At 35.1% G+C, this 72,089-nt stretch overlaps 2 protein-coding genes across 5 annotated transcripts; one reads left to right on the top strand and one right to left on the bottom strand.

The window, feature by feature from the left end:
* Positions 1-2,773: 2,773 nt before the first annotated feature.
* LOC120348179 (uncharacterized) lies at positions 2,774-4,183 on the bottom strand. Its single transcript, XM_039418308.2, has 3 exons — positions 3,913-4,183; positions 3,372-3,613; positions 2,774-3,159 (listed from the first exon to the last, which is right to left on the bottom strand). The coding sequence occupies exons 1-3, from the start codon at positions 4,096-4,098 to the stop codon at positions 3,030-3,032; spliced, it is 558 nt and encodes a 185-aa protein (XP_039274242.1). The 5' UTR covers positions 4,099-4,183; the 3' UTR covers positions 2,774-3,029.
* Positions 4,184-31,426: 27,243 nt separating this feature from the next.
* On the top strand, positions 31,427-58,316 carry LOC120340557 (uncharacterized). Of its 4 annotated transcripts, XM_039408847.2 has the most exons (28): positions 31,427-31,594; positions 33,843-33,929; positions 35,943-36,051; positions 37,785-37,819; positions 43,083-43,152; positions 43,314-43,472; positions 46,440-46,608; positions 46,965-47,042; positions 47,342-47,398; positions 48,037-48,096; positions 48,173-48,237; positions 48,715-48,796; positions 49,218-49,307; positions 50,213-50,291; positions 50,687-50,856; positions 51,431-51,503; positions 51,819-51,907; positions 52,335-52,453; positions 52,980-53,017; positions 53,239-53,264; positions 53,357-53,375; positions 53,449-53,549; positions 54,131-54,250; positions 55,872-56,072; positions 56,606-56,755; positions 57,234-57,314; positions 57,388-57,428; positions 57,669-58,316. In XM_039408847.2, exons 1-28 carry the CDS (start codon positions 31,564-31,566, stop codon positions 57,787-57,789), a joined length of 2,520 nt encoding a protein of 839 aa, XP_039264781.2. In that variant the 5' UTR covers positions 31,427-31,563; the 3' UTR covers positions 57,790-58,316. The 4 variants fall into 4 exon arrangements, with proteins under 4 accessions (XP_039264781.2, XP_039264797.2, XP_039264789.2 ...); XM_039408863.2 differs by lacking the exon at positions 46,965-47,042; XM_039408855.2 differs by lacking the exon at positions 48,037-48,096.
* The last annotated feature ends 13,773 nt before the right edge of the window (positions 58,317-72,089 follow it).

Below are 72,089 nucleotides of genomic sequence, written 5' to 3'. Positions count from 1 at the left end.
AAAGGTACTTTACGAATTTATAAGCTGAACCTTTTTTAATGGGGTTAATACAAGCCATAAATAAATCTAAATTTCACCGATAAATTATATATATAAAGGCTGTAAATTTGACACTTGACAAACATATTAATAAATTAGGGGTTGAATCTCGTCCCTTTCGATATTTTTAAACGACTTAAAAGGTCGCTAATAACGTGCGCTATTGCATTTTATTACAATCGCCGACTGTTTTCGTCAGTGTGGCGTGTTTTTGTAAACCTTAACATCTTTACGTCGGTGTTTATTCTCCAAAATCAAAAATTTCCTTCAGCATATACATGTATTGTTCCACAATGACGACGATAATTGCTCTTTTGTTCTCGTGGGGAATTATGAGTTCAATGTGAAAACATCGTTACCATATTATAGTCATTGCTTGATCGGCGACGAGAGGCTAAACTTTAATTGTAACACGATATTCTATTCAACAAACAATGAAGAATTTATTGTAACACTGGAAGAAAAGAAAACATTTTCTAAATTTAAATTCAAAACACCAGCAAACAAAACCCAGCATTTTTATTTCATGAAAATAGATATTTATTTTAAATAGTGTGGGATTTTGCCATAAAATCGATGTGCGTAAGTTGGCAATCCTCCTTTCATTTCATGTAAGTAATAAAATTTTCTACAGCTTATCTTAAATTGATGTGGAATTTATCTATTGGAGTGGTTTTTAGGTTTTGAATTCGGCGCTTTAGTAATTCCACTCATCCGTAAATAGATATAGTTTAAAATGAATTGTGGAAGTATTTGTATTGCTCGAACCTTGGATCACCTGCTTTACTTCCAAGAACGAATACCGGCAAATTATTGCCCCGTCGTTTTCTTGAAATTACGATATTGTACTGGCCTGACCTAGTGAAGAATTGATCTTGCACGCTGATCTTTCTTGTCAAATATGTCACTAAATCTTTGTAAATAGTCCGTCTGTCGTAATTTGTTGCTTCATTGGAGTATAAACGAAGTAGGGTTTCTTCCCCTCCATAAATATGAAATGAATGTGATCAGAATGCACACGGATTGAACTCATTTTATGTGAATTATTGTATTTAGCTGATATTTTCTTCTGTTATGAACCCAGGGTTATCTGTAAATGTTATAGGTAGGTATAGGTATTTCTGCCTACTTTTTTTAAAATTTATTGCCTCGCTCCAGTTGTTGAAAATATTACGTATCCTAATAAAAGGGCTACTGACAATTATGCTTAAATTATAGCACCAAATGCTTCATTCAGTCAAAGCCTCAAGCATAAAAAAAATACCACGTATTTAATATCCCTTCATATTAACTGATTGATAAAAATATTTGATTTTAAACGTTGTAAATTGGAAATCGATTACTAGAGTTGAGACTGGTTTTAATTTAATTATCCAGAGCAAACATCCCAGAAAAATCAAAATATATTCATTATCAAAATTACAACAAAAAACAGGCGTATCAAAAGCAAGAAAATGTTTTATTCCCGTTAGTCATGGTTTAAATAGGATTATAACATGTATGCACCAACTCTGGCAACTTCGGTTGGAAAATTATAATTTGACACCAACTATAATCAGCTTGGCGATATCTTTTTAACAAGAGAGCAATGCTATAATATACGGACACGAAGACTAAAACGATATATTTTACTCACAATTTCCAAAAAAAAAATATCTTGGACGAAGGTGGAACTATGAACCATCGTAATTTAACATCGTCGGTACCCGGACGTCCCTACTTTTACCAGGTCCCGTACCAATGAAAATTTAGGCGTCTTGTGCCTACGTGAATTAAAATGCTTTATGATTCGACTCACAACTGTGGTATCAAGTAATTGAAAGTAATCAACCTGTTAGGGTAACTTAGCCTACCGTACCAGGTGTACAGTGGGTCACCGAACAACGTCCGACTTTCGCGAAGCAAGATTTTGCAAAATCAAAACGCAAGACAGCTGTCACGCTTGGGGGATTAAAAATCGTGTTCCAATAAAAAAAAAAATACAGCGAAAACTTGGATCTTCTAGGAACGCCTGGTGTGGCGGGAACATTGAGACAGATTTATCCACCAAGCGGGACAGTTTTTGACGCAGCTTTTCGTGTCCAACAAAACAATCTGTATATATATGTACACATCGTGTTCAATAAATTTTTCCCTATACAATTCACTCTTGTTTTCAAAATAGATTCTCAATTTGGCAACTGTTATAAAGTTAATATCTTGGTGTGGCAATAGATTTCATTTCTTTCTTTCCTTTTGCTTGCTCACTATGTGACTTATCTTGAAGGTTCTCGTGATTTTCTTACTTTTTTATATACTGTGGTTGTGCGTGTCACATTGTTCGATTTAATTTAATACTTTTAGGTGAGTGAACACATATCACTTCTTTTTGGCAGAACCTTTCAACTCAAATTCTGTAAACTTACTCAAGGTTTTCTTTGCTTTTTGTTTATTCTATAATCAGTTTTTATTCATTTGTTTTTATCAATCATGCTATGCTGATTATGGAGTCGAAATTTATACTTGTACTGCTTATGGAGTCGAAACCTATACTTGTAATAAACCATTTTAAGGTCAACCATTTGTTGGTTGACTCGTTGGCCACATGATATAGGCTACAGTATGGCTACAGTAAAATAAATTTGTAGTAGCCCACACGTCCCCCGATGGCATTTCTAGCATATGCCATTTCGCAAGTACAGCAGTTAGCTAAGAAATCATTTGGTCATTTGGATAGTTTCACCAATGAATAGTCATTTTATATAATTTATTCTTCAAAATTTAACATATATACAATGAGAAGTTAATTAAATGAATCTAAAATATCAATAGCAAAATTATAATTAAGAAAATGAATTTTATCAAAAGTCAAAACGAGGCTAACAATCGAAAAAATAAAAACAGGAACAAACGAGGAAATTATTTAAAATGTAGTGGAAGTTTTAAAAACTTTCTGAAAGAACCGTATCGATGTAAAAAGCAATATTTTATACAGTGTTTTTATTATTGGTTCACTTTCCTAACACGTTGTAGGGCTCTTCACAGAGTTTATTAGGATCGCCTCTTTGAACAATTCTGGTCTTGCATTCTCCTACAGGCACAGCCATACATGACGGATGAAGATTATCATATGAATCAAATCTGGAAATAACATGGATGAAGTCAGACATTAAACATATACACAATAAGCCATAATCAAAACACATTTTAACTGAATCCCATGTTCAATGTCAGGGCTGCCACGTCAAATTTGAAAATCGATAATTTTTTTCATGAAATTGCGAGAAAAACTTACCATTTGATCATCATTGTATATATCGCGATTGAAAAATAAATATTTAAAACAAGCTTACCTACTACAGCAGTGTGTTCTTTTGTAAGTGTAGAAATAATATACGTTTTGATAAGTTATTGATTCCAGTTCTTGAGTTACTGGATCATAAGCGGGCAATGGTAAGGTTTCGCATGTAATATTGGCAATTTCTTCTTCCCGAATTTCGACCTCTTCAGCAGGAAGGAATGATATTTGTCCAAAAGCAGCCGAATATTCGGATTTTTTTACTTTCACTTTATCTGCAATGACTTGACAACCAAGCTGAATAAAACAAACAAAAATTTCTACAATACAGTATTAACGAGGTAAAATCAGGTAGGTTATCCTAGGCTTTGAGAGATTAAAAGACAAACTAATCTATTATTATTTTCCAAATTTAAAATGTAGTTGTATGTGATAGGAGCAAATGTTCTATAGTTCTAAAGTGAATTCATAAGATTTAGATAGATTAATTAGGACTGCCTGACATAAGAAAGCGCTTAAAGGAAATCATTCCAATCCCAGGAAAAGATAAAGAAGGACTGCGCAGTACAATTTTTTTCAAATTACTTTCAACTCACCACGTATTGCCTCGATTGGTAGCATTTGCAGCTGTAACATGGATGCCCTCTTGGTTTCCACCTGTAACCATTCTCATATATTTGATGTGTCACTCCGTCTGTACATCCAGGCAATTTGAAACAATCCGACGAAACTCCCACAGCGAGACAAACAATGGAAAAAGCAAAAAATGTAGAAATATACATCTTGGTCAAGTTTATTACGGAAAGTAAATACAAAAGCAGGAAGAGCAGACTAAAAACAAATGCGGATAATATGGTATGTGTAAGAACAAAAAGGAGAGGCGATGTTGCTGAAGTAGGGTTTAAAAGTACAGTTCAATATCCGCTCGGTCACAATTACGCGGAAATGGCGAAAATCGGTAATTTAGTAGCCGTTCCTGAATTTGTTCTAATTGATTTTAAATTACATTCAATGCGACATAAGGGAATAAATAAATAAACGAATAGAATAATTAAAATATCTCTTGTTATTTGGTTAATCAGTCAAATTATTTATAAATGTGGTATTCCTGTAGGACAAAGCTATTTTTCAGATTGTTTTTATTTTCTATTTTAAACATTCTGAATTAGACTGCTCTCTAGTCTATATAACTCGAAAATGTTTGCATGCGATTTCGAACACCACGTTCCTAGTACAGGGAAGTTTTACATTCACAAATTTTTCTGTTAACAATTCCTAAAAGTTTTTGCCAATTTGATGTCCTGAAAGAAAGTTAAATCTGCAAAAATATGATTAGACAAACTTTATTTGGCCACTTTTATACTTTTTGAATAATAGCTGAAGGCAAAATATGTTATTCAATGCACGATCTTTATCTTGTGGTCGGGTGTGTAATGTGCAACTTCTGACGTCAGGCATTCTTCTCACTCGGATCAGCGGATGATGATATTTTGATTTAGACTGACAAGATAAATTCTGACTACATAAGAGTGTTGTCGCGAATTGGTGTTAAAGAGGAATCAGCCGATAACATGGGTTGTTATTTTCTTTAAATAAATATATGAAAAATATATATATGATTCCGTTCTCCAGTCAGCGTTAGTATTGAACGGTGAGAATTAAAAATCTTTATAAACGTGAACGGTATTAAAACACCATTAAATGTGAGGAACTTTTCATTGAACAAACTCGTATGGTAAACCAAATGGTTTTTTATATGCCTGGTGATCAATTAAGTATCAACACATATTTAAACCCACCCTGCTGATAGAGTAGGCTGTACTCACGTTCCATAAAATAAAAATTGAAGTGAAAAGTTGTGAAACATGATAACAAGCGCCAGAGTCAATTTTAATGCTGCTCGTGCCAAGTACTTTATATACAATATAACATTTACATACATATGCACATATACATGTTTACATACATATGTAAATGTTGGTTATTATATATGACATAATTTATACAAAGGTATAACACTTTGTTTTTTCATAAAGTAAAAGCGTTGTTACAGACTATGTGATTAGCTTCAACGACCTTACGTCGCTATTTTAGTCAAACAAACATCTATAAGATAGTAGATAGGTATGTTTTCAAAAACGTGCGTGATTTCACCAAGGACGACAATGTCACTCCCGAGATAAAGATCAACAACTTGTATGCGTCATTTTTATATACAGCTAGGTTGTACAGACTTATAATTCGTTTAGTCAGAGAGAAAACTATGTAATACATATAATTGAAACCGATTGTAACCGACCCGACTTTCCATTGCATCCTGCTTTATCCAACCATAAATATCCACTACCACAATATGCGATGATTTTGCGTCTATGAGACATGATATTTGTATGGACGATGAGATGATAAACAAATATAATTTTTTGATTGGTACAACAAGATAAACAAAGTCATATTCTCCTAAAACGCATTAAAGCTTACGAGGTAGAAAATGTCATGAAAATGGGTATTATGGCATTTATGTAGGCGAGACAAAATTACGTTTCATTTTGGCAATTACGCGTAAACAATATTGTTCGGTCTTGCTCTATCTTTTCAACAATTAGGGAACCAGGATAGAATATATGCATACAATTTGACTTTGACAAAAAACGCTGGAAAACATTGCAAAGCAAATTGTTATTTGTTTCATTTAAAACAACGCTTCTATACTTCTAAACTAAATTATGCTTGGGTTGATAAAAGGTCATTGTCACAACAAAGAGCATGAACTCTTATAGTATGAAACAAACAGTTCCAAGTCTGTAAACGAGTGCAATAAATTTCAAAAATTCATATGCCTCAATATACTGTGGTGTTTTGATGCTTCATTGACGTGCATGCTTTAAGGAAATTTATTTTATTATACTAATCTATGTAAATTTCAAGTTGTAACATGAACTTTACGTTTAGGTGATAAACACAAAGTGACTAATGACTGTCGTCATAAATGTGAACGCGCTATGGAATAACAAACTAGATCCAAAAGTTTTCCTATGCAAAAACGAGGTTACGATGAATAAATATGACTTGGTATTTTTGAGGATTTTTTATATACTATTAGTGATACACGATGAGAGCTCTCATGTAAATCAAACTATGAAAGAGTAAAATATTTTTAAAAAGAACATCTAGAAATACATGTCTGTTTAATGATGTGCGTGCTTTCAAGGGGTATATCTGAGGTCATTTTAAAAATCACTGTGCGATAAATATCAATACTAATATTACGCGTCTTTTATTTGTGATATATTCGTACTTGTCTCGACGACATTATACACTAAGTACTAGACAGTGCGGTGGAAACCAGAGTGACCTCATTGGATCCAAAACACGCAGTTAGTCAAACCATAGTGTTTAATTGTGAAAACACATACACCCTAATAGCATCATAAAAAATTCAATTAGAATAATATGAAACTTGATATCAATGCCAAGGTTGCTAGAGTTACCGTTTTGAAAATCAAGAATGATTTGAGACATTACAAATTAATGGAAATCATATCGTATAGATAGCAATATCTTTACATACATTTTACCAGTGACCAAGGATAAAGTGACAACGAATGGTGCCAAAAATAGGTTTTGACAAAATCAATTTATTATCATTATGCTGACGATGAAATGTTACAACGGCGCATCTCCGCCATGCTGCTCCCTGTTCCAACAGCTCATACTGGTACGGATTTATTGTTATATAAAGTCATTCATAATAAGCGGCGATTTTGCCAACGTCAATCCAAAATGAGTAAGACACACGAAATCCGGATAAAAATGCTATTATTAGACAACTAAATAAAACAAGCCAGCATCGAGGAATCAAGAAAAATACAGCCAGGCTGTATAATATGTTTTGAAATCATGGACTTTTACAGACGTCGAAAATGAAAAAGTATATGATTTTTAACCCTTTCGAATCTATTGTTACATAAAATTGATTAAATCGTCAATAGCGCATATTAACGAGCTGGCGCATCCGAAGAACAGCTGAATATCCAAAATAATGTGCTTGATGTAATATTATTGAAACAAGCAATACAATATATTTTAAATATTAAATATTCTTTGCACAAACTCTTGCATCAGAGATTATCAACCTTTTTAACTCACGACTTATGTACTTTTTGTAATAAAAATTATATATATGGAAAAAAAATTCCTTTCATTAACTTTAAATTACGACATGGAGGAAAGTTTTCTGATATATGCACATTCAATCGATGCGTTATTTGAGCTGGATTGTACGGCATAGTCATTCGTACTATACTTTCAATTTAACAATTTTGATTTGAAAAGATTTGATCATTTTTTGTCAAGTTCTAAGCACGAGAATATAAAAATGTTTTTTACGAAATGCAAGAATATTTTGCGACGCACTCGAAATTATCTGCCACGCACGGTTTGGAAACCAATACCTCACGCGGACAAATCTTTCTTCCATTTTATTATTCTCAATTAGAAAACTCCAAAGAAAGACATATATATTTTAAACTATATTTTTTTAATTGAATGGCGACGATCCGACAAGGAAATGATTCATACTCAAAAAGTGGTTTTTCCTCGAAGTATATTCATCAGGTAACGTTTATTCCGTTATTACTTATCATACTCAAAAAGTGGTTTTTCCTCGAAGTATATTCATCAGGTAACGTTTATTCCGTTATTACTTATCCTAATCTTGATAGTGAACTTGAATCATATGCGATAAAATATGGTTTGTATAGTTAAAATCGATGAAATAAATTATTTAATAAAAGTTACGCATAATAAAAAGTTAAACAAAGAGCGATTAAAAAAACTATCTGATACACTCCTAATGTAATATCTTAAACAAATGTAATTCATTAACGGACCTCCAAAAGTATGCGCACCAAGATGGCGCACAACCTGAACACAGTATGTGTGTACCGGTTAGGATTCAGGGTGTGCGACATCTTGGTAGGCATACTTCTGGAGCACCTTAAGGAACAAATGCACGACATTGGTAGTTTATGTGTATTGAAAATGTGGCCAAAATAACTCAGTAAAATGTATTTTGGCAGCACAAGTCAACAATTTACTGTTGATGGATTATGGTAAATTTTGTACAATTGAATAATGAATTTTGTCGGATTGGGATTGTAAGCCATATTTGAAACTTGATCTCTTCATCCCTAGGAAAATATAAATTCTTTCAAAAGATTACCAAATAGTTAGATCCGTTTATTTTCGAACTATAAAGCTATTTAGATATCTTAGTGACTTGCGGATCACATATTAATACCATGAATCAATCTGTTTTCTGTTATTTAGATTATTATGTTGATAACTGTATATTTACATCCATATATGGAAAAAATGTCAGCTGTTTTAATTTGAGTTGTTTATATGTTTAGAAATTTCCATCATGGCCCTCACAATAAAACAATACGCGCAAATCATTCGCGTTATTTTATATAAATTCAGTTATTAGGTACCGATAATTTTTTGAATTTGCATCGGTATTTTGCTTACAGCCTCAATTCATAAATCATGCGAAGGATAAAAAGACATTGATGACATCATGACATGCCGGAGATCTTACTTTCGCATAAAATATTGTGATGCCACTATTTTTTAAATTATTGACTGCACGGCTAAACCACAATGAAATCTCGGGTACGCGAATGAGCTACTTTTTTGCATTACAAGATTCCAGAAAGGCTGTTACTTTTTCTCTGTCAGGTTTTTCTTATATGCAGAATGCCGATAGCTATACAATAAACATAGGCAAATTGAAGAAACAATATTTTTCTGTAATTTTATTGAACATATTCAAGAAAACTCACCAAAATATTCACAATTAAAGCTAGAAGTTGTAATAAGTGCTAACTAATAGATGTCATCAGCTATAAATTGTGAGTAGTTTTTCAACAAGTTCTTTGTAGTTGGGCGCCTCTAATTTCTTCCAAAAAAATGTCACTACATTTGTAAACGCCGTCCATGGATACATAAAATTACAGAAAGTTGCGTTATTCATTAACGTTCGAATCTGGGGTCCTTCTAAAACTCCAGCTTTTAATTTTTCTGCGGTTAGACCTGGAAATTTCCTGCAAATATATTTGAAACAGTCGCCATCTTTCTCGAGAGCATTCACAAACTGCCAAGCTTTATGTGAAGAGGAGGAAACACTATTTTGGAACGCTCAACCCAAGGAGGAGCCAGAATTGTCAAGAAAAACACATTTCACAACTTTTTTTGGAACTGTTCATAAAAAGGCTCCGATGTTGGACACCAAGCTGCCGCAGCAAGCCGGCAACGTCGTTGCAATATACTATGTCTTTTTCCCGAGTGAAATATGACAAGAATTCAATAAGGCGTTTTTAATAGAAGGTTATGAGAGTCTTGGAGCTAGAGATTCAGGAGATTCTTTGGAAAAGTTGAAATCTCTAGTCAGATCATTAAGATATCCACGAGAAAAAGACTATGGCAGTGAAGAAGAAGTAAAACCGACATCTGAAACAGCGCATTCACTACTATCAGTGGACAAAACGGAGGTTTGGTTTTCTTCAGAGCCAGGCAATTATAATTCGGCAAGCCTTCAAACACTGGAAGAGGAATTTCATTGCGTTGTGGAATTGGCCTAATTGCAGACTCGAGGTTTGGATAAACTAACGATCTCCCGTTTTTCCTATTGATTCCCTCCGTGTTTACTGCACAGAAGTAACAGTCATCAAAATAATTTTTCGAATGCTTGCATACGAAATGGGGTAGCCATGCAGCATTACATTGGAGTAGGCAAGATAAGCACACTTCACAAATTTACTGATCCGTTTTCTGTTGGATTGCAGTGTATATATATTATTCGCAAATATAGCAAAATAAATTTAAATTGTTTAAACAATGTCGCCTAAGAGAAGAAGTAGCCATGCTTGATTTTTGCTCCAAAAATCTGCAACTGAAGCAAAACAATGCAGCTTGTTTATTTCATGTCTGACTTAACAAAATATGCAAGAATCGGCAGGCTTATTTGCTACACAGTGCTACACTTTTTTTCATCTACATATCTCTTTATATAGCAAATTTGACTTTTACTTTTAAGGTGTGGGATGTCATAATCGTTTAGCATACATTACATTATAAACCTATACAGTAGTTGTAATTATAACGCTAAAATGCATAAGGTAAAAGAGGGGCGCTTGAGTAGAATGTGCACCAAGATAGCGCACAACCTGAACATAGTATGTGTACCAGGTTAGGTTATCAGGTTGAGCGCCATTTTGGCGCACACACTACCCAAGCACCAAAAAAAAATAAAACAGCAAATATTTCAACTATTTGACCTGATGAGAAAAAACTAGTATGATTTTCGTACTAAGCACCCCTAAATTAACCTAAATACGCTCAGAAACCTTGGACACCAAAAATGTGTTGGCCAGTGAATTATTATCGGAGGAAGAACTTCATTTGAATATCGAATTACTGTAAATGAATGACATTAAACTATATGTTAGAAAATCTAGATTAAAAAATTATGTATAATTTATTCATTGAACTAGTTAGGAAATGTTGAACGAGTAATTCTAAAAAGAGACCATATTATTTCGAAATGGAGTAAAATATAAAATAAGCGGAACAGAAAGATTACTGACCAAAAGCGATTTGTGCACGGATTACTGTGTTATTGTCGCTGCTCGATAAATTGCGCTCCACATTTTAATAACATAGTTCAACCTGCTTTTGAATTTGAATTTCGATCATTGCGTTGATAAATGCATACTTCTGTCTTTGTATGGAAAAATACTTAGTCATGTACGCAGAGTATACTCCTCTGATTTTTTAATTATAGATCGTCTCAAAATATCAGTAAGGATTAAAATAAAAATTGTCAAGTGTCCAACTGCATTTCGCAACAAAACATGCGTTCTGGCGATCAAACATATATATGACATGAGAAAATGTAATCCGTAAGCTTCATATAAGGCTTCTTGCTGAGGCAACCAGGGCTATACGCCACCTCATCACTAAATTAGAATCCGAGTTTTCAATTGTGGGATTTGCTTAATGGATGTTAAGTTAATATTACATCTTGCACTTTTTTGAAATTTTTTATATCAGCTTGCACCTCATATTATACATAAAGAGTATTCCTCATTTGCTTGAAACGCTGTGAGTCAATATATCGTTTATTGCAGTTTCGTATGGTGGGAAAACAGAAACAAAATTACCTCATATTAAACACATATACATGTATGTTTCTCGTGACGTATTTCTTATCAGATATGATTTAACGCTAAGTTATCCAGTTTTAACAACAATGTCCGGACGTGGAATCACATCAAATATTGAATCAATTAGGTTTTATTAATTTCGGATTCGCGATCATTTTTGCGGACTGCATTGATGGCTGTGAGCTTTTTTTTCGCAAACAAATAATAGAAATAATTTTATTTTACAACCAGACTCATCACACAATAGTTTATTTGGTTGTTTTGATTCCTCAATTGATTCATTGGAAATTAGGATAAGGCCGAAAGCGCGACACATTTTTGCTATCGTGGATATTTCTGGGCGAGCATTCGAATGAGCTGATTTTCCCCGTCCCACGAGTATTACTAATTTTTGCGCCGTATCAAACAATGGACTTAAAATTCAATTATTTTTATTTTTTGCAAAATTCAAACGTAAATGTTGTTTAGCAACCATCGAAAACTAACTTATCAAACAAAAACTACAGTAATTTTTTTTTGCGTTAAATAAACATTCAGACTAGACATCATTGCTTATTCCGGTTTGGCGGCCCGGCCTGTTAGTGAGGCCTCAGAGTTATATTTCACCGCTATAATACCAATCCTACTAACTACTAATACTAAAATACTAATACATAGTTAACCGCCGTCTTTTCCCACTCGCAGCGCTGGCTGCACCAGAATTAAAGTCATATTTCTCGCAAAAAGTTTGGTAAAATAAATAAAATGGGTAGACAATGCCAAGCTAGAGTAGTTTCGGTAATTCTAAATAATAGTAACTTCTGTAGATGTCGTTCAATCAGTGGCTTCTTGTATAAGGTTTTGATCGGGGCGAAAGGCGTGAGTAAATGTCATTTAAGTCCATATCCCTGGAATTAAATACTGTTTTTCTTTGAACGATATTGCTTTCCGCTATGATAGTGTAGCGAGTACATTGGGTTAGTTACTGTGTATTTCAATATTTTCACCACGCATTGTTGATAGTGAATGTTATTCGTCTGAAACAAGGTCGTTGCTTTAATTCATTTCCTTTGATTTATTTCCCTCGCTCAGTGTTGCTTGTTTTTAATGTTTTTTGTTAGTTAGAAATTTGGTTTCATCACACATACTGTATTAAGTGTAATTTGGTATTTATTTTCGGATCAATTGAATTGTGCATCTTTACAATATACAAACATTTGGCATTCAATACATTGTGTGCACATTGACTTCTGAGGAGATTAGATCGGAGTTGTGCTAGAATAAGCGTGTGTCAACCTAATAATACGCGAGCCGGGCAAAATTAACCGGTTAACCGCAGCGTGACGTTTGACGTAATAATTTATACTTTTTGCTTGTTACGTCACAATGGTTACAAAGAAATTTCGCATGATCTTATCCCGGTATCGCTCAAAATTATTCACGAATGGAGATAGTTTCATGATCGCTCTGCTGAATGAGATATGCAGCGTGCTTAGAAATATTTTACTAAAACCCGAATCCGTTGTTAAATTTTATTTATGTCACAAATTTTCAGTGTTCCACGTGCGAATTCTACTCTGAGATATCATAAAGGAAAACAGATTCTGAATTTATCATTGTAAAGTTTTTATAATTAGCAATCTCGGTATTTTAATTATTTTTCACATTTATTGGGTCCTTACCAATACAGTTAGTGATATTCTTTTGAATTAAACGCCACAGAAGATTAATTTGCAATGACGTAATCATTTTAGAAAAAAATTGTACATTATAAAGATGATTTGTATCTGAAATGTCAGTTAACGGTTAAAATAAATCGTAACCGTTAACCATATAAAATCGGTTAACCGATTAAACGGTTAACCATTCCCAGCCATACGTTTTATTGCTCTTCGCGCAATCACCAACACCCTTTTATCACAAAGTTTTTCAATACATTAACACATTTAATTTTTAAGTGTTTATTTTAATCCCTAAAAAATAAAACACAGAGAATAAAAATAAATGCGGTGACCATAGCCAAAGAATAAAACCTCTGCTATCGGTACCTGAAAATTAAGGAATACGTAGAATTAATTAAATGAGAAACTAGTCGTTAATTTATCTTTTAAATACACCTAGATATTTATAGGACTTTCCAAAATGTCACGGATGTCATCATTCTGACAAATTTCGTCCATCATCATGTCTATGACGCTTCGGACCTCATTTTTTATCTGTTTTATGAATATTATTTGATCTTTTAAAATTTGAACAAACAGCAAAATATGGTAACACTCATTCAACTCACGTCTTCATTGATCACAACCTCGTCAATTACGTTTGCCATCGGGTCCTCACCACCTTTTTGCTCTGAAATCAAAACGCAGTGCAAGTATTTTTATGCATCCTTATTGGATTATCAAGTTATTTTGATAATATTTAAATCATATTTGACTGAAGTATAATTTTTTAATCATGCCTGAATGTGCTATCCTTATAGTATATTCCCACAGTATATTAACGTAAACTCATTATATATACATCTATGTCTCTCTTAAATGCTTTCTTCTTCTTTCTTGATTTTCTCTAAAACATTAAATGCAAGTATTTATAAAAAATTTTATTAGGCTTCCTTACAAGAATCCAATGCAACAAACCATAACTGAGTACAGTTGCAAACCTTTTCTCTTCGAGACTTCGGACGAACCCGACCATAATCTTGCAAACTGGGCAGATTGCGATTAATTCTATGCACGTCACTGCGCTTTATGTCAAAAGGAGTCCAAAACACCTCTGGTGATAAACGTGCATTTTGTTTTCGTGTTGACGGAGCGGTTTTTGGTCTCATGTTCCTGACAGTTCCCTGTATATATATAAAAATAGGTGACCGTACATTTGAACCCACGCATTTCAACGTTTACAAATGAAGACAGTGATGGTAAGCATCCAGAGTCGACTGGCCTTTCCAAGTGCTTGTGATTAACTACGCTTTGATCAAAACACATCACCGTTAGCAGTTTAAATCTCATCCCTATGACGTATGTATTTTTTGAATGTCCAGGCATCACAAAACTTATGCAGGCTAGTATTAAAATATAAATTTATTTCAATTACAAACCAATTAAACGCTCCTGAAGGTTGATGTTACTTCCACTAGGCGACAGTTTCAACGGTTTGAGCGTATTAACCTGAATTCAAAGAATGCACATATTTTACCTAAACTCATGTTGTAATACAAATATATATATATATATAATGTATGGCTGAAATTTGACAATATCCCCGGCTTTCCAAAAATTGTTTCGTTGACGAATTGTGGATAAACTTGATTTGATTGATACATCTACCTATTACTTTCACTTTCCTTTTTTGCTCGCTTACAACTCTCCCATCAATAATTTTTCGAGTAATAGTTAAGGGCAATAGTTTATACAAAAAATTCAAATTCGCATTGCAGCTACCAGCATAGTATATAAGTAATTTCTATTTACCCTTCTTCTTGATTCAATACACAATTGGATGTGTTCCCTCAATTCAGGAAGATTCCGGTTACTTTCCGCTTACTAAATATTGTCTTGTTAAATATTAATGGGTGTCCAGAAAGCAACAGGTGGAAAATGTCTAGTTGCAGGCTCCTTCCGTTTGATGGGTGCCGTCAATGGCCTTCGGAGCTTTGCTTTACCTTTCAAAACGAAGGTAACTCTTATACAAGGAAATATGAATTCTGTAAATAATAATTCGTAAAAAATGATAAAGATTGCCAAACGTTTAAAGATATACACTGTATATTCAATACTTAATCAACAAGAATACGACTACCTACCATGACCTTTGAAACAACTAATTCTTTTTCGTTCACAACTGTACCAGGAAGATTCTGAAAACGAAAGAAATTGGACAAATTTTGATTTCGAAGAATAGCTATAGCCTATAAACCCGATAGTCAACAAGTTGTACATACAATAGCTGAGCTCATGAATAAATCCTATTTGGACTTAATAAGGTAGGATTTCAGCGGCTCGCTGGTCAAGAGATATGCTGGCGTACCGCGGCGCTGCAGAAAGCCCGAGTTTTTTTTTAAATAGATATTCTAAAATCAATTCACTACATATCCGAGAACAATAAATTCATATTTGTATACTTGCGGCATTGGCGTAACAAGTGCGTAGATTGGCCTAAGCGCTGATCTTGGGTGATAGAAAAGTCGATAATAGTGGAAATCGCGGATCTTCCAGTATAATGAGTTACGCAGCTCCGCCATGCGAAAAACTCTCCGCCGCTAGTGGAAATCGAGTTTCAGCACATTGTATAAACATGCACAACGATAGAATGAATTATTTATTTTAATTATTCAACTGTACGAGACTCCCGACCCCGCTACAGTGTTAAAGCCACACCACAAACTTCTCTTCTGAAACAGATATTTCTGGCATATCTAAAAATGGCAAGATCGTGTACATTAACCATATTTGAAACTGTATCTCGTCAGTTTATCCCAGAAGGAACGTTATTACACAAAAAATTTAAGACGTTTTGCAGTGCGTAGTAATCGATCAATAAATAGTAAGGCAGTGATAAAAACGATCACAACAATAAAAAAAAATTGATTCATTCATTGGCTTGATTGTACATCGAAAAATGGAAAAAGCAAGAACTCTAGATCTAGAATCTACTAGTATCGTCCTCCAAATATATAATCCATTGCCTTTGTTATGATTCCGTTTGTTTTCTTTTTTTGTTTTACATCATTCACCTACAAATTGAAATTGCTGTTAAATACAGAGGTAATTCACGACTAATAACACAACTTAATCGTTATATAAATGAGTGGCGGCGCGTCAATAGGGCCAACCGGGGCAATGCCCCGGTTGTTTTTTCGGTATAATAAAAAGTATTCGAAAAAGACCTCAATATCAGTTGCACAGACTGTCTACACTAACCATATTTTCCCGACATGGTTCATTTTTCGCTCGCAAAGCCTTCGCCGAACGTCGACGGGGCGACGCCGATTTTGCCCCGGTTGCTCATTGTATATCGTATTCTCTCTTTTATCTTCCACTCGCCGCGTTTGTCTCGTTTTTTTTTATTAAATCATCGGGGCCGATCGGGGCTAGCCCAGAAATTATGACGACACAATGCCGACGTTTCTTACAACAACGTGTTGACATATCACGCATTCCTTCTCGTTCGTTGGTTGCTTGAAGAGTTGATAGTTTCCCCGCCTTCGTTTTTGTCGCTTGTTTCGCTATTTGAATCAGTTAGAGACCTTTAGTCTATTTGCTTTCGATTTTCCACATCCCTTTTGAGCTCCTCACTTCTTTCAGGCTTCGCATTTCTTAGCCTTAGACCTCATAATGAATAAGGTTGATGCACTACTTCGCACTCCGTTTTCGCAGCTGCCGCTGGAACAAAAATTAGAGGTACAACGTCTTGGGCCTTATCAACCACAAAATTGTTCACTGGAACAATCCCATGACGGAGGAAAGCGTCGGCGTACATTCTGCGCAGGAACTTGGTATAAAAAACACGAATGGTTGTGTTACAGCGAAGACAAAAATGCACTTTTTTGTTTTTATTGCCTACTTTTTGCTACCGCCCGTGACTCACGTTGGTGTAAATTTGGTTTTAGAGATCTTAAACATCTTTCCGAGCGTGCCAGGGATCATCAATCTTCTATGGAGCATCTGGACAATGCAGTAAAATACCGAACATTCGGAAATGTTAATATTGCAGCACAGTTGGATGAAGGACTCGCGGTTTCTAAAACGTCGAGAAAAACCGCCATGTTCTCGGTCGATTGATAGATGTTTTGAAGTTCATTGGTTGTCACGAGCTGTCCCTCCGTGGGCACGATGAACGGGCTGGCTCTTCTAATAGAGGGGTATTTTCGGATATGGTGGAATACACCGCATCCCTAGATACAGTATTGAGAGATCATCTTGATGCCGCAACTGTTTCGAAAGGGACATCTAAGGATATCCAAAATGATTTGCTCGACTCAATGTTTAAAATTTATTTACAACATTTGGCTCTGGAAATTGAGAATTGCCAGTTCCTTTCGATTCAGTCTGACGAGACAACTGACATTACGTGCGTTTCCCAACTGGCTGTGATTTGTCGGTTTGTGAAAGATGGTAAACCTACTGAGAGATTTCACAGCTTTGTACCAATCGTTGATCGCACGGCTTGCGGGATATCGGCTGTACTGAAAGAAGTGTTACAGCCTTACAACGCGAAGTCAAAATTGATAGCTCAAACTTATGACGGCGCGGCAGTCATGAGTGGGTCGAAACATGGTGTTCAAGTCTATATAAAAGAAGATTTTCCTCATGCGCATTTTTTACATTGTTATGCACACCAATTCAACCTCGTTATTAAAAATATGTGTCTTGATACCCCTCTCGTCCGTATATTTTTTGCAAATGTTTCGGGGTTTTCTTCATTTTTTTCCGTTTCGCCGAAGCGCTCTGACCTCCTTCGCCAGATATGTAGCCGCCGTCTCCCAGCTTGTGCACCAACACGTTGGAACTTCCAATCACGCGTGGTGCAGGGCGTGTCCGAAATTAGGTCTGTGCTCATTGAGTGTTTCAATGGCATTCAGAGCTCTCCGGTTTGGGACGAACGCTCTGTGAGGGAGGCGGCAGGTCTAAAGCGTCTGCTAGAAGATGGTGAGTTTTCATTTTTTCTCGCTTTTTTCTCCACAATATTCTATCACGTGGATGTATTATACGGCGCATTGCAGTCAAGGCTAATGGATGGAGCGTCTGTGCAGTCGTGTATTTCAGACTTCTGCGATGCTGTATCTGTATCCGGGAAACAATAAAATACGACGACACACGGAGTGCTTCTTTACGCCGCGGGCAAACAACGCAGCGATTGATTTTGTCTGCAAAGGAATGCTGTGACATTCTGGTGAATCAAATAGGCGATCGTCTGCGCACTGAACACCTTGCCGCGTTCTTTTTGATGAACCCCAAAAATTTTTCAAAATTTGCACGTCAATTTCCCATCCATTTGTTGGCTACTGTCTCCAAATTTTACCCCATGATAAACGTGGGTAAATTGGAAAATGAATTGCGATGTATATACACCAATCGAACTTTTTTGAACATCACATCAACTTGCGCGCTCTATGGGTTCCTCATAGATACCACTCTAGTAACTACCTTTGTGGCGTCTGCAAAATTTCTGGACATCATTTTGACGACGCCTATTTCTTCCGCCGACGCAGAGCGAACATTCAGCACGCTGAAGCGTATTAAAACGTATCTCAGAAACACAATGAAGCAAGATAGATTAAATTCCTTGGCTGTTTTATCCATTCACAGAGACGTTATTTCTGGAATGCATGACTTTAATCAGCGCGTTATTGAGCATTTTGCTTCCAAGAAACCGCGGCGTGTTGCATATATGTTCAAGCAGTAGAAGTCTAGCAGCATATATATCTATGAGTGAGCGACGCATGTCCTTATCTTTGCATTAACTTTCCTTTCTTCATAGTAACGTTTTAAACCTTATTTTAGGTTTTGTCTGCTTTCCCGAAGTTTCTGTTAATATGTCATTGTATTTATCTGGGTAAATATTGCCTTTCCTTTTGAAAGAGGTTTCAAAATAAACTATGTCTATATTTATTAATCCCTTGACTTGGACCGGTTTTAAAGACACTTTCTTATCGTTAAAAATTGTCGCTTTTGCCGATTGGTTGTTACTGATGGAATGGTTTTTATACTCATATAATGATGGGAGAACTTACAGCGCTCATCCTGTCCCCGTAGATGGGGTGACTTGGTCCCGCAGTAGCTTGCCCCGGTTGTCAAAATGACCACGCGCCGCCACTGAGTTACATGTTTTCGAAAGCATGGACTTGATGGTGGAGGAAGCCGTAACCGACGGCGAGGAGTCCAGCAATCCTCTCGAACATAATCATCTCCGCATGGGATTCGAACCTGCCAATCCACGCAGAGTAATCAGACAGAGGTGCGGCGGCGAGCGTATTCCTAACGCTTAGCACGATGAACCACACCGCAGCGCTTAAATAGTTATTATAATAAAGCGGTTGTAATGAATGAGAAATTGAGTACCTCGATACGAGGTTTTGTTCAACTTAAATCTAAAGCACACTTAGAATGAATCTAAAGTAAAATATAACACAAATGTTAATGAAGAAGAAAGGCAAATACGTAGCGAATTGCTGATGCTAACAGTAAGCGGTTAGTTAAATAAATAAAAGCGAAAGAATTAACACTCTACACAGCGATAATTGATCTCTAAATTAAAACGCTCCAGCAATCATCGCTGGACTGCAGCTGTATAAACAAATAGGTATATTGAGTTACATGTACAAGTTATTAGAGCGATTATAAATTCTAGAATTCTGCATCTTGGAAAAAACGAATACTTTATTTACTGAATCTTCCGTTCTCACGTACTTTTTAGTTCCCAAATTGTTTTAATTATTTTTGCTGATTTACTTCTGTATTGTTCGACTTAATCTGCTTCTATAACGGTGTCGCTGACATGATGACTTTTGATAGTCTTTTCGAGACCCCTCGTCCATTGCAGTTCAAATATTGTACGTTTTTTCTATCAATGAATTTATTCAATTTTCACCATTTGTTTAAATGTAGAATGTTTTTGCACGACGAAAAATAAATATCTGAATCTCGAGCGAGAAGGAGTTCAGGATGTAGTCTGTTCATAACTGAAAAATTGATATTTGCATACACAAGTTGACAATATATATAGGAGCGGGAATTCGATAGGTCCAACAATTCATTTCGCACATGACTGCCTTGAAATTTAATCATAGGCCAACCACGCTTGGTACCATGCTTGGTATTTCATTTCCTGCGATTGATTGAATGCTTTGGTGGCTTTTGCTTTAAAAGAATTATCGTATTATCACGAATACCGCTTCTTATGTTTACTTTAACCCAGTGGTTCACGACCTTTTTTGTTAAATACCTCTTTTTGCCTATTTTTGGACTCTTTATTCGATACTCCAGAAGTATGTGTACCAATATGGAGGTAACTAATTTTGTTCGCCTACTTTACATCAAGTTGTGTGAAGGGACTGAAACCTATGGGCTGGCAGATATTCACTTGGCTAACACAGACAGTCCCCGAACTCGTAATAGAACCAAAATGAAGTAAATCGTAATAAAATCATGACCCAACCCTAACCTGGTGGCTGGTACACACACTCTGGGAGTATTTTATGTCATTTTGAAATACTATTAAGAAATGCAGTAAAATCGAAACAAAGCAAGTTCATTCCAATACATTTAGCAGACGCACAACTTCATTGCTTTATGCTATTATGTATATATTTGCAGTACGCTTTCTAAAGAAGCATTCAATATATAGTAAGAGTTTTGTCCTGTTGTAACATTTTCACTTTTTTTTTAATTATTACCAAGTGCTCTATGTTAAATATAATACTTGCTTGCCTTCAATTTTCAATTTTTCTTTTAAATCGAATGTGTTCCTAATTTGGGGAGAGAAAAGCCTGTTATTGGACCAAGATTGACCTTGCTGGTGACTAGTCGAACAATCCTATCCCACAATAAATGTTTAAATGAAATTTTGAAAATGGTGTTGAAGTTACACCCTGTTAACGTTGATCAAAGATGAGTTTCTTTTACTTCTTAGCACAGCAGTTTCCAACCTTGGGCCAGAGAGCAGTTGGAGGGGGGGGGGGGGGGACAATGTTAGCCGCAAAACTGGATTTACTATTGCATTTACAAGAAAATTTCTCGTTCCTCCCAGTTTCATTGCTCGACAAGGTTATTTCACCTTGTTGAGCATGAACTGTTTGAACCTAATGGGATTCGGAGTCTACCAATAAAAATACCACTTTATTTCACTTTGTTGAGCATGAACTGTTTGAACCTAATTGGATGCGGAGTGTAACAATAAAAATACCACTTTATTTCACTTTGTTGAGCATGAACTGTTTGAACCTAATTGGATGCGGAGTGTAACAATAAAAATACCACTTTATTTCACTTTGTTGAGCATGAACTGTTTGAACCTAATTGGATTCGGAGTCTACCAATAAAAATACCACTATGTTATTATGGTATATTATATTATACCATAAATATTACTGTAATGACAAACAAGGGGCCATGATTTCTAAGAGCCTTCGGAAGGGGGCCATGAGCCATAAAAGGTTGGGAAAACTGTGTTAGCACATCACCTTGGTGTGAACACATTATCTAATAAATTAAAATTTGATTTAACAAGGTTCAAACGTGGGCTTTTAACTTGCAATGCCATTATAATTATACCTAGCTTTCAACTGCGATGCTCCCTTTTCAAAATTAATTTCTAGGACTGGAACAAAAGAATTGTAGTTTGGCCCGACTATTGTGTAATCTTTCCCCAAATTAGAAGTCCCTTGGTAACACCCTTACCCATGTTCCAAAATTTGCTCAGGCCTGATCAAATGCTTTATCATTAAATGCAATAAGATTGTTCAGTGAATGCTTTTTAGCTTCTATTTTGTATGTAAATACTGTCGATTAATCACCTTTTTGCTATTTCATAAATAAATATATTCGCTGATAAAACTGTTGGGTGTATCTGGTGCACAGAATAAAATTTTTCATACTTATTTTAGGGGAGAGAGCGATTTATTATTTGTCAGTCAGAAAAAACATAAATACAATGTAATAAATTTAAAGCAGTAGGAATAACGTTTATTCGGTATGGACTGGAGGAAGCGATAGGACCATGCGGTCGTCGGAGTCATCTCCCACCGTGTTCGCACCAATTGGAAAAATGTCACGGTAAGAATAGGATTTACATATTTATCCCGGGGGAGACGGAAGCCGATAAGACGGCTTAACCATATGGCGAACCACGGCCTCTCGTCCGGTTACCATTCCATGCCGGGTATGGAGTTAGTTAGTTACATGTTTTCGAAAGCATGGACTTGATGGTGGAGGAAGCCGTAACCGACCAGCGGTTACGTGAACCACCCTACGACGACGAGGAGTCCAGCAATCCTCTCGCACATAATCATCCCCGCATGGGATTCGAACCTGCCAATCCACGCAGAGTAATCAGACAGAGGTGCGGCGGCGAGCGTATTCCTAACGCTTAGCACGATGAACCACACCGCAGCGCTTAAATAGTTATTATAATAAAGCGTTTGTAATGAATGAGAAATTGAGTACCTCGATACGAGGTTTTGTTCAACTTAAATCTAAAGCACACTTAGAATGAATCTAAAGTAAAATATAACACAAATGTTAATGAAGAAGAAAGGCAAATACGTAGCGAATTGCTGATGCTAACAGTAAGCGGTTAGTTAAATAAATAAAAGCGAAAGAATTAACACTCTACACAGCGATAATTGATCTCTAAATTAAAACGCTCCAGCAATCATCGCTGGACTGCAGCTGTATAAACAAATAGGTATATTGAGTTACATGTACAAGTTATTAGAGCGGTTATAAATTCTAGAATTCTGCATCTTGGAAAAAACGAATACTTTTAAATATATTGTAACGACTTCTCTCAGTCATTGTCAAAAATGAAAAACATTTCAGATGCATGTACTACAAACTTCCCTTGCTCGACACCCAATGTTGCCTATGCCCACAAACGTAGTATTGTACTGAGCTCCATTCGTAAATTTATGTCATATTACACTATTGAAAGCTACACAGTCTTGGTTAGGGTTACTAACCAAATTCAATATAATAAACATAACAAAGGGTCACTCAACAGAATGCCAGAAATAATCTAACATGGCAGAAAATTGTTGAATTGTGACAGCATCGCAGCTAAGAACAATTTTCATGGACACCATAAATATTTGGCCAAGAAACACTCGTGATCGACAAACAGAGCGCAAAACGATCGATTTCTTTGGGATGAGATATGAGAAAAAATTGACAGATCTATAAACTGCTGTTGATGGACGAATTGTGCAGTGTTTTGGTGTATTTGCTCCACTCCGTGTAGTGTTGGCGAGAGATGGATGAATGGACGGTGTACCAGAAGTGTGTGTAGAACCAGTAACATCCAGATGAGCTCATGATAATTCAAATTCTTGCGTCTGTTTGTTCATGACTCTCTTCAGATAAAACATTATAAATTCATAATTTATCACTAGATAAACCACATATATATTCATATATTCAAAACAAAGTATTTCAAAATATATTTTGTATAGAAAGCGCTTTAGAGGAAAATTTGGTCAAATAGCTTCATTTGTATCATGATTTATTTTGAAAATGTCAAGAAGTATTGACATTGCACTAAAACTTTTCCAATTAACAGCTATTGGAATTTCTGTTCGCCTGATAAAAAAAATCATTCTTGTTAAATTTTTGAATATGAACATTCAAACATCATCAATCTTGCAATCTGTAATGATTCATTCCACTTACAATTGGATATTTATTACCTATTTTGAATATTTACATTCAAAAACTTTTCATTTACTTTATTTCATTAATTACGTTCCATCCACGTATTTTCAACGTGTTTTTGAATAAAACATATATACTTTCGCCTTACTATCTGTTATTTGTAGCTTACTGTTTGTTGGCTAGTTATTTTTGAGGTGGGGCGCGAGACTTGACAAATTCTAGGAAAGGGGCGCGGCTTAAAAACTTTGAGAACCACTGTATTACGGTTTATGAGGTAATCTATATTCCAACCACTGGTTTGATTGGTCGGAACATCCAGGCGCCAACACCAACCTTCGTACGTAAATTTTCTTGATAACTCAGTACCTTTTTGTGACATCCGACAGGATGGTGATTTAACAAAGAGTAATGAACAGAGAGCAGGTACGTCAACGACACCACAAATAACTAACGAAATTCTAGGTAACTACTAATGGCATTGTAAATATTCTTTCCTTGTGCTTATTTCGCAGCTGAAACACATACCATGACAGCCGAACATTTCTTCTCTAACATGAAAATTGTTATGTAACAGTGATGCAACGTGAGAAAAATGAAAGAACAAAGGAGCGATGCTCAATATATGGAAATATATATCAAATAAATATGCACGAAGTCCAAAACAAAGTACTTTCGTACCGTAACTACCGGTATATATTAATATCCGAGCGTCGCGTGAAATCGGAAAATCCGTCACGCTGAGCCGATTAAAAATAAAAATATATCAAAATTTTGGACAAAATAAATTACAATCTTCAACCACAGAAAATGTCAAAGCAATTAGTCCATTAGTGAATGAAAAAAGTGAATGGAAATGAAAAAAAATCTTTTCATACCAACACGAAGAAAATACCAACAAGAAGAACAAAAACATATACGATAATGATTTGGTTCTGCGAGACTAACTACTTATCCTTCTTTTATTCTCTTGTGCCCGCGGGTCCGCATGATATAATGCAAGGATACTGTAGCAAGAGTAAAGATAACTATCCTAAGTGATCCAAGAGTCTTGCTGCACCCTAACACAAATATATTTCTGTAGCGTTTCGTATGACCAAGATCAGAAGAAAAACAGGGCAACACTTTATAAGAAATAGAAAAATTAATAGCTTTTTTTGTGGTCGCGGTTGTGATGTAGTGCAATGGTCGAAGACCGTTATTGGTTGTTTCACTCAACTCCTCAAAAACTTAAAATTGCTAACAATTGTGAAATTCTCAGCAGCAAAGAAGTGTTAATGATTAGACCGTCTGATGCCACTGGCAGTTTTGTAGATGTGAAGTACATGTCAACGCATAGAATTGAACTACAAGCGAAATAACTAAATCATTTAGACCTCCCGACAACTGTGAAAACCGAGCGACAAAACGTTTTTGAAGATAATCTACCGAGCCATTTTTCGGACAATGAAAATATAGTACACTAACCGGAAGAGAACAGTTTAAATATAGGGCGAAATACAACTGAGGTATTCAAAAAAAATTCTTTAGAATCTAAAGATTAGATATTCAAGGCGATATATATAGATTTTAACAATAAAGAGAGAAAACGAAAACACGATTTCATGCAAAAACAAAATGAAATTGAAATGAGCGATGAAACTACGTCAGAATCAAAGGATGACACTGATCTTCATCCACAAAAAATAAAGCGAAAACTATTTAAAAATGGAAAATCAAATGTTGTACATGTTAAATCTATCGAAGATAATTCGGAAATTGCTATGGGAGAACGGGTAATGGGCCGTTTTTCTACTCCCGAGCAATTGCTTTTTCGAGTTACAGATCAGAGCAGAATGTTTTCCGAGAGTATCCCTCTGGGTGGTAAGAGCAATCACACATTCTTTGCAAACAATTCGAGAGGAATTTTGTTGTTGATGACTGCGGAGTCTGGGATAGCAAAAAGTCAGGCTCAATCAAATCCATATATTACATAAAGGACGGAAAATTTTGTCATATCAGGCAAAAAATGGGGAAGTACCTTGAACAGCGTGTAAAAAAAAGGGTAAAAGAATTCAGGAGACCATACACCCGGCTGACGATGGTTTAGTGTTTTTTTACAGATATTATTCATGCCTGAGAAGATGCCCAGAACTCAAAAGACGAGTATCTTGGTTTGACACCATTCAAGGTACGAAAGGGGGTGCGTCAAAAACAGTGGTAGAGAATATGGGATCGTCACCATCAGTATGTTCCCCAGCTTATTATTTTAGGGGGGGTGTTTCGAAATTTAGGGGGGGTGGTAAATACTTTACTATTAGAGACTAGGTTATTTGTATTCTTAAAAAAATGGTATGTATTTAAGAAACGATGTACATGAGGGGCTCCCCAAGTTGATTGACGGCGAGCCAAAATCCACAGCAGAATAAAATTGTAGGGCCATAAAAGGGGAGCGAGGAAAAGTGCGGGACGACACGGCTGGGGTTCAGGGCGCGCTTAAGCGCCCTGAGAAAATTTTGAGAAATAGGCACCAAAATAGGCTCTAAGCTTGATTTTAGATACACCTAGCATCGCGGTTTGTTATGTAATAAAATCAATAATTATAATATTTAGCTGATAGAATTCCCGGGAAATAGATAACAAGCACGACTTTCGTATGAATTAAATTTTGAAATACGCGCGTCAACTGATCATAATGGCGCATAATGTTGTATTCCTTCAGAACTGAAATATTTTGTTGGTAAGAAGCAATGTTCCCTCTAATTTTTGTAGTATGTGTGCGCAGCAATTTTGGTGTGTGCGTACTTTTTTGGAAATGACTAATATTTGTGCAAAAACCAATGAAGAAATTTTAGCGTTTTAACTGGGTAATGGGTGGGCCAACAACAAACTTTCTCAACCTGCCAACCGAGAACATTGTCACATTACATCCAAATACGTCTGTGCGCAGTAAATCGCTGAAGTTTGATTCTTTTCAATAAAGAAATAAAAACGCTGTCATTCATCTAAAAATCGTCTGTTTTCAGTGCCTAGTTTTCGTTTTGTGACATCTTTAAGCTTTCTTAATATACGGCAAATATCTAAAATACTGAAGTGTGTAATTCTAATACCCATACGTATACATAAGATACCGGTATAATTCAATTGTTGCGAAATAAACGTGCTTAAACTGTGATAATGATGTAACAATAGACGGTATCTAAAACTCAAAAGGTACTACATGAAGGGTTAGCTCGTTAAACTATTTCACTCGAGTTCGGCGGGCCATTTTAAATCGTCACGCCGGCCGTAATTGGCCCGCAGACTGCGGTTTAGAACCCCTCATCTACACTGATAAATATGCCATAGTCGTTATATTTGAATACAATTATACTTGAGTTAGGAAATAAAATGTGGAATCGCACCTCAAAATTAGGGGGGGTATTTGAAATTTTAGGGGGGGTGTTCACCCCCTATAGGGGGGGTGTAGGGAAATCACTGGTCACCATCAACACCGTCTCACTGCGCGAATATTCCTGCTAGAGTGTAGCTAGCATGTCACAGAAACAATCGACGAAAAGTTACGTTGCAACGTACCAACCAGAAAAATTTATCACCGAGAAATGGTGTTTAATGATTCGACATCTTCGCCACGCGACTTTAAACAAGTTCGAAACAGAAAAATGAAACTCAACAAAGGAGAAAACTCTAAGAGTACAAAATATAATATTGCCGATGAAGTTCTGGATGTTTTAAATATGATAAACACAAATCCCTACACTACAAGGTAATAAAAAAGACACGGACGATAGCCCAAATTTTTTGGGACCTGTTTATCAACATTGGGATGCAAGGTTTGGAAATTACTGCCGATTTTCCTTCGCACTTGAGTGCTAGATTGTCTAACTCGCATTTTTCTTCTGAAATTCGTCTAAATATTGGAAGCGACAATGAAAAAGCTCTAACAAAAGCCATAAATCAGTGCTGTTCTCTTGCTAATAGATTTCTATGTAAAAAACATCTGAAGGAAAATTTACGGCACCATCTTCGAGAAAAAACAATTCTGTCCCTAACACAAAGATCCGAAGTGTACGACTTTTTTTTTTTCTTCCGAAAACGGCGTCGCCTTTGCTGATTCGTTAAAAACATTCAACAACAAAGTGAAGATTATAAACAATAATCCTATGGATGCCAATATATAAGTGAAGGTTATAACCAATGTTCCCTCTAATTTCTTGTAGTATGTGTGCGCAGAAATTTTGATGTGTGCGCACTTTTTTGGAAATGGCTAATATTTGTGCAAAAACCAATGAAGAGATTTTGGCATTCTAACCGGGTAATGGGTGGGCCAACAACAAACTTTCTCAACCTGCCAACCGAGAAAATTGTTACATTACATCGAAATACGTCTGTGCGCAGTAAATCTATGCGTGTGCGCAGCCTCTGAAAGCTGTGTGCGCGCGCACACGCGCACACCTTAGAGGGAACACTGGTTATAACCAATGATTTCTACTGGAAGCATTAAGTGGGTGATCGCGCTTTTTCACTGATGTTGTGTTTTATGACTTTCGAGAATGACTAATAATTTTGCTCAAGGGCATTTATCAAATGCGCCGCGATATAAAAATAAAATGCCTCATCATTCTAAGCCACACATTCGAGAAATATTGCTGTCAATCAAACAAAGCACTACGTCGATATATTGTAACGGGGAAAAGTTTTATCCCAGTTAGGTTCAGCAACCGATTTCGCACTGATAGGGTTTACAGAAGACACGATCGCAATTCTAAACTAACAATTATTTACTTCTATTTAATATTGAGAAATATTGACATCGACTCCGGAGATTCCAATTTATAACTGCGACTACAAGATCAGCAAAAAAGCCCAAACGTATTTATTGATATCCAATTTCAAGGTTCCAGGAATTGGAAGTATGCAGTTAGTTAAATCAAGACTGTTATTATGATTATGCCGGACATTAAAGTCAATTTCGATATTCCTGTTAAACAGATTCAGTTACGTAGCGACAACAAAAATTCTGACTGTAGCATTACACGGTATATTTTATTTGATGAATGAAAGAATGGATTAAATAAAATAAATATTAATTGGTACAAATACAATATATATACAGTTTGATTTTTACCGTGATATCGGGGTGGATCGTGATATGATATTTATCGTGTGGAATATAAAATAATAATAATAATCAGTCATGCGATCAAGAATTAAACGATATATTATAACGCATAAAACCAGATAATCGAAAATTGACTGTGGTAGAAATGCAATATATATATACTACTAATTTTTCTAGTATCCTCGTGTTTTACAAATTTGAAGCTGATCGAAAAAAAGGGGAATTGGTTGTTTTGTGCATACATAAAAAGAACGAAGGATGCAAGCAAGATCAAAGGAAGTGGTGGGCTATTTGAAGAATGTTAAAATCATGACTTGTTGAATGACGATAGCTTGAAAACGGGTGTATGGGAAATAGGCGTATATTGCAAAATATTTGAAATTTAATGCTTTTATTTAAAAGCATCCTAATTTGACATTAAGGTATATATATATATGCCTTTCTGATAAACAGACACGATTTACTCGTACAATGTAGGTTCATACTTCTGCAGGCGGCGCGATATACATTACTTTTTTATTGAAAGGAGTAAGCCCTTGAATATATAATTATTTACCGTTTTCAAATTCTGATATTTTATTTCGTCATTCATAAAACATTGTAAACAAATAATAAGGCGGTGTGGCTCATCGTGTTAAGCGTTAGGAATACGCTCGCCACCGCATCTTTGATTACTCTGTGTGGTTCGCAGGTGCGAATCCCACGCGGGATGATTATGTGCGAGAGGATTGCTGGACTCCTCGTCGCCGTAGGGTGGTTCACGTAACAGCTGGTCAGTTACGGCTTCCTCCACTATTAAGTCCATGCTTCCGAAAACAAATAACTAACTAATCCCATACCCGACATGGAATGGCGAGATGAATATATTGTAAATCCTATCCTAATATGATAAATTAAAATAAATCAAGTCACAAAAAAGACACACAATGTTTCGCAATTGACGAGAAGTCACAGAAGACTATCAAGTCTCTTGACTTTAAAATCCGGTCTGGGTGATTACTAAATTAAATAGGTTTTCATTTTATTTAAATTATATACTTTTCTTTTGTTCAATATTTATTATCAAGCTATTCCAGTAATACCATGCATTGCGGCATTTCCCCTGTTTTGCGCCGTTTCCCTCTGTTTTGCGCTGTTTCTCTCTATTCCGCGCTGTTTCCCTCTGTTCTGCCATAGTTAACTGAATATATTTCGCTCACGGCCGGTTCGCTACTCATGAGTGATGCGGTAACGTCATCAGTTTGCTATATTTTGAAGCTTGCGGTAGAGGATTTTCTTTTGAATTTATTTGCGTTTTTGTTGGTTGAAATACCTGAAAAGATATACTGAGGCATTAGGATTAATCAAGGGATCGTGGCATCTGCCAGTCATCTCTGCGTCGGTACCATAAGTTATCATAGCGGAGTAGGGGCAGAGTAATTCTGCTGTTCTGTAATTGCACTTATTAGATAGTATTAAAGGTTTATACCAGGATTATAGCACAACAGTAAGAATTCAGATACTTCCATGTAGGGATGGACGATATAGAATTCCGAATACGGAGTGTTCGAAATCTTGGGATTTGGTTTCCGCCTCCTCGGAGCGGTGCGTCAATTTTTGTGTTTCGGATTTCAAATCGCAAAAGCGTTTGCGGCAGACATCAAGTACTGTAATCCCGGCTTGAATATTCAAAACGCGAAGACGGCGTTATTGCACCATTTTCGCGTTATACAATTTTACTATGTAGTTCGCTTATAATAATGATTAATACTGGTGCCGACTGCCATCTTACACGCAATTTTCCGATTGCAACAGTCTTAATTTTTTGGAATAGTGAAACATTCTTTATTTTAAATTAAATGTCTTTCCGATTTCTCCCGGAAAATGATGACTACTCGACGTTAGATGATAAACATTATTTGCGATTAATTAAGATTAAATTTTACTTTTCACGACACCCGGTTTCCGAAAATACGAATTTCGAATGCGAATTTAATACGAATATTCATAGCAATTCAATACAAATGTTATTATTAGAAAGGATGAATTTTCATGGGGTCAAAATTCAAGGAAACATCTATTACACGTTACTGCTGTACTAATTATTTGCGTGATGTGGTGTGAAAAGAATTACCAATTGTACTGTAACAAAACATAAATTATTAACAAAGTTTACAAGAGAAACTAGACTTTTATAATAATTTGATTTCAACAACAGGAACGCAAATGCAATAAAATGTCCAACAACCGGAACGCAGTTCCGGTGCGGTCTGGCTATAGCTCACCACTGTATATAACGATATCATATCATCCCGATAACCCACATCCCCATTAGACACCGACTACAGTCAGATAGATAGCTGAGGAGTACTCGCGTCACAATATCGCGTCGAGATAATACCATGACGCATCACTCAAGCGTAACGAGAGAACTGTGTAACATAAATATGAACAAAGACGAAAAACGCGTGGTGATATCCGGTTACCACTATGGATCTGCGCTGTTTCTCCCTGTTTCGCGCTGTTTGCGGTGTTTTGCGCCGTTTTCTGGTTGGAAGTTGTGGACGTCGTACATGATATCAAACGTTTTTGAAAATGGACGGAGACGCTGATGTGTTTAATGAAGGTAAGTTTAGAAGTTGAACTCCATATTGTCATATCTGCATATGTCAACTGCAGTACGGTACCGATACAGTTGCATCGCTGTACAGCCATACAACAAAGTTTTAAGATCATACACACTGTCTGAAAAGAGTACCTCACCGGTGTGTCGCATCGAGCTAATCGTTATGAATGCGCTTGCCACCGCATCTCTGATCACTGATCACCTTGCCTGGGTTTGTAGGTTTGAATCCCATACTGGATGATTATGTGCGAGAGGATTGCTGGACTCCTTGCCGCCGTAGGGTAGTTCGCGGTTACGGCCTCATCCATCATCAAGTCCATGCTTCCGAAAACAAATAGGGTAGCTTAGCCACTTTGCGGCCACGATCTATAGGCGGCCATCAACTTCATCGATGTAATTAATGCCGAAAAAATTAACGAACCGAGACGATATTTCTCGCGCACTATCGTTCACTTATCCCTCGTAGCTCTGCGAAATTACACTAAAATACGGCCACAAACAACGAAGTTATGACCTAAAATCGACCGAACTACTGATGTAGAAAAGCTTGAAAATCTATAGAAATATAAGAGAATAAAAGATGAAACTTGTCAGTTGGGTAGAATTGTGTTTCTTTTAACCATCTTTAAAGTTTCGCAGTTCTACATTTAAGGAAGGGGGAATGGGGGTGTGCGCATTTCCAATAGGTCGATGATATCTTTGTCGACCAATTTGCGACCACCATGTTTTTGTGTGTTTGATTGCTGCGATGTGGTGCTTTGTTTTTAATTTGACGAGTTCTGTTCGAAATAAACGTGTTCTCAAATATATGACGGTCAGAAATGCAATTAGAAGCTTAATTTTTTCACGCATGGCTGCATATGTTGTAGTCTCGAGGCAGCAGAAACGATTTCCAAGGCTCAAAATCCGTGGTCGCACACTGGTCGTTCGGTCGCAAATATGTCTTCTGAGTGTCATACTTTGGTAGTTTGTATATCTCTCTGGTTGTAGAAAGTTAATTCAAGTTGTAGCATGTAGAATAAATGCCAATGCACATACGGAGAAAAAATTAACAGATTAGAAATATTGGTTGAATGAAATCGTCCGCAGACTGGCTGCACCACCTTAACTGGCTAACTAATCCCATACCCGCAAGAGGCCGTGGTTCGCCCTATGATTAAGTTGTCTTATCGCCTTTTCTCTCCCCCGAGATAAATATGTAAATCCTATCCTAAATATGTAAATCCTATCTTACCGTACCGTACGGTCTGACTGTATGGGGTACCGTACCATATACCAGTATACTGTGATTCCAGCCTTCCCTACATCTTTCTGTCTTTATATATGTTTCTCTAATTGTTTTTATCGTTTTTCAACTTTATATCATCAACTTTACGTTTCCTTTATATACCACAGCAATATATTGTGACCGAACCAACTTTATTCGCAATGGATTTACAGATTTTAAGTTTGGATTTAACTCTGCTTAGTCAATAGTGCAAGTTGAAACCACACTGACCGCATGCAATCCAACATATTAGTTCGTCGGTTCGCCGTTGAAGTGTTCTTCATAAATCGTGCAGTCATCTTTCTTTAGAGTTCTTGTATGGCATTTTTTTCCTAAAAGGGTATTCACATTGTCTGCAGTGTATCAGTCAGTTAGTGGAAGCAGGTTGTCCGCCGATGACAGGAAACCAATTTCTGTGAAAAATTTTATTTTTCAAGATTTCACTTGGATTATGAAGTTGCCATTCTGGTATTTTTAGACTGGATCATTTGAACAGTCACCTGTTTTATTATTCCAAATTCAGCATAAAGCCTATCCTCAATCTGTTAACATAAAATTTAACAATTTAAATTCATGTATCAACCTGTAATACGTTTTTGGAACCTGCATTTGTCATGTAATGCTAAAATGCAAACTTAGGTGATTCAAAATGTATTTGTGACATGTAAATTTGACTGGCTGTACATCTCCCTTCAATAATGGTGATTGTATAATTGTAAATATTCGATTGAAAATAGTGGATTTAAAACAGCCCCTCATTTAGGTGCGAAAAGTCAATATCCCAGAGAAGCTTAGAAGATGCAAGTTTAATCTCGTTATCTCTTTTAGCAACTTTCTGAAGGAGAGCTCTATTTTATTTTTTTATTTTTACAGAATTACGTTGAACTTGCTGTTTGTTTTATTATGGTATTTTATTGACATAAGGTATCAAGAACTGGTGCATATTCATGATTCTACCAACAGTATAAATTATGTTTTCAGATTTTGATGATTTAGATTATGAAATGATTGATGAAACTAACATTATTTCTGTATCAGATGTCATTGGTTTCTTTCAAGCGGTTAGAGGTCAGTATGAGTATTGTAGGATTTTACTGTTTTAGCTTTAAATATAAATATTACATTTAACCTAGTTATGGAGTAATTCTATTGATTTAAATTCCATCACCACTTCTAATGTTGCAATCAACTTTCAAAATTTTTTTTTTGATTTTTATTTGGATATTTGAGAGTTATCAAGGGCAAGAATGCTTTATTGATTTATTAGGTTTCTTCTGACTAGAGCCTAGTCAGCCTATCAGTGTGAGTCTAATGCAGACATTTAACTGGGAATTTTAAAATTTTCTTTGAATAATAATACATAATTCCCACACCTTAGAAGTCATACTAAAATAATCATTTTTAGGCTGTGTGAACTTTTTTTATCAATTTCTCCTGGTTTCCTTGACAGTTTATGAGTTAATCTAATCCTAGTCTCTAGCGATTATATAAAAGATAGCAATAGAATAGGTAAACAAACCATGTCTGTTACAGTACAAATTATCCGTTCATATATTTAAATATTGCTTTATCAATGTAAAAGAAAAAAGTGAACATTGTGTCCAGTTTTATCATTACATTCACAATCAACTAGCTTGACAACTTCGTTTGCACTTGTTTGAAGATTGTTTGTGCATTTTAGACATGAGAAAGATGTAACACGCATTATGTGCATATATTCGACCAAATAACCTCTGATAAATTCAATGAATAGTTTCATATATTAACATCCTTATAACATTTGTTTTCCAATTCATATGATGCCACCTAGTATACTATTGGCTAATTGATGGCCCCTTACATATAAATTCACTTTTGCATAATATTGAGGGGTCTTGACAACTGCCCCATATTGAGTGATTACTCGTTAGCACAAGAAAGCGCATTAATATTACTAGATCATATATGAAATCCAACTCAAAAAGTGCAACTTCCTGAAAATCATGAAATGAATGATGTCTTGCAGCCTTGGGAATAAATGTCTATACCCTTTATATTAGTAGTTCTCAACCTTTTACTGACTGCGAACCACTTTAGTGTTTTTACTCTGTCCGCGTACCACCGACAAAGCCCTTTTTAGGGTTGGGGAACAATGGAACTGGAAACGCTATATGGGAGTATTTTATAATGTGGCATTGCATCCACTTTTAGAGCTTCGTTCGAAGTTTCAGCGTATTTTTTATATGCAGTAACAACGTATTAAGTGCGAACAAAATAGCAAAATAATTCTGTTGTCTACCGCCAGAGCTGAAAAGGCTCGACCACCACTGAATTATCACAAGCCTTGGGCGTATAATGTATCAAGGCGCTATCAGGGTTTCTTGACAGTCGACCACTCCTGCAGCATGGCCTTTTGTCGTCGATTCAATAATGCATTGTGATGTGACACAAAAAACGGGCGAAAGCATGCCCCTCCCATGTCCTTTTAGGTGGAAAGTAGCGGGCGAGGGCAACCTCTATGTACAAGGACTGCTAGCGCTATAAACAGTGTTAAGCGAATAAACGATAAGAGAAAGCATTGTCTGTATATTTTAGCCAACTCAAAAGTTAATTGTGGTTCGCTTACCACAGGTTGAGAACCACTGCTTTATACAATTAACTTTGTTGGTTTTAATTTTATAAATAAATATTTTATCAGTCATGCCTGCATCCGTGTCCTTTTTTGATCACCTATTTCTCAATTTATTTTTTTCATCCGCTAAACCAACATTGTTATATTAGATCTTTATTGTTATTTTCATCGAAGGGTATGACTATTCTTGTTTTTCTCTTGATTGCACTAGTCAAGTTATTCTTAGGCCTTTCTGATAGTGATGCCCTATCTAAATAGTTCGATATTTCAGAGTTTCGAATTATATACCGGTATAAATTTAATTTTTATTTATAATCTCAATGAATTTATTTTTCTGAAAAATCATGACATTTTGCTTTGCAAAATTGATCCATATCTACAATTAATAAACATACTGAATTAGATTTTCAATAGGCTGGAAAAGCTATTCTAGCTTGCTTAAGGCGTATTCATGAAATAATATTTTCCAGCTGCATCTCAGGACAAAATTACAGAATTATGTAATTCTTTGGATGATACAGTTGAGATGTCATCAAACTCAATCATAAAAATGATCAAAGAGTTTGCTGAAGAAAGAAGGTTCGTTTTTATTATCAATCTTTTTTAATTTGAAAAAGGATGTTGCGAATAGTTTCAGCAGATAATAAATCTTATGACCTAACCATTTTTATGTTCTCGCACTGTTAATTTTTACATGAAATATGTTATAATATTAGTGATCAAGTTGACATGTATTGTTGTGATAGTTTTTCTATTGAAAACCAATACAGCCTAGTCATTACTCTATTTTTCTCAAGACGTTGGTCATGTTCTGTGTGAAAAGTCATCAGGAGACTAATGTTGTTTTGAGTCAAAATACAATTTTGGTGTGTATAAAATTAGTATATTTCGTCTTCAATCACCTTCTGTGCCACAGTCAGTTTTTACTTTTGACCATTGAGTGCCTTGGTGTTAACAAGAGAGCTTTTTTCCCATTTGTTCTCTCTCAAATTCCTTTTTATATTTGATCGCAGAAGGGGCAAACCTTGTGATGAAGTCAATTTTCTGTCACTTTGACACACCAAGCCTCGGTGAATTTTTAACTAGGCTAACACAAACCAACTCATCAGTTAACTATTACTGTTTAACTCAAACAAAAGTGTTTTTGGCTACCGTATATGCTCGTTTTACGGCCCGGTCTTGATTAAGGGCTCGCTGAATAGCCGCCCATGTGAACAGAACATAAAAATAAATACGGGCCGGTACTTGAATACCCGCCCGATGTAAAAGCTGATTTTTCAGTGGTAGAGAACAATAGGAAATAAGAAGCGCTTTTGTCACAAGGCTGTTGAATTTTAAGCGCCGGTAGATAACACTCACGCCTTAGGCGTCCAAGTACATAACAGATAGCATTGATTACGTAACACCATGGTTCTCAAACTGGGTGTCGTTTCAATATTGATAGGGCGTCACAAAACTTTTCTTCATTTGCGGATTTGTACCTGCGGTGCGTAGAAAAAGTCGAAATTTTTGTTATTCTCATTTGAATCATACTTGAGAACTGGAAATAACAATATAATAATTATTGTAACGATCGAAAGTAACAAGCGCCCATGCTTGAATAAGGGCCGGTTTGAATAAGGGCCCGGTTAGTGAGTTGGTTGAAAAAAATATGGGCCCAGGCTACAAAACGAGCAAATACGGTATATTGTTTGGTGGATCGTGACTTAATGTGGGTGGCTTTCGCCTGTCTACTGAGTACAAATCGTGCGGTTTACTGTACGTATACAAATTGGCCATGTTTGATAAGTTGATCGCTCATATCCTTTAGTCATTTCACTGGAAGAAGTTGAAACCAGGGTGTGATGGCATCAGTTATTAAATACGGTTACAATGTGCATTGGCTATGCTAGATGAGTTGATAGTTTAGAAATTGGTCAACCTCAATCGTAGTATAATTTGGATGAGGCGATTCATTGACTACGTCATGCCTCATTTTAAAATTTCTTGTTCTATCTTTTCACTTTTTATTTTTTGAAAATGGTATAGATGGGTCAGTGGCAGTGAACAGTACGTGCCAAATGACAAATATATACATTCTTGGTTCGACGCACGTAAAGTGTTACTTATAGTTTTTGATGAACTGGTATTAGAACAAAAATAACTTTTCTTTCTATCAACTGGATCATTTGTTTCAAGTTTTCTGTTAATTAAAGATGGAAGTGCTAGAGCTTGTAGTTCCCTTTTATATATTTATATGTTTCATAGACTTTGTGAGCTTGTGTGACTTCATCCACATTTCATTATGATATTTCTTCTTTGTTGTGTTTCAGGAACTCATTTTCTAGTGATGGTGACAAACTTGAAGGTATGGATAGTGATTGATATATTGTGTTGCTATGCTTTCAGTAATGTTCATATAATATTATGTTTTGTACAATTTATATCCACTATTTATTTTGAATATTCTATATTCAGTCCTCATTAAGGTAAATTTGTGAGTTTCATGAGAAAAATATAATAATTCAAATTATCTCTGTTCTGAACACTACTTTTTTTAACATCCTCGATAATTTCAATTTTTGTTCTCTAAAACAAATCTGTTGATATCATTAGTTGCCAATAAGATGTTTTATAACAGGCGTATATTCTGTTTCAATATATTTGTTAGATTGAAATTTAACCAATTAAATGCTATTAGTATTGAGCATGGCTTGAAATTTCCAAATGATACAGGCCCTGAATATAGACCAAATATTATTTATGCTGGGGTAATAGGATAAGGGATGTATAAATCTGACTTCTACTAGTTTTTAAATGTCTGCCTGCCAATGATTCCAACTTTAAAAAAGGTTCAATGTTTTCAAACACGATACACTAAATCAGGGTGGTCCAAACCCAGGCTTCATTTTATCTGTGGCTAGGGCTGTCCAAGCGAACCAAATAATCGAATCGAATCGCAAATTATTCGAATTGTGTTTCGGCTAATTTTCGAATCGCTAAAATTAGGTACCGGACATAAAGCGAAAACCACCTTTACGGCATAACGCTGATATCCTGGAAATTAATGTTGAAAGAGAAGTACGCATTCTCAAATATCGGACATCCAGTCGCGATATTCAATCGTTGATATGCACAAATCTCACATTAATAGTAATTGCTACCCAAGTTTGTAAAGTTTAGAAACCAACAAACAGGAAATAACTTATCCTAAAACACAATTAAAATTCAGTCGGCAATAAATTGCGCCAAGACGATGCCATACAAAACAAAAAAGATTTGGTCGCGAGAGTTACGTTAGATGGATGCAAAACGACGTTGTTTTTTAGGCAGAATGTAAAACAGTCAAATTAAAAAAACGGGAGTTACGACGCCCTTAACACATTGTGTTTATTAAACTTCCCTGGTAAGTCCTTCAGTATGTACTATTATTAATTATTATTGTACTTATACACCTGTTGGAGTATTTCGGACAATTTCTATTTAAAAAAAATGAAAACCCGACATATAATAAAGACGCAAAAGTAAAATGAACATTTATTGAAAAAGTTATTATTCAAGAAAGACATGATCGTACAATTCCGCCAAAATTTCGATGTTCGCAAGTGAGATGATAAATGAATACTTCCCTGTATTCGATCAATTAACCTTAGCGTATCGTTGTTCTGCCAACCAACCTGCCGGGTGCAAAATATTTCCGTCCTGTGATATGCTCACAAATATTCTCGATATTAATATCATACCCTCGCGTATGTACTTTCTATTAGGTCTTTAGTGATCCCTTCCATCCTTGACCAAGTCTTGTTTCAAATATGTGAACATTTTATTCGACCATACATGGCCGGCGGGATGTTAAAATTGTAAACAAGAGAGAAGTAAAATCAATCACGAATTTCGTTATAACAGTTCGTTTACGAATTGTTGCGCCTGTTATTGTCGAAAATGATTACATTTTGAGGCATTTAAGCAGTAATAATTAGGGCATGACATCATCAAATTCGTCAAGTGAGATCTTGACATTGTAAATTCCGTAAATAAAATTGTGAACTACTCGGTAACGAATTCAGCTATAATAACCGTCGGGGTATTGTTTTGTTGAAAATTATTATTAATGTGAGAGCACCAAAAACATACAGTCCATACCGATGCAACTGCAATTTATATGGCCGCACTTGGTGTGGCGCGTTTATTAATAGTGTAAAATAAATTAAACGAATATCAATTATAACCAAGCCTGTCAGCGTGTTTATTTTCTGTGGGCAAGAATCATAAAATACCATCTTGAGACAAATTCACTTCTATTGCAAAATCTTAATTTTCAGTTATTATCGTTATACAAATAACGTGTGGCAACTTTTTAATTTATCGTCGACCAAAAAACCGCCCCACACTCGTCCAAACGTGTGTCGAGCTTGAACGACAGGAACATTTTCATCGACGACTTTAATTAGGGAAAATATGTATTTTATTGGGAATGCAAAATAAATGTAACAAAACGCATTTTTTTGTGATATAACTTTGTATTTTCGGAAACGGGTTGCCGTGAAAGGTAAAATTTGAACTAAATTAATCGCAAAAATGTTTTATTTTAAATGTAACAAAACACATTTTGCGATATAACCTTGTATTTTCGAAAACGGGTGTCCTGAAAAGTGAAATATGATCTAAATTAATCACAAAAATGTTTTATTCAAATGTAACAAAACACATTTTCGCGATATAACCTTGTATTTTCAGAAACGGGTGTCGTGAAAAGTAAAATATGATCTAAATTAATCGCAAAAATGTTTTATTTTAAATGTAACAAAACACATTTTTCGCGATACAACTTTGTATTTTCGGGTGTCATGAAAAGTAAAATATGATCTGAATTAACCGTAAATAATGTTTCATTCCAAATGTATCAAAACACATTTTTTGCGATATAACTTTGTATTTTCGAAAACGGGGCGTCATGAAAAGTCTTAATCTAATGTTTTACCTATCGTCTAACTAACGTCTGGTACACATCATTTTCGGGGAGAACTCTAGCCCGCGAAACGTCATTTAATTTAAAATAGAGAATGTTTCACACATTCCAAAAATTTAAGATTGTTGCAATCGAGCAATCGGAAAATCGCCAGTAAGTCGACAGGGATTCAACCCTCCGGATTCAGTATTCTATATCCCGCCGTGTCAGAACTTTCTGAAGAATGGAACAAAGAACCCGTCGAACCGCCGCGGAAGAAGGGGAGTATTTTTTGCACTAATAATTAGGGCGTGACATTATCAAAATTGTCAAGAAACTGGTGAATTTGCAAATTCCATGAATAAAATTGTGAATTGCCGGGTAACATTTTAGCTATAATTATCGCCGGGGTATTGTTTTGTTGAAAAAACGTTGAAACTTGAGGGAATCAGTTAATATTAGCGCCTGACCTCTATTAGGCACAAAAGCACTCTAGCTCAATCTTTTTAGCATTAAGTCGCATACGTAAAATATCCTGTAAAAGAAGTGATGTTCATTAAAGTCATTTCGTCTTATGACCACGCAGAAATGCCTTTATTGTCGAATTATTCAATCACTATTTTAAATCAACATTCAGGATTGGCACAATTTCAGATTTGCGAAGTTTATCACCATAGAAAAACATGAGAAAGTTATTTGTCGTCTTATTAAATATCTGCATCACGGTATCGGCAATAATATTACCATGCGCATAAAATTGGGCGGGTAAATTTACAAATCTTGATAGGTAATATTAAAGCTAACGCAAATGTTAATTTGGGTCCTCAATGTCTTCAACAGCTGTTGCCGATGTGAACGAACGGGTATTATTCGAAATATAAAACTTCGATGTCCGCCGACCCGCAAGAATTCATATTTGTAAAAAAGAGAGGGCGGGAACATAGAACCTGGATATCGCCGCCAAAACGATCGGTGACAAGAACAATTAGCGATTACAAGGGAATTAACCAGTAAAAAGGTTTTGTTGGATTTTTTAATGTTTCCACCGACGTTCCAAAAATATATATTCGGTACTCGTTAAATATATTCGATTCAAAAAAATATTGAATTTTGCCCATCCGTACTCCCATATCAATGAGAAATAGTTGTGTAAATATCGCAAAATTCCGGAAAATACCAAGTGCTTTCAACATTGTGATTAAAATAAAATGGCACTTAATGGTTTTTTGTGAATTTGGTGATGGTATTTTGTGAATTTGGTGATTTTGCAAATCTGTGACATGCTGCTAAAAGTTTCGTCTGATTTGAAAATCGTGCACTTTGGTCACAATTCATCCAAAGTGACTATACCACTTTACTTACACTTTTATAGTAATTTTGAATTCATCGATATCATTGATAGTCACATGACCACTCTCGTTCAAAGAAACGCACTGCGTAGTATTCCAACATCTGGTTTCAAAGACGTCGTCGGGAGCGTTTTTGCGGGAGAAGCGGGATCGGTGTGCTTGTATAATAATCATATTATAAACAAGAATTTTGCCGTTAATGCAAAAGCTTTATCTCCTATGTCTGCATCTCATAGGTTAGAATTCCGGTAAATATAGTTATGATATGCAGAATTGAGTTACAAAAAGACTAGTATGTTACTTATTTGTCAACTTAATACTCACACGAAAATATTTGTCAACTTTGAATTTTTATTCCATTCAAAATCGTAAAAAAGTGCTAGTTCTCTTCAAAATCGGAAAAAAGTGCTATTTCGCAGTCCCTAAAAAAAGTTGCGAAAGTGCTTCGCAATTTTCGCAAAAAAGTGCGCTAATAGTGAACACTGCTCTTAACACTCAACAGTTTTCGAGACCCAAATTTTGGAGTACTGCAATTTTTTTGACCAGTTCATACAAGCGTGTGATCTTTCATAAATCTGAAAACATTGTATTGCAAAATACCAGCAGTAAGTAAGATGTAACTGCACATACGTTACCACAACATCGAAGGGCAGGCGTTTATTGTATAATAGAGACAGATTTAATATTGCGCAATAATATTCGATTATTCGGTTCGATTCGGCGAAAATATTCGATTCGAATCAAAAAATTATTCAATTTTGGACAGCCCTATATTGTGGCCCGCGTCACATTCGGAGAGTTCTCAGAAAATCTCATTTCGTGTTGTTTCGTCATAAAATTAATCAGAAAAATCTTTTGACATATTGTCATCACTATATTGTCACTGAATTAAAAGGTGTTATGGATAGCTGGGGAAACTAGCGAAGTTGAATGATGTGCTTGGCGGTCTAAATTGTAATCTGGCTTTTTAACTTTTTGGTCGGGAATATATGCAGACGATATAGGCATCATAGAAAACTAAAAATCGAATGCGGATTCTATTAGACGAGAATGGCTATGCCTGATAACTATGTGTTTGCATAATAAAGGTGTTTGTTTTGTATTGCACTGTTTACCTATTCTTGGCACTATTGTGGCCCGCGAACAATGCAAAAATAATTTTGTGGCCCGCGGAGCCGACAACCTTGGACCACCCTGCTCTAAATTATTACCAATTATCAAAGATATAATTGCAAAAGATTGTCAACATAATAAACTAAATGAATATCAAATTGATTGATTTATCTTAAAATGAGATATAGCTCATTAATTGTTTGTCATTTCATTTTTTTCAGATATTTCTAACTTTCACAACACCACTGGAAATTTAGAAGGATGTGGGGGCGATGTATCATTGTTCGAACCGTAAAAACATTTAATACTATTGTTAATTTGTAATAAGATAATGTACGAGTGTATACAAAGTGTCAGTTGTTGCATGTCGCTGACTAAATCCTTTCATGTTAAATCATAAATTTGAGGGGTTGTAGTTTGCTCATATTTCTCATATAGTCTTAAATTTGTAGGGATCTTGGGGAACTTATACTGAGAAACAAAAACTTGTCTCACTCAAACACAAATCTTCGAGCTGAAAATTCTGAACTCCGCAAACAACTTGAAGCATTTGAAGATGAGTGTGAAAATCAGCGTGGGACAATTGCAGCCTTGGATAAAGACCTCAAACAGTACATAAGCCCATTTTTATTCTATTAGTTAATATGATATTTATTCTAGTTAAATTTATTCCCGAAAACTGCGAGGCATTTTTTTTGCCACTCAAAAACAGTGTTATATGCTTATACTATTACTACTAGTCTACTACTATTCACTATTATTCCACTTTTTTCGAAAACTGCGAGGCATTTTTTTGCCACTCAAAAGAAGGGTTATATGCTTATACAGGAGGTTTCTAAACTTTAAAAACTCAAGAAGCGGTCACTTTTAACTCGTGACGCACGGAAACTATTCTAACTATTATCGTTCTATTTTGGGTACGTTCGCAGAAGCAAACTCCTTCGTGTCATCGTTTCTAATAGTGTAATATATGGAAACGCCGCAAGTGGCATCGGCATACAAATATTTCATACTGAGTTTGCAGCATTCCAGAGAATGCTATAGCATCGTTTCCTCTCCGGCAAATATCCGATACTTAGCTAATTAATAACAATTACCGTCAGATCGAACAACATGATATGGTTACTGCCGACCAATTTTAAAATAGGGCATGCAAAATATTCTTCGAAGACATTTGACGAAAAAAGGTTTTCCAATAAAATCATTCCACAATTAATAAAATATCTAAAACCGTTGCCAATAAATTCAAAATTATATTTATGGAGGTTGCTGATTGATTGTAAGGAATGTTGGATGACCCTAATTATTATTACTGCACAGCAAGTCAGCAACCAACAAAATGCATCGGCAACATTATTTTAATTCAATAGCATTTAGGTAAGGAATAGGAACATACATGATAAGGCTAATACCGTGCCATCAGGTATAAGTAGATTGCGACATCTCGTGTTACGCGGAAAATGAAAGTCTGGGAAATATTGGAAAAACAATTATGCGAGGGGCGAGAGTCATTTACGCACGAAATGTGTCAGAAAGACTTATTCCGCTGTGTGTGCTATATATTATATTACACTTATACTACCATTTGAATATTCGAATTAACCGAAAAACAATTCAAATAATGTGCGACTTTATTGGACATCCCTAGTTATAACCTGTTTTACGGGGCACAAAATTATTCTGAGTACCCCTATATTTAAGAGTCAAAACGAAAGCTAGAGCACCTAACTTGGTGAAATCGATCAGGGTATTTTCGCACTTTTTTGGACTTGCGACGCACATTCGTACTCATAATTTCCCTAGAGCAGGGGTTCCCGAATCGCAGGCCCATTACAGTTCGCGTAACGATTTAAAATGGCTTGCAGAACTTGAGTGAAATAGTTTACGTTTAACACATTGTGTGTTTCCCTTTTTCGTTCTAGATACCGCCAATTGTTACATCATTATCACAGTTTAAGCACGTGTATATTCGTAACAATTCAATTATATTGGTATCTTATGTATACCTACCGGTATTATGATTATATACGGCAGTTTTAGTTATCAGGCCTATATTAAGAAATTATAGAGATGTCAAAAAAAACGAAAACTAGAAACTGAAAATTAACGTTTTTTGGATAAATGGCAGCGTTCTTACTTCTTTATTGAAATAAATAATACTTCAGCGATTTGTCTTCTTTGCCAACAAACTATTTCAGTTCTGAAGTAATGCAACATTACGTGCCATTATGAGACAAATCATTTTCGAATTATGATCTGGTAACGCGTGAGCAGCGTAATTAAAAATTTAATTCATTGGTAAATTCATACAAACGTGTTCAAAAAAAGTCAAATGAAAGTGAATCTGCGTTATTGGCCAGTTATATTGTAGCCCAGAACATCGCTAAAAATAATCGCTCGTTTGGTGAAGGGGATTTTTTCAAGCATCAGTCTTTCTAACAACACAATTATGAACGTTAACAAATCAAAACTGCGGGACAGACTAACAGAAAATCACTTGAATGCGTTATCGCGAATATAGTGTACCAAATTGGAGCCAAGTTTTGAACATCTGAGATTTCGAGCCAACCCTAATTACATGTACATACAAAAATACACTAAGTTACGTTGGCATTTCATTTCTTTTATATTTATATACATTGGGATGTTTTTTGTCTAACAAAACAAACCATAAGTAGCCATTTATAGGAGGAGAGTATGCCAGATGAGCAAGTAACTTTATTAATTGCTATTAGTTGAAAATTCCTTGTTGAAAGTTGTGCTTGTTATTCCTCAGGTATTCAATCACCTAACTCAGGGGTCGGCAACCTACGGCCCGCGGGCCGGATCCGGCCCGCGGAGCACTATAATCCGGCCTGCAACGCTTCACTAAATTATAGTAACAAAACATCCGTTTTGACGAATATATTCTTTAGACTAAATTATATTATAACCTAACAACTATATATTTCACAATTACTCGTTTAATGAGCATATAATTTAAATATAATTAAGCAAATGGCAACAAAACGCAAAAAAGTTGATGCTAAGTGCAAAAGGTTCAATGGCGCTGAAAATATTCAAATGAAATTTTATGAGATGCAATGAGGAAATAAATCTATATTCTATTCGAGAGATGTATCGCTGCTTGATTTTTATTATAAAAAGTACCATCCGTTCTGTTTTTCAACTTTCTAAAAATCTGTGCGGCCCGCCAATGACTTGCAACATTAATTTTGGCCCGCGAGCGACAAAAGGTTGCCGACCCCTGACCTAACTAATATAAATATTAATTTTCTTACATAACAAACTGTGATCAAGCTTGCAGCCTATTTCAGTGCCAATTATTCAAAATTTTCCCAGGCCGCTTGAGCGCGCCCTGAACCCCAGCCGTATCGCCGCGGCATTTTTTGCCGCTCCCTTTTATGGCTTGCAAATATCCTTTTTGCTTCAAATTTTGGCCCGCGGTCACATTCAACTTTGAGAACCCCTGCCTTAGAGTGAACACTGCTGTATACATATCTAGAATTGAATCTGTAATAAATTATTTTGAAACATTCATTTCACCAAGCCAACTCTGATATCTTTATGCATTTCAGCTATCAAGTAAGTAAACCAGATGTTCAGCTTCTTTTAAAAGAGAAAGATGAGATGCAAACCAGGGTACAAACCAAGGAAGAAGAAATTTCAAGTTTAATTCACAGAGAGAAAATTGTAAAAGAAGAATCAGAAGATTATCGTTTGAGATTATCTTGTTTACAAGACCAGGTTAGTTTGTAGTGGTATTTCAAATTGTATGTTTGTGTCATCTGTCAAGCGCTATATATCATCAATGTCAGCTGTATTATTTTCGTTTATCTAAAATGGTCATCGATTTTGTGGAAAATTCGAATGCAACCGAACTGCTTCTAATTTTATCCTTCAATCTTTGACAAATACTTCCTATTTGAAATATTGCCAAGCTTCATTGATTCGCGGCATCAGCCAGATAAAAACAAAACACATAGCCATTATTCACAGATTTCAATATTGGTTAGCATTTTTTACCCCTACCAGTTATACAATTTGTTATTTTTTCAATTAGAAATTGTGTTGAGAATAGATTAAAGTCCATTCCATTTTAGTATGATGGTGTTTCCGTCATTCTTGATCAACTAAGAAAAGAGAACATGGAAATGGAGCAAGAGAATATTGCTGTAAAGGTTGTAGCACTGTTTTATGTTCATATTTTATGACTCAGGATGTGAGACAGTAAATGTAAATGACCTGCTATATGCGTGTACAGCAACCTTTTCCCATCCACGTACCATTCCAAATTTTTTAGCAGCACTCGCGTGCTACCTACATGAATTTTACGATTAATTTTCTCCAACTTCTTATGACATCATAACCATGCATTTGATTTATGTACGATTTTACATATGGATAGGTAAATTAGCCAACAATATGTTATTTTTTAATGAATTTCAGTTTTTATCTCATCTTTTTTCTTTTTTGACAGAGCAATTGTGACAGTTTTCAACTCTCATTGGAAAATAAGGATGAGCAGTTGGTATTGGTGAGAAACTGAATTATGTTTCAGCTTGGACATGACAACTTGAAATACTTCCAGTCCATAAAAATAATGCAAAACTGAGGCCTGATATTTCCTATGATGTGACCTGCCTCCCTTAACCATAGATTTTATTCAAAACTTTCATTGAACTTCCATCAATTGTTGTCTCAGTATATTAATCGAAATCAAGTCACTTGGTATCGTTTTCAGCACTTCATGTTTTCAGCAAAAACACTTGGTTTGAAATTAAGGGCGATTATTTGAAGATAATTATGCACAATTATATGGAAGAACTATTTCCAATAGTGAAAAATTCTTATTGTGGCGCTTGCATAATTACTAGTCCATTTTTTTCAAAATCCACAGAGTTTGTGCAGCACAATGGCCAAAGGGCCCTAGGGGGCGGAAGAAAATAGAACAATAAACAAAAGTAGTGGCTCTTTTGGACACTTTCAACTTCTATCTACTGATAGTTTGAAAATGAAGGGTCTGTTATCTGAAAATAAAAAAAATTTGTCCCAACAACAATTACATACAACTATGCACATTTCACAGTCCCTCACACTGGCAGAAAATAAACTAACAATATCAAAGATAGAGTGAAATTTTATATTTCTACTGTTAATTTCTCTTTACTACAGAAAACTAAAGAATGCTCTCAACTAACTGATAAGATTCAAGACTTGGAAGTAACCATTAAGGTTCCGTATTTACATAGAAACTTGCATAGAATGACTTTCCTGTCACTGTTCATGATTACATATTTTTTAAATTTAGGATTTACAGGAAGAGAAAGAAGCCTTGTCTGTGCAAGTACGAGAAATGCAGTTTGAATATTCAATGTAAGGTTGTGTGCAATGATTTTATCATACGGATATATCAGCTGTTTGTACATACATATACCCAATATCTGGTACCGGTATTTCTAATGTAGCCTGCCACTGTCCAGGATTGTTTTTAGAATCAAAATTTGTCTTTAATATTTGATATCAAGAATTAAGTTTTCAGTTCGTATTTTTCTTTTGGAAAAATGGTTATTCGACAAACTGATGTTTTTCTCAACTTACTCATTATTTTACATGAATTTATTTATGTGAAATAATTGTTTTATCAGTTTTTAATGTCCTCACTCTGTACAAGGAGATACTGATTTTCTACATGCACCACGCCCTCTATGGTTCAGCATTGCCTATTCAATTTATTACACTGTGGGTTAAGTGTTGGGAATGCGGTTTGAACACCATTTCTTCAACCTGCGATGCCACCCACTATCATAGTAGATCATTGCGCCCAAATTTCATTCTTTCTACTTGTTTCAGTTGCCAAAAAGCTGTAACAGGGTCTGCTCCAGGAACACCTGTTCGTATCAGCATTCAACATGAACTCAATCAAGCTGATGATGTATGCTGTTTTGATATTATTTTTTATGAATTGTTTAATGTAGCCTACACTCTGTATAAGACACTAGACTAGCATTGAAACAGTAGCTGCAGGGATTGCTTAAAATTTTACTTTAATGCGACATTCATTCACACTTAAAGTGAGTTTAGGATATATATTTTACGGTGTTACACTCTGTATAAAGCATTAAACTAACATTGAAACAGCAGTTGCAGGAATTGCTTGAAATTTTATATACATGTGAGATTCATACATTTATTAAGACATACTGGTGTTCCTAATATTGATAAATCAAAACATTGTTTTGACACAAACTTTTATGTGACAATGTTTGACATGCTTGTTCATCGTGCCATCGCTAGATCATCAAATTATGTGAAATTCAATAATCTTTAAAATTGGAGTAACTTTTTTCATTCAGTGTATTGGAGAAAATGAATACCCTTCACCTATATGTGGAACAAACTATGTGAAAGGAACCAATAAACAGCTGAATTCTCCACTAACAGAGGTATTATATGGAATATAGAGAATTTATCAGTGACAAAGCTATTTTTTTGCAGTTTTTTTGATGTAACACTTGTAATATTCATGTAAGTTCAAATTGTCATTTAAATATTTTGGTATGTAAGATTTTTTGGATTCACATATTTAAAATGACTTTTTTGTCATAAGTATATGCTGCACAAAGATATCCTGATTTTGTCAAGTCTAATAGCTTTTGCTATTTATGTATTGACATTTCATTCTGTATCTTATGTTTTTTTGCATTATATTATTGCCTTTAAAAAAAACTTTCTGATGTTTAGTTTAATTGTCTGAGTCCTAGGCATTAATTTACCATTGGGTCAGTTTTTGGATTACTCTGATTTATAGCCTAAAGCAGGGATCGGCGACCTTTTGTCGCTCGTGGGCCAAAATTAAGGGTTGCAAGTCATTGGCGGGCCACACATATTTTTTGAAAGCTAATAATAGTATAATAAATTATAATAAAAATCAAGCAGTGATACATCTCTCGAATAGAATATAGATTTATTTCCTCATTGCATTGCATCCCAAAAAATTCCATTTGAATAATTTCGGCGCCATTGAACCCTTTGCACTTAGCATCAACTTTGCTGCGTTTTGTTGCCATTTGTCTAATTTTAATTAAATTATAGGCTCATTAAACGATTAATTGTGAATTTTATACTAGTTAGATTATAATATAAATTAGTCTACACGTGTCTCACAATGAATTCTGTTACGTAAAGAATAGAATCGTCATAACAATTGTTCTGTTACCATCCGGCCCGCTGGCCGTAGGTTGCTGACCCCTGACCTAAAGTATCACTTTTTGAGAAACCTTTCGATAATTCATTTTATCTTGCAACTTTTAAATAAACGATTCAGTCTTTTTCATAAAATACTTCTCAGAATCTACGAAAAGGTCTTCTATCCTACATTATGCAAACCCCTCCATCTCCTCGACAGCAGCAAGATTGTAGAAGCTCATGTAAGTATTGCGTTTTTAATTAGTTGAATCTCCAATATTTCCTTTCGAAAATCTGTGATAAAATCCCAATATTTTCCAAGAAGGTGGAATTTAACTGGTTTATTCCATAGTGCTTGGGTCTGAGTAATATCATTGACGAATTTGCCAGCTCGACCATCTGGCCACAGGGATGTCTAAAATGAAATAATTCGCTATTTCAATCACAATGTTTTGATGGTTTCCTATTGTTTATAGTTCTCAGATTTGAATGAAAGTGGTTTTGGATCTTCTGTTAGACCTAAATTGATAATTTTTCAAAGTGTATATTTTACTTCATATTTCTGCTTTTCCTAAATAAATCGAGCCATATATGTCTGACAGCAATTATACATTTTTCATTTTATTTATTGCTACAGCGAAACCGGAGTCTTACATGAGTGATAGTTCAAGCCAGACAAATGAGGTTTTTTTGAGCAATGACTATGTTCAAACCATCAAAAAGGAATTGTATGAATTTGCTGCTCAAACTGAGAGTAAGAAGGTCATTGAAATGTATACACAGACAGAAATGGAAAATTCTAGAAATGTAAGCACAATTTAGAAGAATTCTTTTTAAAACTGTAACTCTTCTGGTGCTTGACTGGTTTTATGTATGTGAAATGGGAACAAACCTGCTTTTCGGAGACTTATGAATATGTTTGTACAATATTCTCTTTTGACATCATAAACTGCTACTAGGAACTTCATTCTGATTATGAATTAGTTCATATACCTTCAATTTTGTTTACTTATGAGATAGGCTATATATACGAAACTTAAGCAGTGCCCCCCCCCCCCCCTCTCACAAAATTTTCGGAAGACTGAACAATACATGCGATTGTTTCTGTCAGCGTGATATGATTATTTACACTGTGAACATCTTGATATTGGTTTCACAAATTCTCCCCATCTCACACTTATCTGCGAGTTCTCTCGCAATTCTCAGGAGTGTCTGTCGATTTATGTAAATCTTGTGATTGTAGGACATCAATAATTAGTTTTCAGATCATCAATTATGTAAACCACCCAGCGACCACGAGTCTATCAATCATTTTACCAATACTTGCATTTGCATCCCACAGACGGAGCCAAAAGACTTTTGATTGAATTATTTTATTCAGGACCTAACATCAATTGAACGAGAAGATAGAATGTTTGAAGAGCAATCATCTTTGATTGAAGGATGTTACAAAGGTTTGATTGTCATGATCTTTGATTGTTATGAAACAACAAATTTGTATCATTTTTATTTCTAAATGTTGACTTTCACAGTAATTAAAATACCGGAAAGACATTATTTTCCCCAGGTCTGAGATCCCACTGCATAATTGGCTTGAAGTCTTGTTGAGCACGATAGTGTAACCACATCAGTGAAATATTCAAAATTAAAATCTGAAAATTGTCATAATTTTCATTTTGGGCTTTTCCAGATATGTATTTATGAATTGATTTATTTAGTGGGACTGACCATTCCTATACATCATTTTAATGTTTTATATTTGTTCACAGACCAGATTGTCACATTTCAACAGGATATTGAAGATTTAAAATTATCCTTGGATAGAGAGAAAAACAAATCCCAGTATCTCACAACACAGTTATGTTAATCTTTTTTTTTATCACAACCTACAAACTGTAACAAGATGAAAAGCAAAATAAAATTATCATATTTGTCCAGAAGTTGACCAGTTTGAATTAATCAGTCCATATGAAGTGAAAAACTGACAGCTCGTAATGAATAAGAAAAATGGGATAAAATTATGGTCTAACCTGGTACACATACTACGTTTCGGTGTGGGCCATCTTGGTTCACATACTACAGGAGTACCAAATAAATTTGAATGAATGAATTCCCTAGTTTCCTTCCCACTGATTGGAAGAGTTGCAAGTGACCACTGTCATGCCGAGAGCTGTGAACAGATGGAAATCAGTGAAAAGCGGTTGACATCATACTTAAAACATTTCAATACTGCTGGGGAACCAGATCGGTGGAAATGAAATTTCATTCCATTTTATTAATATTAGGTTGGAGCAAACAGAGCCAAGATTTACAAATTACAAGAAACATTAGGAAAAGAGCAAGAAAAAGTCACAGAACTGGCAAACATTAATGTCAAATTATGTTCAAGCAAACTGGATATGTGGTAAGGAATTATAAATATTGAATAAGTAGTTCTATTATAATAGATAATTATCTGTGTATTCTAACTAAATCGAGGAAACCCTAAGCTGAATTAAGCTTTTTTGTGTGGTATTTTGACAAAGGCACTTCATAAACGGTATTGTTATGTAAGGAGCTTCTGTGTCCAAAGAAGGGACGTAATTATATCATCAGATTGATATTACACCAGGAGTGGGGTGGTTGGCATGTGAGTTTTATCGTGTATTGCCAATTTAGTTTAACCACTTTCATTCAGAAATCATATTTTGGATATTTGAGCAAGACAATATTTGATTGTGTAGCTGTTGCTGGTCTGTATTTATAATAGTATATTTAGTTTTTAGTTTATATTAGTTTTAGTTTATAGTATATTTGGTTTATTTATATTTATATACTATTTTCCCTGGGTAAAAAATTACAATTTACAGTTTTGACTAAACAGCGCCTATATTCCATATTTTTGGCCATCAACAGTTTATCAGTGTTGAAATTTTGTAAATTTTCCACAGGTGGAATGATAACCATACCCCTGATGATGATAGCAAAGGTTAGATATGACATTCTCAAATAATTGCAATATTTATTTGTTAGGTTATATTCAATATGACACAGGAACTGGCACTCTATCATATAAAATTTCAAATGTAGTTATATATATTTTAAAACAATATACAATAAATACCACTTACAATTGTGGGCTGCACGTTACCGTAATAATATGTACTTCATTTTATACATAATTGTTAACTGTTTTTTAATTTCTTACAGTTATCCAAGAGGAGAAGTCCGAATCAGTAAGCTGATTTATGTTTAATAATTACCTATAATTTCACTTAAATATTCCCCTTCCTATTTAATATCTGACATATTTTTCTCTGTTTTACAGCATATTTCTCAGTTGATAGGTAAGATTTGAAAGTAAATTGCATGAAGATGAATTATCATGCTATTAATGTAAATTTTATGCCATATTTTTAGATGCCTTATCACTGGCTGGTACAACTGTGAGGAAGATTCCAAATTTTGATTCTGATTTGCTTCATGGACAGGATATCTCCCATGTTGAATATACAATGGAAGTATGCAATAGTTTTTATTTGTAAATTGACCTATTACACTCTGGGTAAGGTGGAGCAAAGTTTGAACTTGATTCTGTTACTCTTTGGTTTTAAATTTGGTTTTCTGTAATGAGGTAACTTGCTGCTAGTGAAAACCTGTGAAATTTTGAATCACATCACTTCTCTTGATCATACTTTGTACGGCCAAAACCAAATAATTCTTTATTCTGCATACATTCTGAAAATATATTTTCATATGGAATACCGGTATATTTTGAATTAGCTATGTTGAATGGTTGCAATTTTACAAATTGCTATGTATTCATAGAAGTATCACAGTACGGAGAAAATAAACATTGTCGTTATGTTTTTTTTCTACTGATATCAGAAATTGAAAGAAGCCTATTTTTAGTATAATGGTTTGATGCCAAATGCTCAAGAAGAGCTTAAAACTATTCCCGAAATCAACAATTTGCTATACCCAGTTTTAAATTTATTTGAATATTGATTTGTTTGGGACAACTCTGATCTTGATTTACCATGGTCAGTTTCACGAGTCTAATCACTCGTTTTATAAAGTCTTCTATAAATATGTTTATCAGGGTGGTTCCAAAGCCTGGGAGCAAATTTCTTTGGCAAGTCAAGCGGATAGAACAACATTTCCTGGGAGGTCTTCTATACTAAATACATGTAAAGAGGTTATAGAACAAGCAATTGAGAAGGTAATAATGGGGATCCTAAGTATTTAATTTCAATACGAGTTTTACTTCCTATTTATCTATAACAAAATATGCAAACAACAATCCATATGATTGTTATACAAATTTTTTGAAACACTTGTTGCTACTCCCTCCCAATGAACTTTTCCTGACTTAAGTTTTTAAAAAAGTCATGTGCCATGTTTAGGGCTGTCCAAGCGAACCAAATATTCGAAATCGAATCGAATAGCGCAATTTTTACTCTTAACACTCAACAGTTTTCGAGACCCAAATTTTGGAGTTATCCAATTTTTTTGACCAATTCATACAAGCATGTGATCTCCTTTTCATAAATCTGAAAACATTGTATTGCAAAATACCAGCAGTAAGTCAGTAACTGAACATACGTTACCACAACATCGAAGGGCAGGCGTTTATTGTATAATAGAGAGTAGAGACAGATTTAATATTGCGCAATAATATTCGATTATTCGGTTCGATTCGGCGAAAATATTCGATTCGATTCGAATCAAAAAATTATTCGATTTTGGACAGCCCTAGCCATGTTTCTTATTGACATGTTAAGATTTAATATGTTTTATTTACGCAATCTTCATTTTGACCCAACAGGGTCATCACTAGCTCAATAAAAAATGAGCATGGTATGCCTTCGTTCAGGGGCCAGCCAGGAGGGGAGGGGTTTGAGGCCAAACTTGGGATAATGATTGGGATTCTATGGCAGATAGTGGGGAATTTATATCGATGCCATCCTAAATATAATCAGAGTGGCAGCACTGTTTTGGAGCGGAGTCAGTGTTGAAAGACAAGATCAAATTTGACAAATTCGCCATAGATTATTATATTCACGGATTGTCGTGGTATTTGTGCTCTTATGCGGCGATGCAACCACGAGTTGCATTGAGCACATTAATATGGCACAACATTTCAAAGGTTTGTATTGGTTCATGGATTGGGTATTCTGTGCAACAGAAAACTTATCATCAGCCAAAATAGTCAGATCTTTTAACTCAAACGCCGTGGTGCTGAATATGTATTTTTGCACCCCTTCTTCCCTCTGTGAGTTTCTACTGCGCCCCAAGCAACATCACATCCTCGATTATGACCTGTTTTTAAAAGATTATCTAATGTCAAAGAGATTCTTATATGAAAGTGGTTTTTCCATTTAATATTTTTTTTAGTCATTTTTGGTTATTTTTATAGGGATTGAAAATGGTTCTAGTTCAAAACTTTGAGATCACTTGATGACCAAAACCAAATAATCTTGTATTTCAAATACATTATCAAACAATAATTTGAATATGAAATATCCACTGTATTATAAATTGAATTATGTTTAACAGAGTCTGGATTTGGTGAGACGGGAAATTAAGATACAAAGAGGGATTTATTCCCTCGGATCTACATTTTTTTAGTTATAGAAATTAGATAAAGTGATCTTTTGTCTCACTATAGGGGAGATGACATAAGAAGACAAATTTTACTAGTTTTCATTTGTATTAAAGATTTCTTTATTGATCTGATGTAATTACTTTGAAATTGTTTGTTTGAATTAGAACTTTATTCTCTGTTTTGGAATTCGACTAGATTGTAATTGTTTGTGCAAATCATTTTCCTTTGTCTTTAGAAAGTCGAATTGCTTCTTGAAATGTTGTGTGAGATTGTCTTTTATGATGATCATTTGGATTATGATGAATCGAAACGGAGGTTGAACTATTCATTCAGCAGTCAACTAATATCATTACAAAATTTAACCACCAAGTTGGGCAAAGTCAATCATGACATTGGAGCCAGAGAACAAGAATATAAAATGACTTCGGTTTTAAAGGTGAATCATTGGATATCATTTTGGAGTCTCAGTTCTTACCACTTCATGGCAGCTCATGCTACGAACGAACCGGATCGTTTCTTGCCATGGTTTTATGGCGCTATTCAGTAATCAGTATTACCGGTATATTCACAAAGTCATGAACCAGATTTTAGTTTATCATGCTGAATTATATCTACTTAAACCTGAAACCTAACCCCAAATCCATTAAACCTGTATCCATAAGAAAAATGTTCCAACTTACCCAATATTTGTCACCATCGGCGGCTCTACCATTGCAGCCGACATGCCTGGGTTACAGCAGCAAAACTTTTCCCCGCCATTGGTTTTCAATTTGCTGCCATGGTACCGGCATCTCGACATTGGTTCGGGAATCCTGTCATGGTTTTGCGGTAGCTCCAGCCGCCACAAAATACTTAACGCTGTCTTTTTTGCAAGTTTTGAACCTCTCTTCTCCTCTGAATTTATAAAACTACATCAACTGAAGAGATCCAGTTCATAATAAGTGATATGATGATGTAATATTGTTGCAGGTGTTATCAAACAGGCTTTCTAGCTTGAAGAAAAAGTATGAAGAGTCTCGAGCAAAGTTGTGTCAATTGTTCCATATTTCTCTTCATTGTCAGTGTTTCTCAGCTCTCAATATGCTTTCCGTGCTCAAAGATATAGAACATGATGATGAGGTAGTGAGTTCAATTCTATTATGTAGAATGGATATTGTTAGTGATTGTTTTTTCCTATACTTTTTAAGGATGCTATGTGGACCAATGGATCATATTTTTCAATTTATCTTCAAACATCGTCTGTATTACTGTACAATCACTTAGAACGGTCTCACCTAGTAGGCTATTATTTAATTTTATTTATTTCTCACAAATATATGGATGTATTAGTCTTTTGTTCTTGGTAAACAGATTACGCCATTTATGCACTTTTAGTTGAGATTGGTTTGGATTTTTTATTTTTATTTTCGAGTGGAAAGCCTATTAGGCAACTGCGACTTGATGTTGTGGTGAACCGTGGACCCACCCACTCTTTACCAGGACTAGATCCCACTCTATCTCTCTTTTACACAGTGGGGAGCAACTATCAGCCAGTCAATATCTATTGGTTATGGGATTTTCGTTTTGGTATTTCTGTCCTAATTTTGTATGTTTTTAGATCTTTGAAAAAAATGTCCAACTACACCAAAAACGTATCAAGGAGATTGTCAACTTGGATGGACCTGTCGTTCAAAATCAGGTATTGATAAGTTGTGAAAATCATTTTTTTGCTCATTGCATGAAAATATATGCTGATATTCTTCTTTTCTCAGATCTTACAGCTCCAGCAGAAGTTCAATCAATTGGATGACAGGTACTGGTGTTATGCAAAGATATGTTTATTTAACATAATATTTGTTTTCGCATTATGATTTTTTTAGCATGTTTTTCTTTTCAAGTTATATGATAGCTGATTAGCTGCTTGTCTTTAATCAAAACTACTTACTAAGGCTGCCAAATTTGGTGACTCGTATATCTCATTTTTTTCTAAGTATATGTTTTGTGATTAGGAAAATATGGCAACGTTATATTCACTAGTCTTTACTCTCTTCAGTTTAACTCAAGTTTTTGGAAGAAATTTGCCAGCCAGAAAGTGGTTGATGATGATTTTGTTCGTCTTCACTGCATACTTCACGTTTCAATGGGAGGATTATCATGTTCCACCGATTGTGTGAAAATTTTTCAAAAGGGATTGGTATCCTTCTAATTAATTGATAAATTTCGGAACTATATTTAGGTCACTGATTGCATAGGCCATGTAAAGTGATATAGCTCCACTTTTCTGAATGATTGATTATGAGGGCCTTTAATGGGTTACGTTACATAAATGTATTGAGGGTCACAAAATCCCTGCTCCCTCCTCTAGACATAGGTTCTAGGTTGCGAAAATCAAGATTTGAATTGGTAGCTGTTAAAAACTCTTGATTGTGTATTGCGCTTGAATGGGTCCTCGGCATGTCAACGCATTTATTTGAATTCACGCATCCGACAAATATGTCATTTGTTGAATTTTCAGCCTCTTATTTTTCAAGTTCAATTTACTTTACTTATAGTTTATTCTTTTGTTTATGAATGTTTGTTTGAGTGACAACTAGTTTCACGTATCACAGATATATTTATTCGCACAGGATATTGCTAACTTGGTATTTATTGTTTTTCTTGCAAAATTTATTCAAGAGGAATTAAAATTCTTTGTATTGAATGGGATTGTGTTGTTTTAAGAGAGGAGATTTAATTGAGGTATGCTGTAATCATGTAATGTCTTTAATTTGTTTTGATTTTATGCGATTACTCTCAGAAGTCTGGCCATGAACGGATTGAATTCAAGGATGTGCGCATATTGCGCACATCATTCAAAGCTCTCGACTGACTTCCAGCGCAATAGACGCGTCCTTTTGATTATTCCTCGAAAAATACCTATACGCAGAATTGAATTTCCCAATTATTGAAACTCTGACTAGGAACGATAATTAGCGCACATTCGGCGAACAAATGACAATATATATATTTACAAGCTTTTATAAAATAATGTGAACCCGAAAAAGGCTATGCGATTAAATCCGAAGAATGTTACATTCGTGAGGAACAATGAGGCTTGAAAAAATATTGTTTACCTAATGCAATATTGTTTTCCTATTATGCAAACTCTAGCTCAGTGGTCCGCGATTAAATTAGGATTTTAGGAAAATATTTGCAGTTCAGTATCGTTTTTTTGTAATACGATCGAACAGTCGCTGCCTATGACAATGTGACAATAGCCTACTAAAACTATTTTGATTTATCTCCCGTAGACCTATTGTGACAAATACGAGTTATGACATGACAATGCTAAATACGAGAACGCAGCCACAGAGATCAGTTTTGGTGTGCCATTTTGCCGTCGTACCCAAAAGTATCGATGGAAGCATTACGTGTTATTGTTCCATTCGCCCCCACATACCTTTGTGAAAGTAGATTTTCTGCTCTCGTTCATATCAAATCCAAGGCTCGTAACCAACTAAACGTCGAAGACGATATGCGTCTATCGTTATCAAAAACACGACTACGTATTTCAAGACTTGCATCTGATATGCAACAGCAGAAATCACATTAAGTGTATTCGACTTGACAAAATAATTGAAAATGTCCACTAGTTTGATGTTATTCTTGACTTGGTTGAATCTGTATGAAACATTAGATTGCTCTTTAAGCTATACTTTTAAGCCTAACTTTTGAGGGGTCCGCAACCACTTTGAGAGCACCAGAAGGGTCCGCAAAGACAAAAAGGGAAACCACTGCTCTAGCTTCTATAACAGTGTTTCGCAGAGTTTATTTAATTGCAGGCCCCCAAAATTATCAAACCGAAAACACGAGGAACATAACACCATAGTGCTATTCAGACATATATATATAAGTTAGCTGCCACTCCTAACGTGCGCAACAAAATTAGAGTACTATTTTATCTCATACTCACAACTACTTGCGGTGTCGTGTCCCACGTGTGGCGGTAATAAAGGTATGAAATTGCATTGCCGACCCCTGTTTCAAACTACCTGTTAGCTGCCACTCCTAACGTGCGCAACAAAATTAGAGTACTATTTTATCTCATACTCACAACTACTTGCGTTTGCGGTGTCCCACGTGTGACGGTAATAAAGGTATGAAATTGCACTGCCGACCCCTGTTTCAAACTACCTGTTTGTTTGATGGTATAAAGGCACAACTTGGATCGTCAAAAAGATATACATTTTCTTTGAGGTTTGATTGCTTCGAAACTATTAACACGTATCAGTGAGTTTTTAAAAACAGTAATTTTTAATATTTGGAGACTAGATAGAACTTGACTTGTTTTTGAAAAGATTTTTCAGACTTCAATGTTTTCAAATTTGAGGGAAGAGAGTTCCAAAGTTTGGGTCCATTAAAACACAGGGAATGCTGGCTCACTGATTTACTCATGAAGGGTAGCAACAAATCGGAGCTACTTTTTCGGTTGGAGGTATTTTTGATAAGTATGTCATCGAAGCAGTTTGGTAGTGCGTTATTATGAAAGTCATAAGCTAATGACAATACTTCAAATTTCATCATATCTTCAACCTTAAGTATATTTAGCGATTTGAAGTAATGGTCTACACTTTCATATCTTTTTTTCTCAAAGACAATTCTTAAAAAATTATTACAAGTAGGCTACTTTGCAATTTTGAGACTAGTGTTTTGTTTCCATAGAGCCAAACTGAGTAACAGTACCTGATGTGGCTGAGTAATAATGATTGAAACATTGCTAGTAAAGCCAATTGATTGACACACTGGGAAACCTTGGCAGCAATTGCCAAATTTCTTTTTGTTTTACCAATAACATGTGTAGTTTGTGATTTCCAAGATAGATTTTCATCAAAGATAACTCCCAAGAATTTTGTTTCACTCACTCTTTCAATTTCTTTGCCATTGAGTGATAAAGATTTTGAGAAATTCAAATTTTTATGCTTACTAGGATGGAATAGAACATGGTCTTGTTGGCATTAAGAGATAGTTTATTAACTAGCTTTCAACTGGGAATGTTGGCTAGTTCTCGGTTTGCAACTGTAAATAGATCTTCTAGATTTTTCCCACAGAGAATCAAATCTGTGTCATCAGCAAACATGATTGACTCAGATGAGTCCAGACACCTAGGCATGTCGTTTATATAAGCTAGGAAGAATAATGAGCCAGGTTAAGACCATTGAGGAACTCCGTGCTTCATGACACAAATATTAGTAGAAAATGAATTGTCATATTGTACGACTTGCTTTCTGTCATACAGGTAGCTCCGGATCTAATTGAGTGGAATCCCTCTTATTCCATTGTGATAGAGCTTACTTAGAAGGATAGAATAATCGACGGTGCCAAAAACTTTAGAAATATCAATAAATATTCCAATAGCATCTTGCTTTCTTTCAAACGCCTTTGTTAATTTATGTACCAAGACATTAGCAGCCATAGCAGTGGAGTGTTGCTTGCGGAAACCAAACTGATGCGAATACAGAATATTAGTGCTCTCAAAATAATTTGACATCCTATTAGACATTATTTTTTCAAGGATTTTGGAAAACGATGGAAGAAGACTGATAGGCCTATAGTTTTCATAATCAGAAACATTACTCTTTTTTAAAAGAGGGAGAACTTTGGCCGTCTTAAAACTTTCAATGAATAGTCGAGTCTAGGGGATAGTGAGAGGTTTAATATATATATGTCAGGATATCAATAATATGTTCTGGAATATATTTCAAAATTTTGAATGGAATACCATCAATTCCAAAGCTGGACTTTGGCTTCAATTCGTTTATGATGTTTTTGATTTCTAATGATGTGGTTGGCCTTAAAAACATAGATGAGTATTCTTGCTACCCAAGATATGATAAGTGATTTTTATCACAGCTAGCTGGTTGCGGCATATTGTCAAGCAAGCTTTGTGCCACTTGGGAAAAGTGTTCATTGAATTTATTTGCAATTTGCGTACTACTGCATTCGAGTCCAACAGAAGGGCAAGAACTGGTTTTATTTTACCGATTAGTTCATTAATTATTCTCCACACTGTCTTAATGTTGCCCTTATGAGAGCCAATTTTCGACATATAATAATTTGACTTCTTTTTTTGGAGCAGTCGAGTATAAAGATTCCTACATTCACTATACTGTGGTTTAAGATCTATGTTTCTATGATTTATTAGTTTCTTATATAGCTTTTGTTGACTTTGTTGAGTTCGCGTAACTCAGCATCGTACCAAGGTTCGTTTATTCGGTTTGTTTGTTTCCTGTAAGGAAATGATTGAGTGTATGCGACAGAAAACTTATCGAAGAAGTTTTCAAAACAGATGTTGGGGTCTTGGATGTTGCCGAAGTCATCAATATCAATAGAATTCAGTTTATTCAAAAAAGTATTCAAATTAGAAGTGGTGAACTGGCGATGAAGTGTTCCAACTCTATTATGAATTTGCTTTTCTAGGAGAGAGCATTGTACAATTGTAAGGTGATCGAAAATACAGTCTACTAAAACAGCACTGTTAATTTTTTTTATCATATACATTTGTCCATATATGGTCTATACCGGTAGGCCTATGTCAGTCGTTGGTCTATACCGGTAGCAAAGCTACAGAATGCAATATTCACTGGAGTAATATCTTGGATTTGGCCTTATTCTCCTTCCACTTCTAGTAAAAGTCATACTGGGCATAAAATTAGGACTTTCATTGACAATATTAGATTGACTTGGAACATCAGCATTCGACTCAGACAAATTAGAATATTCATTTTCTTCTTCTGTTCGATGATAGTAACATTCATTTGCTTTAAGGATATGTCTTCGATTGCGACGATATCTTCTTCCATCAGACTCAACAATGTAAGATCTTGGTAAGTGGTGATTCTGGCATATGGTACCTTTCTTGTCATATCCTTTAGTTTGCATTCTCAATATATCACCAGTGTTCAAATTAAGTAGCAGTTTTGAAAGACTTACCTTTATGTTATGTTACCCCTATGTTACCATGTGACTCAGCAGGAACGTCACCTTCAGCTGCCTCATATGTGAAAGATTCTTCTTTTTCTCTGCCCTCTTTTCCGATCAAATTAAGTAATATGCAATATGCATGCAACTTTGTCAGTTTTATCACTGCGCAGTGCTCCCATGAAATTCACGAACGAATATTCTCCAGTTTTCAGCAACATTTTCATCAAAAATAAGAGGATCTGGTCTGTTCAGTGACGAATCAGCCATCTCAAATTGATTGCTCACTGACGCAATTTTTAGAATGCTTCAGGCAACTTTAAATCAATCCCGATTTTGGCACTATGTTTGTTTGTTGGTATAAAGACACAACTGTTCAGGATGCTCGAGTATATTTATGGATATAACCTAGACAACACATATCACAGCACTTATCAGCTAGCAGTACAAGCAGAGAGAGCAAAAGCAAGCAAGGTCAAAGATAACAAGTATAGCATTAATAACGACGTCATAAATATCATCTTACACTACGTACTAGGGATTGGCCAAGATTCGGATTCGAGTCGAATCCACGCATTTTTTGGACTCGGATTCGATTTCGAGTCCACGTCATTTTTACCGAGTCTATGATCAATTCTGTTTTTACTAATTTTCGCCTATGTTTGTACTTTTACCTCTATATATCTCAGTATATACCCTAACTCAGGGGTGGGCAAACTACGAACCGCGGCCAAATCCGGCCCGTTGGGTAATTCAATGCCGTCCGATGCTGCCACAACCGAACCAAAACCAAATTTTGATGTTTTTGCAAAAATATAGCTCAAAGTATTTGTTGAGGTCGTTCATTAAATTTAGTTTTGGCACGAGGATTATTGTTTTCTACTTTTGCTTTTGTAAAACTGTAAATATTATGCATACAATATAACTTTTTACGTCACATTTACATGGCCCGCCAGTCTGGATGGGCGAAATTTTTGACCCCTGGTCCAAAAACCTTGCCCATTCTTTCCCTAACTGATTAAAACGCATGATAAAAACCATTGATCGCTCATAACAATGATGTCGTCGCCAGTCGCCTTCAAAAACTATATATCCTTTTTGGTATACACGTGAACAATAAAATATGTGTTAGCGCAATATTTTTGAGTCTCCGATTCGCGTGAAAATGAAACATGCTCTAGATCAACCCAGGGGGAAATTAATCAATGCCACTTTTAAATCGAGTTTATTACGTGCAATCATTTCCCTAAAAAGGGAGCAATTGAAAACATGAAGAATTTTTACATGAACTACTAAATTGCAAGCAGATGTACCACATTGTATTGGCGAGTGGCATCTACCATTTGCGCACGCGACATAGTAAGAAGTATATGGAATTATGTAGAAGCATTGTAGTCAAAAGATTTTTATTTTTCATATTGATATGTAAGAATTTCGGAATAGCCGCCTAGAATTAACGGTGGGTGGTGGGCTGGAAATGCAGTTCACAACCAAGGTGCACCCACGTTTACGTTTGTATTATGGCCTTCAAAAAATAGGAAAACATATTTTTGAAATGATTCAACAGCTACTTGCAAACCATTAGGCAAAAAATATGAGCTACGAGTATGTTTGTGAGCGCACGTTGCTGTAGCATGGTCAAAAACGGACTTTTCTGCTTTTCAATTATGACGTCACGGACTCGGCAGATTCGATCCGAGTCCTTGACCTATTACTCGGATTCGTCGAATCTCTGTAATTCCGGACTCGTCCCATCCCTACTACGTACCTAGTAGCAAAGTGACTATAATACTTACATCTGGAATTTTCATAATAAAATGTGTATCTCTTTGTTTAATATTTTGGTCTTATTGGGTGTTTATTTATCGAGTTTAGTTGGATGACTTTAACCTTAACTTCGTATATGCTGACCGTACCGCCGAGCCGAGTTTTCTGAGAAACATCTGCGGAAAATTAATTTTTCAGAAGAATGTTCATTTGTTTTGCTGCTGCGAAAGTTTGGTCCGAATTATTGAGCATCTTTTTTTTAATCAAATGTTTAACGATTGCAGGTTTAAATCACTTAGTCAGGATCACACAGCTATAGAACTCTGGACCCAAAATGGAGGGTGTTACGTCAACACGCGCTTATAACGTTACCAACGCACGTCCTCACTTGTGTTATTATAGCATAGTTAGCTTAAAATATAGTTCGCTCGCGCTTTTTTCGTCTTTGTTTATTTATGTTACACAGTTCTCTTGTTACGCTTGAGTGATGCGTCATGATATTCTCTCAACGCGATATTGTGGCGCTTGTAGTCCTCGGGACCTCGGCTATCTGGCTGTAACCGATGTCTAAGGAGGATGTAGGTTATCGGACTGATATGTTATCGTTATATATTGTTTGAATGTCTTTTGCCTTTGACAGAAAACGATTGCTTCTGAAAGCAAAACGAGCAAAGCTCATAAAATAACAGACTAACTCTTGAGACTAATTCATTTCTCTTACCAAATTTTAATTTCCAGTTATCATAGCATAGCATTATCAACCAGGCGTGTGTCGCGCTTGGGCGATAGGAACGGATTCATCAGCGACTCGAAATCCAAGATATATGTATTTTAAGGCGAGTGCAAAATAAATGTGACAAAGCGCATTGTTTTGCGTTATAACTTCGTATTTTCGGAAACCGGGTGTTGTGAAAAGTAAAATTTGATCTAAATTAATCGCAAACAATGTTTTATCATCTAACGTCGGGTACTCATTATTTTCCGGAAGAACTCGAAAAGTCATTCAATATAAAATAAAGAATGTTTCACTATTCCAAAAAATTAAGATTGTTGCATTTGAAAAATCGCCTAAAGATGGCAGTCGGCACCAATGGCAATGATAATAAATAAAATGGTGCAATAACGCCGTCTTCGCGTTCTGAATATTCAAGCTGGGATTACGGTGTTTGATATCTGCCGAAAACGCGTTTGCGGGCTCTTTGCGAGAAAACACAAGTATAATCACGCGAGACAGATTTCGTCACGAGAGAATAACACACGTCCCTAATTAATAAATTATAAATCCGAAATACAAAAATGGAGGGATTTAAATCCTCCGGATTCGGTATTATCGCCCATCCCTAATTGGGAGTATCTGAATCTTACTTTTGTGCCATAATCCTGGTATAAACCTTTAATTACCATCCAATCACAGAACAGCAGAAATACTCCGTCCCTACTCCACCTTGATAAATTATGGTACCGACGCAAAGATGATTGGCAGATGCCACGACCCCCTACTTTATCATAATGTCTCAGTACATCTTTTCAATTATTTCAACCAACAAAACCATTCCAAATACACAAATAAATGCTAACGGAAATCCTCTTCCGTAAGCTTCAAAAATATAGCAAACTGATGACGTAGTAACGCATCACTCATGCGTAGCGAACCGGCCGTGAGTGAACCATATTCAGTGAGCTATGGTTATAGTCACTTTGATACCTACTGTAGAGTTAAGAGGTTCTACAGGGCCTATTTCTGCTTATTGGGCTGTCTTGTCAATCTACTTCCGTAGCTAACTCTCGACACAGTAGTAACGCACACATAAACACATCCAACTTGTATGAAAGAACTTGTAATGAAAGTATATGTACAGTATATACAAGTCACAGTCCAGTAAAATTCCACAATCAGGTAAAAGTTCCACAGTGGATAAATGGCAGTGTAACACAGTGAATATTCTTTCTATGCACGGTAGTGTATACGTGAGTCTGGTGTGCATATAGTGATGTATTGTATGGTGTGTGTATGTGGTGGTTACAATATATTTGTGTCTCCAGCCCAACAACAGTACTTAAATTTAGCTACAAGACACAAAAACAATAAAATAGTATAATTAGCCTCGAATATACAACTCAATTAGAACTTATATTACTAAATATCGCTAAACTTCCCTAAATATCTCAACAAGCCTAAATTAACAGAATTAAAACCCTACAATTTGTAACTCAATGCCGCAAAGTAAACGCAGCTTCTAACAAAGATACTCATCTGACCAAGCCTCATTGCACTGTATCCGACACTAAAAAATAGGACACCCAGTACGATACAATACCACTGTGAATTCAGCAGAATTTCAGCAGAAAAATATTCTGCAGTTTTCAACCGATTCCCACGCGGAATATAACAACTTTTTAATAATATTAATTGGATAAACGTATAAATAAACGAATAAACGTATCCTACTCAGAATTGAATGTTCCGAGAAAAACACATCGGAAAAAAAGATATGTTTAAGCATATTAAGCTGGTACTGGTAATTATAAAATACATAAATAAGATTCACATGACGGAAAATCACATAAAAAAAAGAATATGTTAGCACGAAAAACAAAACAAAATCTAATATCACATAAAGGAACACCAAAAATATCAGTAGGTTTTTTTGCAATGTTAAGGTATGAGCCCAAATTCGAATATAATCCGCAAAATGCCGACAACGTATAAGAGTAATTCTGAATGATATAGATAGTCACAAGTATTATATATGATATGGGGTAAGGAACAAAGCGAGTCTTCATGAAGTATAGGATATCGAAACAAATATCGACCGTCAAAAATTGATGAAAATCAGATTTTGTCATATTTGATGCGTCATCCATTGTTCGACGCCATATTCGAATATGTTATTTCATTTTCCGACAACTTTAGACAATGATTTTATTTACATAAATAACTCGAGTGTCCAATAACAAAGTATGATCACCAGCAGAATGAAATTGAAAAAATATGGGCCTTCAAATATTGACGAAAATAAGATTTTGTCATATTTAGAGCGATATCGACTATTCGAAGGCAATTTAGAATATGTTATTTTATTTTCCGACAACTTTTGACAACGATTTCATTTACATGTATAATTTAAGTCTCCAACAGCAAAGTATGATCACCAGCAGAATGAAAAAAAGAAAAAAAAATAGGATTTCAAATATTGATGAAAATCGTATTTTGGGCAATATCGATTATTCGACTACAAATTCGAATATGTTATTTTACTTTCCGACAAATTTTGACAACGATTTCGTTTTTATGTATAATTCAAGTATCGAAAAACAAAGTATGATCACCAGCAGAATGGAAATTAAAAAAATATGGGATTTCAAAAATTGAAGAAAATCAGATATTGTCATATTTGGAGAAAAATCGTTTATTCGATGTCAAATTCGAATATGGTATTTTATTTTCCGACAACTTTTGACAATGATTTCGTTTTCAAGTATAATTGAAGTGTTCAACAAGAAAGTATGATCACCAGCAGAATGATAAATAAAAAAAATACGGCCCTGCAAAAATTGATGAAAATCGGAAATTGTCATATTTGGTGCGAAATCGATTATTCGAAACCAAATTCGAATATGTTATTTTATTTTCCGACAAATTTTGACAATGATTTCGTTTTTAAGTATAATTGAAGTGTTCAACAACAAAGTATAATCACCAGCAGAAGAAAAATTGAAAAAATATGGGCCTTCAAAAATTGACGAAAATCGTATTTTGTGCCATATCGATTATTCGAAACCAAATTCGAATATGTTGTTTTATTTTCCGACAGATTTTGACAATGATTTCGTTTTTAAGTATAACTGAAGTGTCCAACAACAAAGTATGATCACCAGCAGAATGAAAATTGAAAAAAATATGGGCCTTCAAAAATTGATGAAAATCGTATTTTGTGCGACTTCGATTGTTCGGCGCCAAATTCGAATATGTTATTTTATTTTCCGACAACTTTTGACAATGATTTCGTTTTTAAGTATAACCGAAGTGTCCAACAACAAAGTATGATCACCAGCAGAATTAAAATTGAAAAAATATGGGCCTTCAAAAATGATTGAAAATCGTATTTAGTCGTATTTTGTGCGACTTCGATTGTTCGACGCCAAATTCGAATATGTTATTTTATTTTCCGACAATTTTTGACAACGGTTTCATATACATGTGTAACTCAAGTGTCCAATAACAAAGTATGATCACCAGCAGAATAAAAAACAAAAAATAAGGCTCTTCAAAGATTGAGGAAAATCGTATTTTGTGGGACATCGATTGTTCGACGCCAAATTCGAATATGTTATTTTATTTTCCGACAATTTTTGACAACGGTTTCATATACATGTGTAACTCAAGTGTCCAATAACGAAGTATGATCACCAGCAGAATAAAAAACAAAAATACGGCTCTTCAAAGATTGATGAAAATTGTATTTTGTGCCACTTCGATTGTTCGACGCCAAATTCGAATATGTTATTTTATTTTCCGACAACTTTTGACAATGATTTCATTTTTTAGTATAACTGAAGTGTCCAACAACAAAATATGATTACCGGCAGAATGAAAATTGAAGAAAATAGGGGCCTTCAAAAATTGATGAATATCGTATTTTGTGCGACTTCGATTGTTTGGCGCCAAATTCGAATATGTTATTTTATTTTCCGACAACTTTTGACAATGATTTCGTTTTTAAGTATAACTGAAGTGTCCAACAACAAAGTATGATCACCAGCAAAATGAAATTGAAAGAATAGGGGCCTTCAAAAATTGATGAGAATCGCATTTTGTCATATTTAATGCGTCATCGATTGTTCGACGCCAAATTCGAATATGTTATGTTATTTTCCGACAAGTTTTGACAATGATTTCATTTTTAAATATAATTGAAGTGTCCAACAACAAAATATGATTACCAGCAGAATGAAATTGAAGAAAATAGGGGCCTTCAAAAATTGATGAATATCGTATTTTGTCGTATTTTGTGCCACTTCGATTGTTCGACGCCAAATGCGAATAAGTTATTTTTTTTTCCGACAACTTTTGACAATGATTTCGTTTTTAAATATAACTAAAGTGTCCAACAACAAAGTATGATCACCAGCAGAATGAAAATTGAAAAAAATATGGGCCTTCAGAAATTGATAAAAATCGTATTTTGTCGTATTTTGTGCGACTTCGATTGTTCGACGCCAAATTTGAATATGTTATTTTATTTTCCGACAACTTTTGACAATGATTTCGTTTTTAAGTATAACTGAAGTGTCCAACAACAAAGTATGATCACCAGCAGAATGAAAATTGAAAAAAATAGGGGCCTTCAAAAATTGATGAAAATCGTATTTTGTCGTATTTTGTGCGACTTCGATTGTTCGACGCCAAATTCGAATATGTTATGTTATTTTCCGACAACTTTTGACAATGATTTCGTTTTTAGGTATAACTGAAGTGTCCCACAACAAAGTATGATCACCAGCAGAATGAAAATTGAAAAAAATATGGGTCCTCAAAAATTGATGCAAATCGTATTTTGTCGTAATTTGTGCGACTTCGATTGTTCGACGCCAAATTCAAATATGTTATTTTATTTTCCGACAACGTTTGACAATGGTTTCGTTTTAAGTATAACTGAAGTGTCCAACAACAAAGTATGATCATCAGCAGAATGAAAATTGAAAAAAATATGGGCCTTCAAAAATTGATGAATATCGTATTTTGTCGTATTTTGTGCGACTTCGATTGTTTGGCGCCAAATTCGAATATGTTATTTCATTTTCCGACAACTTTTGACAATGATTTCGTTTTTAAATATAACTAAAGTGTCCAACAACAAAGTATGATCACCAGCAGAATAAAAATTGAAAAAAATATGGGCCTTCAGAAATTGATAAAAATCGTATTTTGTCGTATTTTGTGCGACTTCGATTGTTCGACGCCAAATTCAAATATGTTATTTTATTTTCCGACAACGTTTGACAATGGTTTCGTTTTTAAGTATAACTGAAGTGTCCAACAACAAAGTATGATCACCAGCAGAATGAAAATTGAAAAAAATATGGGCCTTCAAAAATTGATGAATATCGTATTTTGTCGTATTTTGTGCGACTTCGATTGTTTGGCGCCAAATTCGAATATGTTATTTTATTTTCCGACAATTTTTGAAAATGATTTCGTTTTTAAGTATAACTGAAGTGTTCAACAACAAAGTATGATCACCAGCAGAATGAAATTGAAAAAAATATGGGCCTTCAAAAATTATTGAAAATCGTATTTAGTCGTATTTTGTGCGACTTCGATTGTTCGACGCCAAATTCGAATATGGTATTTCATTTTCCGACAACTTTTGACAATGATTTCGTTTTTAAGTATAACTGAAGTGTCCAACAATCTAGTATGATCACCAGCAGAATGAAAATTGAAAATAATAAGGGCCTTCGGAGAGTGATGAAAATCGTATTTTGTCGTATTTTGTGCGATATCGATTATTCGACGCCAAATCCGAATATGTTATTTTATTTTCCGACAACTTTTGACAATGATTACAGATTTTGTCATATTTGGTTTGAAATAGATGATTTGGCTTCAATTTCAAATATAATCCGCAAAGTAACGATAAATTGTCATAATAGATGAAAAATGCAGAACACCAACAGCAGAACAAATCTTGACATAGTATGCCTTCAAAATCTGCTTGAAATCGAGGCTCGAAAAATATGGTTCGAAAAACGCCGTTTACATATTTTAATCTTCATCTCTATAAATTTTCGATTAAACTATTAATAATTTTAAATAGATTAATATAAGAACATATAATAAGAAAACACTTTTGCATATTGAATCGTGTTGAATTCTGGTGCCGTGCAATTACAAATTATCAATTATTTTAATTTAAATACATGGAGTTAGTAGGTTTGGATTTAAGAATGTATTGAACATTGTTATTTCGAACCTTCATAATGCGCTAAACTGATGGGGAGATGGGTTAGATGTGCTGAATAAATGAAATTGCATTGATATAGTTGTTTTATGCACTGTAACTGATAATATGAAAGAACCGAGTAATTCACCGTACCAATCTTAATAATAGCTATAGCCTACATCAGGCCTGCCCAACCTTTTTCGTCTCACGGGCCACTTTCACTAGACGAAATTCGTTGCGGGCCGCAAACGTTTGTACCAAACATTAATACCAGCAAAGTCCTAATTTCGGTGTAGATAGTTTACATAATACGTAAAAGGCAAGTTAATTAACATGAAATTAATCACGTTAATAATTGCTTTCTGGTTATTGGGCAGGGCTGGCAAATTATTCGAATATCAAGTCGAATATTAGAATAGCAGTTTACTATTCGAATATCTGTTAACACGGGGAGTGGACATGACACTCGCGGGCCGCCGAATTAAAGAATCAATTGCGGTTTTTTGACGACCACACAAAAACACATACATTGCGTCAAAACTGAGTGTTATATTTGGGTTACAGTGTTTTCATTTATTTATTTTGAGTAGCTATGATACTGCCTCAATGTTTAAATGAGCATAATGTGCGCCAATGTCAAAGGAATATCAAGTTTAAGTGGGCCGTTCCGTAACATTTGAAACACCAATACAAGTACTAAATGAAGTAACATTACAAAGATTTCTGGATAAATAGCCCATATATACTGATGATTCCATTACATTTGAACCCAGTACATTTGAACCCACGACAATTGCACCTGC

This window comes from Styela clava, chromosome 1, assembly GCF_964204865.1.
Source record: "Styela clava chromosome 1, kaStyClav1.hap1.2, whole genome shotgun sequence".
Taxonomy (NCBI): Eukaryota; Metazoa; Chordata; class Ascidiacea; order Stolidobranchia; family Styelidae; genus Styela; species Styela clava.
This window is presented reverse-complemented; position numbering and strand designations above follow the sequence as displayed.

Coding starts and splice junctions, on each gene's coding strand:
- LOC120348179 (XM_039418308.2), bottom strand. CDS start 4,098: ATGTATATTTCTACATTTTTTGCTTTTTCCATTGTTTGTCTCGCTGTG. Junction 3,614..3,912: donor ACCAATCGAGGCAATACGTG/GTGAGTTGAAAG, acceptor TGTTTTATTCAG/CTTGGTTGTCAAGTCATTGC. Junction 3,160..3,371: donor AGAACACACTGCTGTAGTAG/GTAAGCTTGTTT, acceptor TGTTATTTCCAG/ATTTGATTCATATGATAATC.
- LOC120340557 (XM_039408847.2), top strand. CDS start 31,564: ATGGACGGAGACGCTGATGTGTTTAATGAAG. Junction 31,595..33,842: donor CGCTGATGTGTTTAATGAAG/GTAAGTTTAGAA, acceptor TTATGTTTTCAG/ATTTTGATGATTTAGATTAT. Junction 47,399..48,036: donor AGGATGAGCAGTTGGTATTG/GTGAGAAACTGA, acceptor TCTTTACTACAG/AAAACTAAAGAATGCTCTCA.